Genomic DNA, 72089 nt, shown 5'->3' with positions numbered 1-72089 from the left:
ATTTTCCACATCACTCACCGGTAAAATATGAAAAATTGGAGCAGGAATCTCATTTAATTACATTTTAATATACTTACCTAGCCGCCCCGCCACATATTCCTGCCAGTCGCCCCGCCACATGTTCCCGCAGTACTGAATATTCATACCCGTCAGCCAGTGACATTTACAACAGGTTTGGAAAAGCATGAATCAGTTGAGGGATCCTTCCGGGGATGCAAAGGTAAGTATAGTCTAAGGGGCGGGGGGGGGGGGGGGGGGGGGGGGGGGTGCGTGGTGGGAAGTGGGGGGAGGACAGGTGGGTGGAGGGGAAGCGGGGGGTGGGGGAGGACAGAATGTCCTGGAAATGCCCCCTGGCTCAGGTTGACACTGCCAAACTGGCAGTGCCAATCTGTGCCAGGAGCAGTGCCAGAAATGGAACATCCGGGAGCTCTACTGGGGCGAGATTTGAGTTATGTTTGTTGTGAGGGAAGAGCCACTGATGCTGATGCTTGTGGTAGGTGAGAACCCTGATGCTGATGGTGTGATGGTGGTCGGTAGGTGGGGGTGGGGAGGTGCGTGCACCCGGTGCTGATGTTGGGGGTGGGCGCGTCCATTGGGGATGCAATTGGGGGGGGGGGGCGGTTTCTTTCTGTGCTGATCAGGGCACCAGCCCTACCCCGTTACAGGGACGGCATAAACCACGTCCACTGATTTTCTATTCCAGAAAGGCACCAAGACTGGACTAAAAACTCAACTGTGCAGCTGGAGAGCTACACACTGGGTTTCAGTCAAAGCCTTACACTCTGAAAAAATATGGGACAATTCCACCCAATATGTGGATTTGCGAAGATTTTCACTGTCCAGCAATATTACCAGAGACATTTCAATCTACATCATCTATGCATTTACCTGTAATCATTGCATCTTTTGTCAGCAGCTAAAGGAAACATTTCCAAAAAATAGTTTTGTGTATTCACAACATCTAATTTATTGACTTTTGTGTTTGTTAATTGTTCATATCGTAAATGTTGATTGTTAACACTACTGTGCTTCATTGCAGGAACTTCGGATGTAAAGTGGGAGTAAAGTGTGTATTCATGTTTGTTCCCGGTTGGAACAAGATCATTTTAAGGGTTTAATCATGTTATGTACTAATGATGGCACTTTTGGGCGGGCTAACAGTCAATCTATTCTAGCAGACTGTGATAAAACACCCTTCCAATAAAGATCTTGTTTGCTTGTATTTTGGTGGTCTGCAAGCCCATCCTTTAACACACCACAAAGAAACTAGTAACGAGAAGGTTGAAACCACGCTGGCAGACTCCCGGAGAAGGAAACAGATATATAGAAAAATCATTGATCTGTGTGCAGCCATCCAAAAAGGATTAAGTTGATAAAAACATCACTACACCAACGCTGACAGTGGAGGGGCACAGAATTATAGCAGCAACCATCGAAGGGACTGAATTTCACTGACAACAGCATTGAATACAAGCTTGCCCCATGCTCTGCCCAGAAGGTTCTGGAACTGTGCTCCCTCTACTGCGAATAGCAAATTAAGTAACAAATAATTAAGAGGTACTGGAGTTTCATAATATCACTTGTAAAACTCAGAAAGGAACGGGTTGAATTCAGGGTTACCCTGTTTGAAATGGAAAAAAAAACGAGGTAGTCCTGAAACCTTTGCGGATCATGTGTGCTTACGCAAGCCTTCCCTTGATGAAATTATGGGAGTTTTTGCCACGATGGGACCATATCGTGTGCTGGAGCTTGTGCATTAAAAGATTCAAATACTTTACCCAGCTAAACGAAATCATGGCCGACATAGTAGTCCGATCTTCCTGAGCATGATGGGCGGGGAGGGATCATTTGTACCTCCTGCGAAGTTTGGGGCAAGCAAAAAACCACGCTCGATGATTTATGGTGCAATAGTGGAAATATTGCCGGCCCCCTACTCACCTCAACCGTTGATCACCGGGAGGTTGAAGTTCCATAAAGGTAATCAACAAGATGGTAATCAATCACACAATAAATAGCTACTTTTTAAAGACATTATCATTAGAGGTAGACTTGTGTGTGGCTTAAGATGCAAAGCTATCCAGAAAAGGCTGTGAACAGAGCAACATAGAAGGCTTTAGAAGTCATGATCTCTATGGAACTAGCCACTAAGAAAGCGCAACAATTAAGCTCAAGCCCGAAAATTCATGAAATGCCAGCTGAGTCCCGAACACAGACACTGGTTTGAAATTACCATCCATGTGCAAAGACTGGGCGCACAGCAACCGATCGCTGGAGTGAAGATGCAAAATGCAAGAATTGTGTCAAAAAGGGGCACATCAAACATGCCTGTTGGAGGAAGAAACAAGTTCCAAACAAGAACTATAAAAAGGAAGAACCAAATACATCACGTGAAAAATCCATGTGATGGAAAAAGCAGGCAAAGGAAGGACCAGAGTCACAGTCAGGTGGCAAACTGTTGAGCAACATACTGACCAAACCCTGGAACAATGAACTGTTACTGGGCCACTCCTCTGCTGGGCGGACAACTGGTGAAAATGGAGGTGGACATTGGCACAGCTTTTTCATTAGCATCAGAAAGTGTTCACCAAGAGAAACTACAACATATTCCTTAAAACCTCCAAAGATAACACGTAAAACCTACACCGGGGAAATAGAGCTGTTGAGGGGCTGTACCAATATAAATGTGCAGCTAAATGGACAGATCACAGACTTGTCCCCGCGCATTATTCAAGGTAAATATCCAACCCTAACGGGGAGACATTGGTTGGAGAGAATCAAACTAAACTGGGCCGAGGTAAATTTCATGTCGGAGCCCAAAGCAGGCTTCCGAAGATTTTAAAGAAACATGCCATTATCTTGAGCGGAGAGCTGGGAATCATGACTGAGATCTCTTTCATAGCCTGTGAGAAAACACCTTTCCAATAAAGCTCTTTTTGTTTGTACCTTCGTGGCCTGCAAGCCTATCCATTTAAAATACTACAAACAGAATGAAGCTGCACTTTTGGCACTTTTCACAAGATTCCTTCAAAACCTTAAGAACTGCAGGGCAAATGGCAGAAAACAACAAAGATACATTTTTCCAGACTCGTTTTTACAGCCATAGCGAGGTTCTAATCAAGTTATTGTGATTTCCTTAGGGTATAATTTTAATCAACTTAATTCTCAGAGCATGTAATGAGACAAGAGGTCATTCTGAGATGCACAACTGGTGACGGTCTCAGTAGAAGAGTGTCATGTTGTTACAGCCATCATTGACAGGTGACAGCAATCTCTGTACTATCTTTGATTTCAGTCTGTCTACTAACCTTGAGGCATCTCTACCATCAGCCTCCAGCTAAACCCTTCCCCCAAGGCAAACTTTAAGCAAATCACCAATTGCAGTTCACATACTGAAATAATATGAGGTCACTGCTGACTTAATTGTCAGCTTTATCATTTCTGTAATATAATTGGTTCCTTTCCTCACCAGGGGACAGCAAATATTAAAAAAAAATCTCTTATGAATGTTAATCACATCCAAAGTCTGATTGTAGAAAATGAATTTTTCTTACTTGCTCTTATATGTTCTCAAAATGCTCAATTTCCTCTCCAAATTCCAACATATTTATCAATAGTTTTATTGGTGTCACATCAGATATGCTCAATTTCTGGAATGTTATTAAGCTATCAAAGCTGCTCTCTTAACTAAAGACTTACATTGACTCTTTACATCCATCTGCTAAACAATTTTCACTTCGGTATCATTCACTTCTGATGGAAATTATTGTCGAGTTCACAGGATTCTGATTTTAAATCTTCATTGTGACACATTGGCAATACAACAGGATGTTGGGGCCTTGGCTCCTGAATACAATTCATTAGCTTAATTTGCTTTTAAAATTGGGCTGGTTTAGCACAGTGGGCTAAATCGCTGGCTTGTCATACAGAACAATGCCAGCAGCGCGGGTTCAATTCCCGTACCAGCATCCTCAAATAGGTGCCGGAATGTGGCGACTAGGGGCTTTTCACAGTAACTTCATTGAAGCCTACTCGTGACAATAATCGATTATTATTATTATTATTATTAAATTAAACAATAAACTTGCCCACTTACCTGGCTTCCTGTTTTGGAACTTTACCATTTATTATATAAGCGTAGTAATTCTGAATTGATGACTTTCACTGCCTAACATTAAATGTCCAATGTTAATGCTCATTAACACCTCGTTTGCAGGTGATCTTAGCATAGATTTTGAGGAGATAATGGTACAATTGCTGAAAAGATATTTTGTTTATAAAAAATAGGCTGACATTAACACTGGAATGAAGTTACTGTGAAAAGCCCCTAGTCACCACATTCCGGCTCCTGTTTGGGTACACAAAGGGAGAATTTAGAATTCTCAGCTGGTACGGGAATTGAACTCGCGCTGCTGGCCTCGTTCTGCATCGCAGACCAGCTATCTAGCCCACTGAGCTAAACCAGTCCCTTGATAATATCTTTTAAAAATATTTTAAATATAATGAAATTCTGAGAGCGGAGATAGCCGGACATGAGAGGGACACCTCTATTTGGGCAGAGGATCAATACAACGCGAGGCTTGGGGCCTTCTCACCTTCCAGGAACAGAGACAGCCGAACCTGCGAGGGACACCTCTACTCTGGCAGAGGATAAATACATAGCGGGGTTTGGGGTCTTCAATCATCTTCCAGGAATGGAGACAGTTGGGCCAGCGAGGTACACCTATACTTGGGCAGCGGATAAATGCAGCACAAGGCTCAGGGCCTTCACTCACCTTCCAGGAGTAAAGATAGCGGATCTGCGAGGGACATCTCTATTCTGGCAGAGGATGAATACAGCGCGAGGCTTCAGGGCCTTCACTCACATCCCAGGAGCGGAGACACCCGGATCTGTGAGAGACACCTATACTCATGCAACTTGCTGACGTTGAAAATCAATCCAGGCGTGACTTCACAGGAATGTGGTAAATTCATTGGTTGGCATGTTACTGTCAATTTGAATGACCTACTCTAAGTTGCTTCCAGGTTAAAGATAAAAAGGAGAAATATTTTACTGATTAAAAAAAACAAAAACCAGTTGGAAATTTTAAAAAGCCAAATTAAAAAGGAATTAAATAAAATGGAGATGCAGAGCCAGATGATGTGTGGTTCCTGCATGATGTGGGAGCTGGTGGACTCCATTGTGGTTTCTCGTGGACACATCTGGAGCAAGTATTGGTTTGAGGAACCTCAAGTCAGAGTTGATGAGATGGAGTCTGAGCCTGGGAAACTGCGACACATCGGAGGGGGGGGGGGGGAATGTTATCTGAACACTGTCTTTCAGGAAGCTGTCACACCCCTTAGATTAATTACCTTGAATTCAGCCATTGGTCAGGGACAGTAGGGTGTGACTATTAGTAAGGTAGTTAGAGCGATCCAAGAAGTTGGGTTGCAGGAGCCTCAGTCCCTATCCTTGTCCAACAGTTTCAAGATTTGTGCTCCCTGCCTGGACGAGAGTGGGGACTGTAGTGGGCATGGTCAAACTGACCACAGAACTGTGGCACAGAGAGGCATTAAAGTGGGGGAAAGAAGAGAAATGTCGTTGTAATCAGGGCTGGTATAGTTAGGAGCATTTACACTGTTCTCTGTGACCAGGATCGAGAGTCCGGAGGGTTGAGTTTCCTACCTCGTGCCAGGATTTGGGATATCCCTTCTGGGGTTAAGAGGAACTTATAGTGGAATGGCAAAGTAAATTCATGATTCAAAGGTTGGTCTAGGAAATGGCATTGGAGATAAAGTCATGGGCCGGGATTCTCCGAGATGATTCCGATACATCCCGTGATGCCAGTCTGACGCCGGAGAATTGCCGGCAAACGCGCACTGATGGCGAGGCACCAATTGGGGGCCAATGAAAGCACCGTCCGTGGTGATTCTCCGCAGTCGACCGGCCTGAGTTCCCGCTGGCGGCTGTGGTGGCCGTCCTGGTTGGGGGGGGGGGGGGGGGGGGGGGGGGGGGGGGGGGGTGGGCGGGGGCTCAGACTCCAGGGGGGGGGGGGGGGTCCGCCACGATGGACAGGCCCATGATCGTGGGCACCAATCGGCGGGCGCACACGATCTGGGGGGACCTACCTTCTTCCGTGCCAGCATGCTGTGTGGCTCCGCCAGGTTGCGCGGCACCGGCGCGCAAGCGGCCGCCACGCGCATGTGCATGCAGTGCAGGCCGCGTACGGCAGCTGGAACAGCGCAGAGCACTCCAGCGCCATGCTGGCCCCCTGTGGGCAACAGAATCGCTGGGCCAAGAGACCCATTGAAGCCGGCGTGAAACACTCCAGTGTTTACATCGGCATCAACAGCCTTGTTTTCAGAGAATCCCGGCCATGGAATAAGTCTGGATTGAAATAAGAAATGAAATGAAAAAAAGTCCCTGTTGGGAGCAACGGAAAGAAGTCTCTGGTGGGAGTAATCTTAGGTCCCCAAAGAGTCCCGGCGGGAGTAACTATGACTCTCTAGTTACAATAGCTACAGGAATCTTTACCTTAAGCAAGTTTCTATAATGTAACGATTTGCGCCTCCATGTGGTCCCGCCGGGCAACGGTTCCTTTGGTGGGAGAGAAGAATAGGAACCGGCTAATTGCAACTGGCCAAGAAAAGTGAGTGTAACTAGCCAGATGACCCTTATGGGACGCCGTTTCGGGTCCTGGGCTCCTAGTTACGTAGTTTCAGGAATTTGCTGATCTATACTGCAATGAGTTGCGCCCCAGTTTCTGGGGATACTCGCGACGTAACCTCTAGGTGCAGAAGGAGGTTCGATTCAAAATCGACTGGCCGCGATCACGCAACATGTTCATACCCGCTGGCAACCCAATTTAAAAAGTTACGCTTTTGAGGGGGAGTTCCGCCGTGTCTGGCTCATGCGGGAGACGTGCTGGAAACCAGCCAGATGGGGGAAGTGCATGAGCCTCGCAACTTCTGAGGGTGACGGCTTGAATGAGCAACACAATGCCTGAGGTCCGGATGACGTCCAGGAGGTCGGGATGGAGTGGGAGCGCGTGGTCACGTACTCCCGTTTGTGTCGGCATGCTGGTCTGTTCGTTTGGATCCCAGCAGAGAGGTTCTGGTGAACCCCACCTATCATTTTGTTGACATTTGACAGTCCCATTTGCCCGAACCCCGAAGGGTTGGGCGACGGCAGATGGATGGCCTCTCCCGGGACGTGCGAGATGGTGTTATTTCCGAATGTTCATGTGTAGCCTCACGGTGGTTGTTAGAGTAACTTGCTTGTCTGTTCAATAAATTCCTTTGATCAAATGATGACAGTCAGTCTGTACCCATGGGTCAGACGACGCAAAGGGTTGGCCGTTTCTGGACTCACAGTTCACAACTAACCGGTCTACAGCTCACAATTGGTGGGTGGTGATGCCACGCTCGTGTACCCGCGGAATTAAAGGTCATTTCGTACTGTGCAAGATACCCCCAGTCCACCACACAGTTCCGACTATGGTAACGCTAGGTGGGATGACAATAAGTCGACGAGCGTACTGAAATAGCTCTGCAGGGAAGCACAGTATAAACCAAAAAATACTGGGGCTTGTAAGAAAGATGCAATAATAATTATGGGTGATTTTAATATGCATATAGACTAGTTTGAGCGAATTGGCAAAGGTTGCCTTGAGGGAGAGTTCTTTGAAAGTATTAGAGATTGTTTCTTGGAACAATATGCTTTGGAACCAACTCAGGAGTAGGCTATTCTGGATTTGGTATTGTGCAATGAGGAGGGATTAATTGATGAGCTCAGGCTGGAATTGCGATTCATTTTTCCCACTAAGAGCACCCACCCACCAGCGGGTTGCGCGGCGTTGTGCCGTGTTGTGCCGTGTTGTGCGGTGGTTAAAATGGGAAATCCCATGGGAACTGGTGGGAAGGTAGAATCCTACCAACATCAAATGGTGGTGCGTGACCGATAAACACATGGCTAGGGAACTGGGGTATCCCACCGACAGTTAAGGATCCACAGTTAAGTACAAATCTAAGCCGGATAATCATTGCCCCATCACTCGATCATCAGCAAAGTGATGGAAAATGGCATTGACAGTGACATCATATGGCACACACACTCAGGGTCACTCAGCTCCTGACCTCATTACAGCCTTGGTCCAGGCATGACCAAAAGAGATGAAACCGACGTGAGGTGAGAATGATGCCCTTGACACCAAGGCAGCATTTGTCCAAGTGTGGTGCCAAAGACCCCGAGTAAAACTGGGGTCAATGGGAATCGGGAGAAGACTCTTCACTGGTTGGAGTCATATTTAGCATAAAGGAAAAAGGTTGGGTGGGGAATCAATCATCTCAATCTCACTGCATGAGTTCATCTGGAAAGGGTCCGAGTCCAACCATCTTCAGCCGTTTCATCAATGACCTTCACTCCACCACACAGTCAGAAGTGGAGGTGTTTGCTGATAACAGCACAATGTTAAGCACCATTCATAGCTTCTCAGACACTGAAGCTGTCCATGTCCATATGCAACAAGACTTGGACAATATTCAGACTTGGACTGGCAAGTAGCAAGTAACATTCGCATCAACAACTGCCAGGCAATGACCATCGCCAACAAGAGAGAGCCCAACCATCGCCACCTGATTTTCAATGGCATTCTAAGCACCGAATTTGCCCCCTAACCTGAGGGTTGTCATTGACCAGCAACTGAACTGAACCAGCTGTATAAATACTCTGGCTGTAAGGGGTAGTCAGTGTTGGGAATTCTTTGGAGAGTAACTCAGCCCTTGTTTCCCCAAAGCCTGCCCATGATCTACAAGGTACAAGTCAGGAATACAATGGAAGACTCTCCACTTGTCTGGATTAGTACAATTCCAACAATAATAAAGAAGCTTAGCACCATCCTGGACAAAGCAGCTTGCTTTATTGGCACCCCATCCACCACCTTCAACATTCACCTTCCTCCATTACCGAGCCACAGTGGCAACACTGTGTACCATCTACAGGAACTCACGCAGGCTCTTTTGGCAGCATCTTCGAAACCTGTGGCCTCTACCACCGAGAAGGACAAGAGCAGCAGATGCATGGGAGCACCACCACCTGAAGTTGCCCTCTAAGCCACTCACCATTTTGACTTCACTGTCGCTGGGTTAACATCCTAGAACCTCTCCTTAAAAGCATTGTGGGTTTACCTACCCCACATGTCCTGCAGCAGTTTAAGAAAGTGGCTCATCTCTATCTTCTAAAAGGAAATTAGGGGCGGTCAATAGAAATGTTGGCATAGCAGTGACGTCCCCATCCCGTGAAAGAATTTATAAAGATTAGTAGTAACTCGCACCAGGTCTCTTACAGGTCCTGAATCTGTCTTTCCCCCACGACTCCCCCCACCCCCAACCCCAGGTGGCACCGGCCACCCACTGAGATTTTGACTAGGGTAGTCCTAATTGGAATGGTGATAGATGCCCAAACCAATAAAGGGCAGCAGGCAGGTTCACAAAGCTCAAGGGTCAAATAGAAGCCTTCCAGCTTCTGGAAATAGCCAGTTTCACTCAATAGTAAGGAACTGAAAGGTTACTTCAACATGAAAGTATCCTGTCAGCCCCTTTGCAAAACTGAAAAATAGCAAAGGGATCTGAGCGATCACTGTTGGGGGTGGGAATAGACCTTATACAGAGTGGTTTTTGGCTGCATCACAACCCCAGAGGCATGGATAGTCTGTCGGACGCTCTGCAGCACTGATACTCCAGCCTGCTCCTCCAGGCAGTTGAGCCACCAATGGCACCATCACCCTAATCCCACACACCATCCCTCCCACATCCCCCAAGTTGTGTTGGGAAAATGGAGGCCAACTGAAAAGTCTCAGTCAGTCTCAAATAATCACTATTTAACTAGGCTCTTATTGAGCCTAATTGTCTGGCTGCCTCATGGAAGCAGGTTGCCTTACAGGGCCAAAATGGCCGACATCCGAAATGAGGCTGGAAAACCAATGTGTCTGTTAGCCTCAATTTTCTGGCTCTCTCCATCTTCACTTGTGACCTGGCCATGGCCCAAAAACTCATCCAGAACTTTTTCCTTTGGAATTTTTAATCTAGATAATTATTATCCAACAGAAATCCTAAAGTACTAATTGTATTCTGGGACACCTTCTGAATGCCTCTGAATAAAGCTGATAGCGATGGTAATTCTGAAAGAAGCTACTTGCAGATAGCTTGAGACGAGCTAGGTTTAGATCGACAGTGTTGAATGTTTATTCCTGGAACCACTGGATAACGAATTCATCCCTTAATCCCTTACATTTTTGTAATAGTCATTGTGACAGGAAATTAACATGAGATCAACAACCTTTAAAATGGTCGAGGCTCAGTTGAAAATGCAGGATGAACAATCAACAGCTATAAAGAAAAGAAGGCCTTCACAAATACTGCAGGAAGTGTCTTGTGCATTCCCAGTACTACAGAGTAGCTCAGGAATGTAAGGGAGGTAAGAGGGAGAAATAGAAGAGAGAGTAAATAGTAGACTATTGAGATGAGAAACAACAGGAAACATTTCACGTTAATCACATTGATAATAACCTGGCAGAACAGATGGCTTCCTGTTGTAGAACATGCCCAACTTTCATCCATTTTGTGTTCAATAGGGTAAGAAACTCGTGGATTCTGTGGTAGATCCACTTGGTCAAATTAAATTCAAGTGGGAAAGATGTGAAAATTATCTCTGGAGTTGGAAATATATCAATGTGCATTTCTGTAGTAACAGAAAGTATAGTCAAGTGGAACAAAATGGGAGGGACTCTCCACTGTGTTTTCAAAGTGTGGTGGTGGATAGTTCCTGCACTGCTGTCCCCGCTGATCAGAATAGCCTGAACATGTGCCCGATATTCTTCTAGAAGCCTCATTAATTATGCATGTGGGAGTATCTCCCCAAATCACCTGGCGGGTCAACAGCTGATCGATCTGGCCCCCATCAGCTCGCTGATTTGATTTTTCAGGCACCATATTTAAACACCAGTCCAGCTCATGCATATGACTTCTCCAGTCCACCTATCTTCACCAGGCCGTGCAGGATGTCTGGAATCCAGAGGCAAAAGGCGAGCAGCCTCAAGAAGAGGTCTGTACCCAGAAACAAGCATCATGCCCCTGAGGGCTTGATTTGAGGAGTCTGGGCATACATGTTATTTTCTCAAGGAAATATTCCAGGAAGCAGACCAACCTCAACTCTCCAGCCTGGGAGGCTGTGGCCCAGGACAGCAATGGGGCTGGCAACCACTCCAGAAGCACCATGCAGTGCAGAAAGCTGATTAATAATCTCATATGTTCCTTCAGAATAAGTCCTCTCTCATCTCCATCCACTTTCAAACTCTCATCATGTACTCAAACCATGACTCTCTTCAGGGATCTGACTCATCTATTACTTTCACATTACCACCATCCCATCTAGCATGTTATTCACACTCCATCCTCTGGTCCTTCTGGAGAGTGCTCACCTCTTTGCATAGCCAGATTGTGAAGAGCACATCAAATTGTGATCATGTGGGAAACCCTTTCTGGTGCATATCACATGGAACCACCTGGGCGGTCCAGGCATCTGTATTGCATCTTCAGAACTCTGAAGGTCTGCTCTGTGAGGGAGCGTGTGGAGCTAGAGGTAGTATTGTACCTCTCCCCGGCACAGGTCTGAAGGTGACTCACTGGAGTCGCAGCCACTGTTTAAGTAGGGTGCACTTATTCCCTGGCAACTACCCGCAGATGTTCTGGATCATGTCATTGGTGGTGGACATTCCTACTCTCTCCCCGAGGCCATCACCTGTGAAGTGCCAATGCCCCACACGGACCTCTATCCACGACATCTATCCCCTTCCAGGAATTAGGAGCAGTGTAGCACTGTGGGAGGTAGGCTATGCATGTTGCATTCACCTTGAAGCAAACAGAGGTCTGCCTTGTACACATCACTCTTTTTCAAAGTAGTTCAAGGCCAATGTGATTTCTCACTGATGTGATACAAGATTGGAAGTGAAAATGGTTTTGATGATTAGCTGTTTTAATGAGCATTCATGATATGCAAATTAATGCAAATGAAATTCATGCCACCAGGCAGCAGGCGACTGACTCACCATTAACCTACCACTGGGAGAATTGCAAACTGTTTTTATGCCAGTGGATTTCTGTCTTTTCAACTCCCATTGGATTTTCCACTCCCTCCCACCACCAAACCCACCACAGGCAGGATGGGAGAATTTCACCCAATGAGTGTGTGATTTTGTGCTCACCGCAAGGATCCTACATGAAGTAAATGTTACTTGTTCATGGGGATGGGTCCAACCACACAGCGCTACTCTTAATTTGTCACAAAAGCATTCCAAATAGGCAATCCCATTGGCCATAAGTGTCTGCTTTCAAAATGTCACACTTGTGCAGTGCTCTACTGAAGTTGCAGTTCATGCATGTTGAGGGGATAGAGTAGAAAGTGTTTTATTCTGCACAACTTACTGTGCTATCGTTTCAGCTTGATACTAGCAATGGAGGCCAGAAATGGGAAAGTATTCTATCCCCAGCGATAACATTTCTAACTTTGAAGAGCAAAAATAATAAATCTCTTGTAGAAATCTGTGCAAAGAATGGCATTACAAAGGCAAGCGACTAAATGCGGCATTTTTCCTACTTTATAGTTCCATGTGAGGTATAGCAAAGAATAAAGTATTAAAGGAAAAATAATTCAATAGGAAAGAAGGTGAGAATAAGAGAGCAATCAAGCATAGACCTTGAAGAATGTATGGACGTTCAGTTAAGTAATGTGCTGCTGGTAGAACTCTGCATACTTCGAATGCATAAATAGAAATAAGTCTTAGAAGCATTCTTCAATCACTTTATTATTTTAACTTTTTCTCTCACCCTCAAGAACATCTAAGCCTAGAAATGATGGCCTGTGATATTAGCATATGAATAAACAATACATTCATGCAACATCCCTCTGCTAGTCTGAAGGAGGCAAAGCCTACATGTTGTAAATGGGTTGATGCATCCATCAAAGTAACACTTCAATCCTGTCATGTGAACTCTTTTTGCCTGCCAACGTCACAAACAAGAATCATTTAAATGATGGTACAGGAACAAGCATGAAAAGAAATCTGTACCAGTCGAAGTGAGAATAAAGCAAACAATGAACTCTCATGTCCAAATCATCTTGCCATTCGGATCCCTGAAGTATGCATCAAAAGTTAAAAAAAGTTATATCATGCAAAAAATATGACCAACGAAATGAACAGCAATACGTTCCTATAAATTGCAGCTGAGAAATATTTGGTAGATTGCACATATTTAAAGAATCATTCTAATTCAAAAATACATCTTAAATGCCATACAAGTTTGTCATTTGGTACAGCCTTCTTCCAGATATCTGTTTACTTAATATCAAATTACTGAGACTCCAAAATCGATTGCTACATTTTAGTAATGTTCTTATGATAATGCGTAAGTATGAAAGTATACATTTTGACATTTGCTTCTGTTATTTTTTAAAATGTATTTTAACAACATAGCAGTGCTCCCACATGCTGCAGTTAATGACTCCGTGATTTGTATCATTGTAGGTGATTGTTCTTTTAAGGGCATCACAGCAGAGTAAGGGTCACCTGGCCTGGTGACCAAATGGGACTCAAAGTGGGGAATCACCCCATGGAGAGAAAGGCTCCTAGGCAGATATATTTAGCGAGCTAGCAACAGCTCTTGCAGCTGCTGTACTATTTCTATTAACATATATATTTTGTGTTCACTCATGAAGTCAGTGAAAGCACGTCTTCATATCTGGCGATAAGGATAAATTATCCTGACACTGCCTCTGCTCTGACACCTGCGAGTATCCTGTTTGAAATGAAGTCTGAGAATGCCTCTCTTTGGGTGAATAGACCTATTTGATTCCTCCACAGAGGACTGGGTCCAATACATCAGCATCTTGGGTATTATTTCCAAGCAAACAAAATCGGAAAGGAGACAAAATGCAAAGCAATTCCCTGAAGTGTTTGTGAAACTAAGACCTATAACCTTATTCGCAGTCTTACAGCCCCGAATGCATCCAACTCCAAATCATTTACTGAGCTAATGGATTTAGTGAAGGTTTACTTACAAACTCAACCAGCAGTCATACCCCCAAGATTCAAACTTAATTCAAGGGTGAGAGCCCCAGGCAAATCGATCACGACTTTCATTACTAAACATAAGCAACCATCGAAGTATGATTTTGGAGCCACCCTAAATGACATGTCATGGGATAGGTTAGTCTGTGACGTGAACAACGACACTATTCATTGCAGATTGTTTGCAGAGTCGACATACATTTTAAGCAAGAAGTGGAGATGCAGCTGGCCATGGAAAGCACTGAAATAGGTGGACAAGAGCTGCAGAGCACACAAAATGGCACTGTTCACTAGTTCAGGCAGGAACCTACAGCCAGCCGAAGCGTCAAAAATGCTGTAGCAGCTGTGAAGGATGAAACAATTTCAGCCACCGACAAAACAAAATGGTATGGAATAGGCAATCGGACAGTATGTTTGAAGGGAAATGTTACTGATGTGGAGGTGACCACATTCCTGAATCATATCTATTTAAGGAGGCTGAATGTTTTTATTGTCATGGAAGAGGACATTTGATAGAGCAGTGCGTAGCTAAGTTCAAGATCACCGAGTCATAGATCAGCCAAGATATTACAACAATGCAATGTGGACGAACCTAGCACCAGGGATTCTGCTTTTCACTCTCTTTCTAATCTAAGAACAGGCAAGATAGACCCCATTACTGTACTGCTCCGGGCAAATTGGAAGCCTCTTAAGGTGCAAGTGGATACAAGGGCATCAGCAACGCGATGGTCGAGAATATATTTCAGTACCTCGGAAAGGGAGTCCATCCATTGAACTTAGAGAGCACTTTTGCCAAGTTCAAGACTTATATGGGAGAATTAATGAAAATATAAGACACCACAATGGTACCTGTAAGCTATGTACAACAATCTAACGAGCTCCCAGTGATAACAGTGACGGCTGAAGGACCAAGCCTTCTCGGCAGTGATTGGCATGAAGAAGTCAAGTTGAATTGGGTCAAGGTTTATCAAGTGCCAGAATGGGGACTGCCTGAACTGACAAGAAAATATGAGCGCGTCTTCTGTGATGAATTCGGCAAAATCAAAGGGCTCCAAGCTGAGATTTATGTGGATCCAGAAGCAACTCCCCGATTCTTTAGGGCAAGACCGATACCTTATGCCTTATGAGAGAAAATGCATACTGAGTTAAACAGGTTGGAGGAACTCGGCATCGTCCAGCGCGTTCAGTTCTCGGAATGGGCTGCATTTATAGTCCCCATATTGAAATCGAGCAATACATTGGCATTTTTGGTGACTATAAGCTAGTTAATCAGGTCTCCAAGCTGGATAAAATCCATTCCCGGGAATTGAACACCTGTATGCAAAGCTGACAGGAAGTAAATTTTACACAAAGCTGGACGTGCGTCATGCATACCAGGAGCTCGAATTAGATTATGCTTCCCGGGGCTATGTCACAATAAACACACTCATAGGCCTATTCCAGTACATGTGCACGCCTTTTGCCCTGTATTCATTTTGGCAATATTACAAAGGACAATGGTGAGTCTGCTACAGGGGATACCATGGGTTCTAGTATACCTTGATGATGTCCTTACAGCTGGATCAACAAAGATCGAGCATCCAGTCAGTGTAGAAGAGGTGTTAAAAATTCAGGAGACTGGAGTGTGCATCAAGAAAGAGGAGTGAACCTTCCAAGCCACTGAGGTGACCTACCTGGGGTACCGTGTAGCTGCAAAAGGATTACAACCCATGGAGGCAAGGTAAAAGTGATAAAGGAGGCCCCTACAAACACAGCTGAACTCAAATTGGCTTTGGGGATGGCAAACTACAATGGGGGTTTTTTACCAAACTTATCGACTGTCTTGGCCCTTAGCATATTCTGCTAAAGAAACACCATCATTGGTCTTGGAAGGTTCCCCAGGAGGAGGCTTTCAACATAGTAAAGCAATTGCTGCATTCCTCAAACCTGTTTCTACACTTTGATCCACCGAAAGAACTGATATTGACCCATGACTCCTCTCCATATGGTGTTGCCGCGATGTTGCCCCATGAGTTGGACAATGGCTCTGAAAGGCCGATTGGGAATGTGATGAGATCCCTCTCAGATGCCAAGAGAGGCTACTGATGAATCAAGAAGGAAGGACTTCAATAGCCTTTTGCATCAAGAATTCCACTGGTACCCAGCATTGTTTCTGACCACAAACCTCCTTATAGGATGGGTAAATAAGCCAGTTTCCAAGGAAATGAAACCATTAATCTCTCGCAAGTTGCCAAGATGGTATCATACTTTGGGGAGCAAGAGTAGTCATTCCTGTTTCAGGCAGAGAGCAGCCCCTAACTGAATTACACAGCAGTCAATCTGGTATCTCTAAGATGAAGATGTTTGCCAGAAGTTATGTATGGTGACCTGGTATTGACGCTGATATCGAGAAGATAGTCAAGCACTGTCAACAATGCTAACTGTAACAAAGGTCTCCTACTGCAGCCCCACTGCACCCTAGGGAATAGCAAGGCCAGCATTGGGTACGAATCCACATCAATTATGTTTTTTCAATAAATTTCAAGTACCCAATTCATTTTTATTCAATTAAGGGGCATTATAGTGTGGCCAATCCACCTAGCCTGTGTGTTGCTACTCGTGTCTTAATAAAGCTCGTAGTCTCAAGTGTGGAGAAGATGCTTTATTGTGAGTTTGTTCAGTTTCCAGAGCTCGACCTAGAACAACCTTCCAGTGCTAACTACCAGCTTTGCTTGCTGTGTGTGTCCTGCTTACCAGCCCGCCTGCTGTGAAGTGTGTCTTGTGTATATGTGTTGCTCCAAGTTCTGCCCTCAGTGAAGTGTGTCCTCACTTCCTGTCCTGATCTATTTATATGGCTCTCCCGTGCTCCCTCTAGTGGTTGCTCAGTTGTGTTGCATCTGGTTAACTTGTGATCACCACAGCCTGCTCATCTTTGGGCTGTGGGGGTGAGATGCACGCAGCCAGTGGGAGAATGTGAAAACTCCACATGGACAGTGACCCAGGGTGAGATCAAACCCGAGTCCTCAGCGCCATGAGGCAGCAGTGCTAACCACTGCACCACTGTGCCACCCTCACATCACTTATTTTGGTCCAATCCTGGCACAGTAGTTTTGCTCACTCTAAACGAATGGACCATTTTGAGGTGAAGTGACCTGCATCGCATGCTGCCATCAAAAGATTACGCCAATGCATTTCAACTCATGGATTCCCTGAAGTTATAGCATCAGACAGTGGAACCATATTCACAAGTGCTGAGTTCCAAAACATTAGAGCTCTGACTAGTATTAAACATGTTAGACCTGCACCTTACCAGCATCAAACAGACTAGCCAAAAGAGTTGTCCAAACTTTCAAGTCTGGCTGAAAGAAATTGGCCAGGGGGAACCTTGGAGACCAAAATCTCAAGATTCCTCCTCAGCTATTGTACCACTCCAAATGTTGTTGTTCCCCCAGAACTGTTAATGAGGCATAATTTCAGAATGAGACTGAGCCTCACGTTGGCAAGTTTGACAGGGAGGGTAGAAGCCAGCCAAAGTAATCAGAAAACATGCCATGATTTATATGATCAGCATGATCATTTATAGTAAATGAAGCAGCGTATATGAGCAACTTCAATAGTGGATGAAGTTGGATCCCTGGAATGATTTTCTCGAAGATTGAACCCCTTTCATACAAATGGATATGGAGGCATAAACCTACCACTTGGGGGTTAGAGAGATGCTCCAGCAGTCAGTGTTGCCATTGAGAAATGTTTTTGAACCCTAAGCAGAAAAGCATCTGCTCAACCTGTTATTGTCATAACAGATGTCTCCATGGAAGTAAGTAGTTATGAATTGCCTGTCCCAGACGTGGTACATGTTACTGCAGTTCTTGTTAATATCGATCCTGTGGAAGTATCTCAGACAACAAAATGATACCCCTCCACAAGAAACAGAAAACCCCTCAAAGACTTGATTTATAATTGACAAACTCATGTTCATATGTTTAGTTAATATTTAGGATGGTTGAGTTAATTATTGAAGAATGCAAAAGGACTTAAAGGGGGAGGGATGTGTTGACTTTTCTTTCGGGACAACACAGCTGAGTCAGGGTCACCTGGCTTGGGTGACTCAAAGTGTGGCATCACTCCATGGGGAGAAAGGCTCGTCTGTTTATGAATGAAGTCTGTTAAAGTGAATCTTTACAATCATCCAAGGCCCTCCTGCAGTTTTAGGGGCTGGAGAAAATATTACTACATAGGTAAAGAGCTAATTCCAGGGCAGGCTATCTAGGTGTCCCCATGAATACTGGCAATAGCCTGCTGCACTTGGATAAAATGTGTTATTGGGCTCTCGCATAAAATAAGGGAGCGATTTTTTTGGTTCTTTCAGGCACTAAAAAGCTACTGAGGTGGCCGAGATGTGGTCTTAAGCTAATTTTTGCTGCTTTTAGTACAAGATGCCACCTTGGTAAAAGAAGATAAAGCTTATCTGAGGAATGACTTCTAAGAGGATCATGAATGGGTCGATTGCCACTTAAGTAACTTGCTAGAAGCAAGGTTACACTGCATTTTCCTGGATGATATTTTGACCTATAATGGCGTCTGCTCGACCAACTAGCTGATTGGGAGTAAACAGGTCATTCTAAGGTATATCACCTTTTACTATTCACCTGTTGCTGGATGTATAGAATAGATTTGAATACCTTCTGCCTGATGGAAGGGTCTGGAAGAAGGCAATGCCTGGGTGGGAGGATCTCTGATAATGCTGTCTGCCTTCCTGAGGCAGCGGGAGGCGTGTACAGAATCAATGTGGGGGTGGCAAGCTGATGTGATGCGCTGGGCTAAGTTCACCACACTCTGCAGTTTCTTGCAATCTTGGACCGAGCAATTGCCATACCAGGCTGTGATGCAGCCGGATAGGATGCTCTGAATTGCACATCTGAGAACCTTGCATCACTGCACTCCATGGCAGAGTTACTCTGACACATGCTGTTGTGTGATTGCCAGCCAGCCCACTCTATACACTCCATGGAAGTGGGTGCTTAGAGCCCACATGACATGCTCCATGAAAATTATATTGAATCAGTGTTTTGGGTTACACTTGCAGGTGTTTCTATTTTCGCACCTGCAGGCAGTTTCATTTATGGTAATCAGCAATTAGACCTGAAATTACGTGCTAAAAGTAGACTTTCCGTGTTAGCACAGTGACTATTTCGAACCTCTTCTCACCCTTTCACTGAAATAGCCCTTTAATTTCACCAGAGCTCATGTCAATCCAATAATCTGCCTCCCAGTACACAGCACGACCATGCTGAGAAGTCTTTCGAAATATTACTTGTGATTTTTATTTTGGTACTTATTGCTGGTAGAAGCAAAGCTCCCGTGAGTCAATGACTGTCACGCAATTGAGTATGCCATGTTATAAAACCAAGCCCCGTGGCTCTCATAACCAGTTTTTCTCCATTTCTGTGACAAAAATGTATGCTTGGAAAAAAATGGAGTGACATTAATAAAATCAGACCCGCTACTGCCAGCAAATCAGCATTAAGTTGTAGCCGCCTTGTCACTGTGTTCAAAGACCATTATATGCTGGTTTAAATAAGAAGCCTTTTGGCAGCTAATAAGCAGCAACCTTTTTTTTACCAACTGGATTCACTTCATTGTATGCCTCATCACTTCTGTTCACAAATTTTATATAAATATAGTATCATTAGTCACATTCACAGATATCATAAAAAACATTTTACCGTGCCCCTGCTCCGCTTCGTTTTCCTTGTGAGTTCTTTCATCTTTCCATGAATTGTATTTGAATAATGGAGCCCATTTTAATGAAGGCACTGGCCTTTTGGCATGGAAAAAAACACAATCTTTTTGTAACCCTCGTCCTTTCATCACAATAATCATTATGTTAATTTCACGTAATTATTAAAATTATATGCTACTGTGGAAATATTCTGCTATATTGTTGTCAGCATTGAAATCAGTGTTGAAAGGGCAGAAACAAAGAGAAGGAAAATCACTTATAATTGCCAGTAATCTTCATTACAATCAGTATTTCCTTTTGATTATCCCTAGCTATAAATGTTATAATTTAGTAGCCGGCGTCACACATGCAACATAAGATTTGCCAACTCTTAATGACATCAAAAAGTAGAATAAGCCAATGATTGGTCCTGTGGAAAAATTAGACTTAAAAAAAAAGCTAGATTTTTTCAAAGTGAGATGAAACAACTGAAGTCGTATTTACAGGATCAAACATGAATGAATTAGCATTTAGCATGTAGCCCGAGTTTTATACTAGCAGAGAGGATTGCATTTCACTTTGAAAATTAATTGCATTTTGTCCGTTGTTATGCAAATAAATATATATCAACTGTCCGCGGCTTTTCCCTTATCCATTCTTTTGGATCAATTTCTCATGTTTTCGCAGCTTCATTATGGAAAGTGAGTGTTCAGGATGGCATGGTAATCGATGCTGCGATCGTTATGAGAGTTGGCTGAAAGTGAGTTTGACACTAGAATGTCACTGGATGTAACAAAATATCAAACCTCCAATGCTGGAATCTGAAATAAAAGCAGAGGAACTGGAAATATGCAGCAGGTCACTCAGCTTCTAAAAATAGAGAAAGAAAACTAGGTTTGATTTCAGAGGAGACATAGAATCATAGAATCATAGAATTTACAGTGCAGAAGGAGGCCATTCGGCCCATCGAGTCTGCACTGGCTCTTGGAAAGAGCACCCTACCCAAGATCAACACGTCCACCCCATCCCCATAACCCAGTAATCCCACCCAACACTAAGGGCAATTTTGGACACTAAGGGCAATTTATCATGGCCAATCCACCTAACCTGCACATCTTTGGACTATGGGAGGAAACCCACGCACACATAGGGGAGGATGTGCAGACTCCGCACAGACAGTGACCCAAGCCGGAATCGAACCTGGGACCCTGGAGCTGTGAAGCAATTGCGCTATCCACAATGCTACCGTGCTGAGTCTCTTCATAGAACTGCCACCAAACAAACAAGGGACAGAGGTCGCAGGAATGTAGGAATAAGAGTAGGCCACTCACAAACCCTCAAGCCACTTAGTTAGATCCTGACCAATCTGTGTCTTGACTGCACCTTGGACCTGTAGACCATAATACCCTTGCCCACCAAACACTAACCAATCTCGGTTTCGGCTCTGTAATTATTGGAACAAAAGGAATTAAAAGTTTGAAATTGTTAATACCACTAACACAAAGAAGCAGCTTATAGGTTAAGTAGTTTGCGAACAAATTGGTTTGAGGAAAAGCAAATAGAAATTCTGCAAATACATAGCAGGTTCATGAGTACTTGAGAAGGAAAAGCAACCATAGCATTTTGGATGTAAAAACAACATCAGAAATTGGGGCTGGAAGATAATTTCAGACTTCAATAATTTGCAGTTTGACTGTTGCTCTTTGAAGAGCAGGAAAGCAATGAGAAACGTTACATGTTATCGGCTGTGAGAGTATGCACAAAAGGGAAAAATAAACATGGAAAGGAGCAACATGGAATCTGATGTTAAGAAATAGAGAGTCAGGGCTCAATTTTGTCAGTGGCATGCCACCTCTCATGATGGAACCAGAAATGTGTGTCACTTCCACTCTCTTGTTTTCTCCCTTTTTCCATGCAAATTAAATTTTAATTTAAAGTGCTGACAGGAAGCACATGTGATTCTGCAGGGTTGGAAGCTTTTCAGTGGTTAAAACCCAATGTCAGCCGGCATTGCAGCAGTGGTACAGATGGGCTACAACAGGATCTCTTGGTCAAACATGGAGACTCTGCATCAAAACCAGAATTTTCCTACCTAACTCCATTGCCATTAACCTAAGACTTATTGAGGGCACAAAGGTGCTATGGGCGTTTTTCAACTTTAAATTTCAGCTGTAAATAATTCATATTACATTGGGTTCACTTTGTTCCTGTCTGTTTCATTGCTATTTATTGAGATTTGCTTCGTGAGAGTCAGAGAGCAAAATGTACTGACACACATCATGGTTGGTATGTATTGATGGTTACAGGGAAGTTAGGGACCTTTATTGCGGAAGATACAATCTTATGTTTTTTGGTTCACTCTTTGTTATATGTTCATGTTAGCGTCCAGTATTATACTCTCTACTCTGTCGCTGTTAGAAGGCTTTTCCCCCTTTTTTGGAAAATATGATTGTGGTGATATGCATCACTATAAATACACAAGGGGTTAATGTAAATACATGGAGACTAGATAGACACTAGAAGGAGCACCAGAGACATGACACACAGACATTCAACCAATAGGTCAGTAAGATAGGACACAGAGAGTGGTCCACGCACCACAAAGGGTCCCAGCCTCCACACAGAAAGCGATTAAAGTCTCCACAGCGAGACAACTGCACGTCTCCACACAGAAAGTGACTCCAGTGTCACAAGCCTCCACGATAGAAGCAACGCAAGACTCCAGAGCGCAGTCCTTGCATGAACAAGATGTGACTCCAGTGACACAAGCTTCCACAGCGAGCTTGTGGACAGCCTCCACGATAGAAGCAATGCAAGATTCCAGAGCGCAGTCCTTGCATGAACAAGACCATGAGGGTCTAGCAACATCCCCTGAGCAACCAGCAGCAGACGATGCAAGTCTGCCATGCTCAAGTGAACAACAGAAAGACTATGACAGTCTGCCATGCTCAAGTGCACAGCAAGAAGACAATGATAGTCTACCACGCTCCAGTGAACAACAAAGCGACTATGACAGTCGACCCAGATTGTTTGAGCCACAAGAAGAGGACTCTGACAGTCTACCCAGCTCAAGTGAACAACAAGAAGCAACTGAGGCTCTATCCACTGTATGTGAGACAAGTGACGACGGCATCCCACTTCCCATACAAGATGTGCAATGTGACAGACCTCAGCTAGAATGTACAGAGGCACTCGACAATCACAGTGAGACGACTGGTGACTCCGGTGACACCACGTTACTTCAAATCTCATTCGCTTGAGCCTCTCCACAAGCAAATGCATTCCTGAATGTTTTGACTCCTGACGTGCAGCATCAAGAAACCTCAGCTGACTCCAGTAAACCTGCAATGATTCCAGACGGGGAGCATCGACAAGCCAAAGCTGATTCAAGTAAGCCGGACATTACTCCAGACAGGGAGCACCGCGAACTCAGTGACGGCACGTTCAAGGAAACAGAAGATGCCACAAAGCATGCTGACACAAGTAACTGTGTGAAGGACTCGTACTATCCACAGAGTGTGGTCCTTGAGCGCAGCAAACATGACAACAAAACTAACCAACACAACAACAACATCAAAGACGATAACAAGAAGCGTACCAAAGGCAATAGCATCGACAACAAGCACGACAAACACAACGCCAATGGCACTACGACTGGTACGACATGGTACAACTCTGCAAATGAGAGACACTGTTACTGCTCAGCTCAATACAATGACATACCATGGCAGGACGACACAGATTGCATACATCGCTACCACAAGAAAAAAAGACTCCAAATCAGACAACAAAGTGATTTGACCACTTCTTGATTCCTTATGCACAGGGACACTGATGGCGTTCACAAGGACATGCCACTGTCAAAATCACCAATTCACCAACCCAACAAGAAAGTCACTCGACCATAATAATTAATGAATTTTGGACTCATGCATATGATTTGGACTTATTGTTTAATGATCACTGTTATCATGACATGTAAATAGCATGACTTATCTAACTGTTTTTAAAAAATTTTCTTTAATACTGTACAGAAAATATGTAACACGAAAAAAAGGGGATGTGGTGATATGCATCACTGTAAATATACAAGGGGTTAATGTAAATACACGTAGACTAGCTAGACACTATAGGGAGCACCAGAGACATGACACACAGACATTCAACCAATAGGTCAGTAAGATAGGACACAACCAATGGGCATTCACGATACACACAGAAGTGACACCACCACAGGAGGGCATTACACCAACCTATATATAAAGGACACAGCACACATGATCTTCCTCTGTCCAGTGGAGACACACAGTGTGTACACAGGGTTGATTCAACACATCACACCCACCACCTGGATTGTAGCAGACTGGTTCGACAGTCTGAGTAGCTATAGCAGGATTAACAGGCGAATCGAATCCAAATGGGAGAATTGTTAACAGTTTAAATAAACATGTTAAAGCTATCTCCAAGTCTGGACCTTCCTTTGTCAGAGTGCACATCAAGGAAGCAGCTTATACTATGTTAAGAGCATAACAAAACAATGATAACTGGATCTTTGCAATTTGAACTGATATGGAGCAAATTGCTAAACAAGGCAAAGCCTTGAGAGGCCAACAAATCACCCTCAGAGGAGTGTGAAGAGAAAGACATTCCCTGTGATCCAGACACCCATCGAAACTCATAACCGTCTAAGTCAGAGATATTACAAATGCATCGTACTAGATATTGAAACAATGGTTGTCACAAGTAAATCCATCCGAAACCTTATTGTAAATACACAAAGTGTGAAGTATTTCAAAGCAAGGCGATCTGCCACAAGAGAGAGATTGCAGGTGACACAGATGGTGTCCAGAAAGTGTTCAGCAGAGGAAACATGCTGAGGGCTGCTCTCTCTCCCTCTCTTTCTTTTGGAATAAGTGCGTTGCTCGGTTCAAGAAGCAAACACCACCAAAAACCTGCCAGCAAACCAAGATCTTGTAATAATTGTAAAACAATCATTACATAAAGCAATGGACAATCTGATCCAAGCCTCGCAAAATCACGTCTCAAAGCATTACCATTGTCACATGGTAGATCGCCAGCACAGCACGGTAGCACAGTGGTTAGCACAGTTATCTCACAGCTCCAGGGTCCAAGATTCGATTCCCGTGTTGGGCCACTGTCTGTGTGGAGTCTGCACGTTCTCCCCGTGTCTGCATAGGTTTCCTCCGGGTGCTCCGGTTTCCTCCCACAGTCCAAAGATGTGCAGGTTAGGTGGATTGGCCGTGATAAATTACCCATAGATTTTTTTTTAAAGATTAAGTTGGGGTTACAGGGTTATGGGGATGGGTAGAGGTGTGGACTTAGGTGGGGTTCTCTTTCCAAGGGCCGGTGCAGATTCTATGAGCCGAATGGCCTCCTTCTGCACTGTAAATTCTATGCCATCTTCTGCACGTGACTGCATTCAAGAAACCAGCTACCCCAAATTGGCCACAATGCGTAAAACCCATCCCTCAAGGACACTTGATATAAGCAAATTACTGCGGATGCTGGAATCTGAAACCAAAAGGAAAATGCTGGCAAATATCAGCAGGTCTGGCAGCATCTGTAGGGAGAGAAAAGAGCTAACGTTTCAAGTCCAGATGACCCTTTGTCAAAGCCTTTTTGGCCTCAAGGACACTTAATTGTATATTCTTTTACCTTTTGTTAATTGAATTTTAACTTCCCTTGTTTCTGATACGTGTGTGTAGTGTTGGTGGTGGTCGGGTTGGGGGGGCGTGGTGCATCTGTGTGTGTGTGTATCCTAATGACAGCTGAGGACCGAATGTTTGGCATTGTGTGTTTATTACTTTTCTTGTGTTGAGGGATTAATACATATGCCCTTTATTTGAGTCAAGAAAACCTTATGTGATTGGTCCTTTTTGCTGCAGCTTAAATAGTTGCACACAATCTGATTTGGAAAAGGCATATATGGATATATTTGGAAAAGGCATAAAAGGATATATCCTTGTAAAAAAAACTTAGAATTTTGTTGTGACCAGTCAAGGAGGTTGAACAGAGGGAAGGCAATTCATCCATTCTCACAAGTTACTTGTAACAGTGGGGCTTGACTGAATTTGCAAGCTTAGCCCTCCCTTCTATGCATAGTGATATACATTGTCCAATATTTATTTTAATGAGGTCGCAGTAGCATTGTGGAATAGTGATCGAAAGGCCCAGGCCATTGCACTGGGGACATGAGTTCAAATCACAGGATGGTGGAATTTAAATGTGAATTAAATTAAAAGCCTGGACTTAAAAAAGCTAGTCTCAGTCATGATGACCGTGCAACCATTGTCATAAAAACACAACTGGCTCACCGGTGCCCTTTAAGGGAGGATCTGAAGACCCATAAATATGTGGTTGACTCTGAAATGGAATGGAACTGGATGGACCGCCAGACATGGCAATGACAAACCCAGCTCTGTCAACGCTATAACATCCTCCTTTTTAATATCTGTGGGCCAAAATTGGAGGAGCTGTCCTACAGTCTAATCACAAAACAACCTGACTTAGTCATATTCATGGAATTATACCTGAGAGACAATGTCCTAGACACCACCATCGCCATCCCTGTCCCACTTGCAAGACAGCCGGGGCCAAAACGACTTCGCCGGCCGGCGTAAGTCTGCGCATGCGCCGGTGCGTCAGCGGCTGCTGGCATCATACCGGCGCATGCGCAGGGGAGGGGGTCTCTTCCGCCTCCGCCATGGTGAAGCCCATGGCGGGGGCGGAAGAAAAAGAGTGCCCCCATGGCACAGGCCCGCTGGCCGATTGGTGGGCCCCGATCGCGGGCCAGGCCACCATGGGGGCATCCTCCGGGGTCAGTGCCAGGATCCCAGGTTCGATTCCCTGCTGGGTCACTGTCTGTGCAGAGTCTGCACGTTCTCCCCGTGTCTGCGTGTGTTTCCTTCGGGTGCTCAGGTTTCCTCCCACAGTCCAAAGACGTGCAGGTTAGGTGGATTGGCCATAATAAATTGCCCTTAATGACCAAAAAGGTTAGGAAGGGTTGTTGGGTTACGGGGATAGGGGGAAGTTAGGGCTTAAGTGGGTCGGTGCAGACTCGATAGGCCGAATGGCCTCCATCTGCACTGTATAGTCTGTTATGTTCTATGTTCAAAGTGATGAAACAGAGGTCTGGAGAACAACTAATGTTTAAGGAGGAGTGTAGTGATAAGCCAAGGAACTATAGACCAGTGAATCTCATGTCAGTGGTTGGGAAACTTTTGGAGAAAATTTTGAAGGAGAGAATCTATCTCCACTTGGAAAGGCAAGGTTTGACCAGAGATAGTCAGCATGGCTTTGTCAGCGGGAGGGAGCATAACAAATTTGATTGAGTTTTCTGAGGAGGTGACCTGATGTGTAGATGAGAGTAGTGCAGTTGGTGTTGTTTATGTAGATTTCAGCAAAGCCTTTGACAAGGTCCAACACGGGAGACTTATAAAGAATCCAAATGCACATGATATACAGGATACTTTGATAAGGTGGATTCAAAATTGGCTTAGTTACAGGAGACAGCAAGTGATGACAGATGGTTGCTTTAGTGACTGGAAGCCAGTGTCCAGCGGCACACCACATGGATCTGAGCTGGGTTCCCAATTATTTGTCATTTATATAATCAACATAGGTGACTATGTGGGGGTAGGATCAGTAAGTAAGCGGATGACACAATGATTGGCCGGGTGGTTAACAGTGAGGTTGAGTGTCTTGGGTGACAGGAAGGTCTAGATGGGTTGGTCAAATGGGCAGATAGGTGGCAGATGGAATTTAACCCTGAAAATTGTAATTTGACAAGGAAGTATTCAATGAATGGGCCGACACTGGGAAGTTCTGAGGAATAAAGGGACCTTGGTGTGTTTGTCCATAGATCTGGGAAAGCAGAAGGGCAGTGAAAAAGGTATAGTTAGCACAGTTGTCAGGGCTCAAATTGCCTCCTTGTATTCAGTCGCATTCTATGATTCTATGGTGCCACAATATCCCAAAAGGCTTTACAGCCAACAGAGTGCTTTTGAAATGTAGTTCACCTTAATATATAAAACACAATTTTCATTGATCTAAATCCCACTGCTAACAATGAAATTATGGCCAGATAATACCGTTTTAGAAACGATGGTTGAAAGATAAATATTGGCCATGGCAGGATATTTCCCCTGCTCTTCTTCATAAAAGTGCCATACAATCATTTACATTGGCAAGAGGCCTTGATTTAAAGTCTCATCTAACAATTGGCACCTCTGACAGTGCAGAGCTCCTGCAGTATATCATTGATGTGTCAGCTCAGATTCTTTGCTCTTCTCTCGACAACGAAATTTGAACCTGGATTGCACTGAATCAAAGGGAAAAATGCCATTGCTGAGCCAAAGTGAACATCTATGGAACTGCTTAATTGTTCATACCAGGTGTCAACCAGGTCCGATGTTAACCTCTGAATCCAAAAGAATTGGCGAATTGAAGAATTGGGATTCACGGGACAAATCGGTCCCCGCGAAAAAAGTGAGGTGGAGAGAAAACACACCCACAATCCTGATGATTACCCCACAGCAATATAAAAAAGGGAGCAGAGTTAATACTTCAAGTTGAGACTTCTGCCCCTTTCGCAGAGAGAAGCCTTGCCTTCAAGAGCTGCTGGCCAATCGGATAGCTGGCAGCTCTGTAGTCCACTCTGTAGTGGTGCCAGATGTGAGCAGTGGCCATTTCTGGAACTAATGGCAGTCCCAACATGCCGAGGAACCCAGTAAGTCCAGGATCAGAGTCTCAGTGAGGGGGAGAGGTTGGAGGCACAGAGTCCAAAAGCCTCAGGGTGAGGTGGGGAGGGGGGAGAGTTAAAGGGGGATGATCTGGTGAGTTAGGTTGCAGCCAATGGACCCTGGAATCCAACAAAGGAGCTCCCCCTCCTTCTTTCCCAACATCAGTGATCAGTTGTACAACAACTGTGAGTACAAAACCAGGATGGGGTTAAATTGTTTCAAACACATCACAGTCTGAATAATACATTGCCACTTAAAGGTGGGGTTAGAAGGGGAGTTTGACCCCTCCCTTCACCTTTAAAAACAGATCACATGCAGGTTAGTTGGGAGGCAGGGGAAAAGCTGGAACTTCCACGCCCCCATCTCCAAAACGCTAGCAAGGAAGTATAAAATCTACGCCATACAGTAGAACAACCAGTTTGTATGTCAAAGGGGGGTAAATTGTATCCACTGCGCAGTATGTTGAGCCCTGGAGAGCACTGATGGAAGTGACAGATTCCACTCAATCTGTGGGGCTATCTATAGCTGAGTCTTGTTTGTAATAAGGGACAATTTTCTGCCTTAACAGTCCCAACAGAGAACCTCACCCAGTGGATTTATGCATCAGAAAATCATGCACTCCAGCACACCATGTACCAGCTATTTAGATTAATTGGTGGGAAAACCAAGTGCAGAGCATGCTGAGGTTTCTGTTATGTGCTCTCAATACTCTCCTGGGGAACAAAGTTGGGAAATCACTTCTCACTTCTCTTCTCGGAGGTATTCAGAAGCCATAATTACCTTGGATTTTTGCGGGGCTTTAAAATATTTATAAAATGACATTTTTTGATTGGATCGCAATTTTATTTTTCCTGCCATGTCTTTTATTTAATGAGGAAATCAGCAAGATGCAATTCTACAAAACAGGAATATCTGTGATTTATTTAGTGTAGATAAGAATCTGTGAAGCATCGAGAAATGAAGGAAAGAGAAAGCAATTGCGCATTTATTCGTAACGTGTGGATGGAAATGAAAAGCTCCAAATCCATCCTGACATTTATTTCTACAGGTGTTTGGAATATTCATTTCAAGCACATCACAGTCTGAATAATATATGAACACATAAAGTGAGTGCTGCAATCGTGTTCGGAGGTTTAATGGTGTATTTTTCTCTTGAAGTGTACCTGGGTGCCTGGAACTCCAGTTGAGAAATAAAGCAAGTGTTAACCCCTTCACTGAACAGCAACTTGAGTTTATACAGTGCCTTTCAGCTGGCTGAAGTGTCCCAAAGTATTTCACTCAGGTATAAGGAACGAAAAACCACAAGAGAGAGCCAAGAAAGGAGCTATTGTGATGGATGGCCAAGAGTCAGAGGAGTGGCGAGTTCAGAGCTGGGGGCGGGAGGGGAGAGCTTAGCGCCCCAGAATCTCCATGCTCCTCTAATTCGGATCTCTTGAGCATCCATATTTTAATCAAAGCCCTAAGACCTGAACTTTACCCAACACTTCCCCAAGCCCTCTACTGACCGAATTCTTCAATTCGCCTCTTTACCTCTATCTCTATATTTCCCTCTATATTTACCGTATCTAAGAAAAGATGTGCTGGCCTTGGAAAGGGTCCCGAGGAGGTTCACAAAAATGATCCCTGGAATAATCAGCTTGTCGTATGAGGAACGGTTGAGGACTCTGAGTCTGCACTCGTTGGAGTTTGGAAAAATGAGGGGGGATCTTATTGAGAGATAGATAGGTTCTTGATTAATAAGGGGATCGGGGTTATGGGGAGAAGGCAGGAGAATGGGGATCAGAAAATTATCAGCCATGATTGAATGGCGGAGCAGATTCGATGTGCCGAGAGGCCTAGTTCTGCTTCTATGTCTTATGGTCATCTCGTCTTATCTCCTCCTTTCAGACACTCCTTAATGACTCTAACAAGCTTTTGTTTACCTGTCCTAATTTTGTTTGTGTGTAGCACTTTGGAATATTTTATGATGTCAAGCGTGCTATATAAATACAGGTTTTTATGTTAAAATGATTGGAAAGTGTGATATAATAGAGGGGTTTCAACACAGATTAAGGTATTCCAGGATGAGGAGCAATGTAGGTTTGCCAGATTTGGGGTTCTGAGCAGGCAAATCTAAGTGCAGGTTAGATGTATCTAACAGAATTTTGAATGAAGTGAAGTTCTCAGTAGGTATAGGATCGAAGGTCCATCAGAAGAGCATATGAATAGTCAATTGTAGAGGTGACAAATTTATGGATGAAGAATTGTAATGGCAGGTGATTATGTGAGGGATACGAGCAAGATGGTATTTAGGTAGAAATAATCAGTCTTTGCAATGAAGGTGTTATGTGGTTGAACGCTCAGCTTGGGGTTTAATCAGGCATTGAGGTTTTGAGTAATCTAATTCAGCCTGGAGGATGAGAGGGTGTCGAAAAGGTGTGGAGAAAAGTAAATTGGTGGTAAGTATATGAAGTTTGTGGCATGGCTGTAGATGATGGCTTCTGTCTTATCAATGATTAATGCTTGCTTGTTAAGGAGCTTTTCACAGTAACTTAATTGCAGTGTTAATGTAAGCCTACTTGTGACAATAAAGATGATTATTATTTACTTTTCTGAATGAGACTGCACCTACAACTAAAGCCTTGGCCCTGAACTCATTGGATATTGAGTTTGTGGAAGTTAGGTAGGTTTTCTCTGATTTTTGTTTAATTCTCTTTCCCTGGAACTGTTCCTACATTTCAATCCCTATTTCTGTGGATTCACCACCTTTGTATTTTTGTTTCATTTCTCCCGACTAAATTTGGCATCATTATTCTTGGCTGCTCTTGGTGTCAGATTTATAAAGTAATGAGAATGAGTGTTCCTTCAGTAACTCAGAATGCAATGCAAAATTGAGATAAGAAACATAAGTTCATAAAAGGGCCGACAAATGCAATTGCAATAATCTTGACAAAGTTACAACCATCAATGTGGTGAAACCTATGTTAACCACGTATATATAGATCGGTCTCTCATTGTTTCACAAGACACGCTCCACAGAGTTACGACATGACCCGTCCATACTACGTGGATCATGGAAGGATTTCCCTGTGGAGATGAAGATTGTCACAGTGTGAATATTTAATGCCGCTGAATACTTCGAAACCGGTGGCTCCCAACATTTAATCTGTCACAGCATACCTTTATACTATAAAATATATTTTTGAGGCGCACCTATTTTCTCCAGCTGAGCTACAGTTAAGCAAATGCCTTTTATCTCTAAAACCTCCTAAAAGCAAGTCAAGCCACCATGTAATAGAATTTTCATTAGTTTAAGAAGTTTATAATGAAGGCCTTATCACCTGTTGCATGTCAGATACATATTCTTTATTGAAAATGTTGCTTTGCACTAAAAGTTTCAATTGTTTTCATTTTTTTTTAAAGTCTACACTTCTCAATGTGAAATTCTATAAATGATGGAAATACTGTGAACAGCATCTTCCTCAAAACATTAATATGACATCTGGGCAGTCTCTTGATCTGGGGAGGAAACGATCACAGGACAACTCGCAGGTCTTGCTTCACTGACAGGCACTCCCATGTTTTGTTATTTTACATAAACCAGTATTGAGAATGCCAACTCACACAGATAGCTTGTGGGAAATGGTAAGGGCACTGCTATGGCGTGATGTGAAAAAAGTGAGTATTCTTGTCCTGCAAGCTAACAAAATGTGTCCAGAGGCATTTCTGCAAATTTCTGTTTCAATATATGATCCATCCTGAGTTCTGTGAATTCCTCTTTTTCATTTAATGACAATAGGTTTGATTCTCCAATCCCCAGCCGCTTGTTTCTTGGTGGCGCACCCTTCGCTGGTAGTGGGATTCTCTACGCTTGCTGCTTGTCAGTGGGATTTCCCATTGAAGCCAACCCATGTCACCGGGAAACCCGTAGGAGGTTTCCTGCCGCCAACCAACAGCTGGCGAATTCCGGCCTCTAGCTTCTTCTCCGACTGGGAACTTTGGGCGGGATTCTCTAATAATGGGGCTATGTCCTCACGCCGGAGTGAAAACCGGTGCCAACAACTGCGGCGTCAATGGCTCCCAAAAGTGAGGAATTCTCCCCTTCCTAGGGGTCAAGGTTGGCACTGGAGTGGTCCCCGCAGCTCCTGCCCGTGCGGAATGGCCTGCGCGAGTTCGCACATGTGCGGAACGGCCGGCGTATTTCTACAAATGCGTGGAACGGCCGGCGTATTTCCATGCATGCGCGGGGATTCCCTTCTCCGAGCCGGCCCCCGGGCAATATGGCGAAGCCCTCCAGGGACCTGCAGAGTAAAGTTGGCCCCCATAGAACCAGCCCGCCCGCCGATCGATAGGCCCCGATCGCAGGCCAGGCCACCATGGGGGCCCCCACCCGAGGTCGGATCCCCCTGTTACCTCCCGCTTCCAGGACAGCCCACGCATACTCACCTTCCAGGTCCCGCCGTGTGGGACCTGAGTAATCCACGCCAGTGGGACTCAGCCGAACTCGGCGGCCACTCGGCCCATCGGGGCCCGGAGAATTGCCGGGGGGTGGGGGGGCCACTGTTAACAGCCCCCATCCAGCGTGGCGGCGATCCCACGGGCGGCCGAAAATCAGCGCCGGAGAATGGGGAATCCGAGTCGGAGAATCCCGGCCTTTGTATTTTTTACTTCACCCTGTCTTCCCAGTGGCTTTATTCAACCTCTCCCTGTCTCCCTTGCTTCTCACAGGGTTTTCACACCATTTTAGTGTTTTTGGTCTTTGTGCCAGGAAAGGGCCGCACATGCCCAGTTCAGATTTTTTACATTGCATACGCATGTGCCTGACCAATGTAAAAAATCTGAACCTCGCATGTGCGGCTCTTTTTCAGCAGGCGCATGTGTGCAAGCTCCAAGGTTCACGGGGACTTGGAGGTGCTGACCACAGAGCTGAAACAAAAGTTAGATTTATTCCCATTACATTTTAATAATTTTGAATTCTATTTCTTGAACACTTCACAGCACATCAGTATGCCACACTGGTTGGAAACCTCTGTTGAAAGCCACCACGTGAGGCTACATGCAGTTTGCAGGACATGCATTTACCAACGAAATCAAATCTAGTGTTTGCAAGATGCAAGATTTTCACTTTTAAAAAAAATTCATTTGTGCAATGAAAGCATTATTAGCAAGGTCAGAATTTATTTCCCATGCCTCATTGTTCTTTCGAAGGGAAGTACTGTATTGAACCACTGCATTCCATGTGTGCTGTTAGGAACAGGGAGTTCAGGAATTTCAACTCTCTCTCCACACCTTGTGGTGCACTAAGGCAGACTTTTGTCTGTTTCCATAGCTGGTAATTCCTGGAACAGATCACTATTCTGTCGCCGGAGACTTGCAGCTTGAGGGGTATGACTCCTCACCAAACGTGCCTGACCACGAGTCTCTCCCGCTCTTATCCCCAGACATTAGTGGCTTTTTAGGTTAACATACTCAATCTGCTTGACTGCTTTATGAACACACCTTCCTTGGCCATCAAGTCCTGGGGTGGGTCTCAAACCCGGAGCTTCTGGCTCAGAGGCAGGGATGCTACCCATAGCGCCTCAAGACCTCTAGTGACAGTAAAGTAGAAGTAATATAGTTTCAAATTAGGATAGTGTGTGACTTGCAGGGAAACATTAAGTGGGAAGTAGTCCCATGCATCCGCTACCTTTATTTTTGAGGTGATAGAGATTACATGATTTGAAGAGTGCAAGTTGAAGGAGTCTTGGTGAGTTGTTGCAGCATTTGTAGATGATAAAACTGCTGCCACTGTGCCCCAGTGGTGGAAGGTGTAAATGTTTAAAATCATCGTGGATGGTGTGTTGATCAAAGGGGCTGCTTTGTCCTGGATATTGTTGAGCTTCATGAGTATTATTGAAGCAGCACTCTTTCAGGCAAGTGGGTATTCCATCACACCCGATTCATATTTGGTAGCTATTAGACAGGCTTTTGCGGATGTAGCAATGGTGATGGCATTGAATCCCCTATCAAATCCATCCTGAGATCACACCCCAGGAGTCAGCAGTTGACTCCACCGATCCCTCCCTGTGAGCACATTCACCTGGACACCCACCCTCACTTCATACTTACAAACTCCATCCCCACCACCATGTTTTACTACCTATCAGTACCTTCTGCAGATCGAGGCGCCCATTCCCCATGGTGAAGTCCCTGAAAGAATGCTCAAGTCTTGATGAAGACCCCAGAAGATGATTGAAGACTCAATAAACTCCCTGAAAGTCCAAAGCCCTGGTGAAGTTGAAACTGAAGCTTAGAGACCACCCACCCTCTGAAAATAGCTTTGTGGGGTTGCAATGTGGATAAGACTCCACCCAACATGATATAATAAGAATAATCTTTATTGTCACAATTAGGCTTACTTTCACACTGCAATTAAGTTACTGCAAAACGCCCCTAGTCTCCACATTCCGGCGCCTGTTCGGGTATACAGGGGAAGAATTCAAAATGTCCAAATTATCTAACAAGCACGTCTTTCGGGACTTGTGGGAGGAAACCAGAGCACCCAGAGGAAACCCACGCAGACACAGGGAGGACATGCAGACTCCGCACAGACAGTGACCCAATCCAGGAATTGAACCTGGGACCCTGGAGCTATGAAGCAACAATGCTAACCACTGTGCTGCCGTACTGCCCGTCAGCATGTATTCCTCCAGAGTCCAGTAACTGCAGGCCTCCATCATCTTCCTCTGATTAGATGTCCATGAGCTGAGTAAGGCCCTAAAGGTAAGACCCAACTTGTACATGCCACTTTATTTCTAATCAGAGGTTCTAATCTGATTCCCCAATCTCATTTCCCGCTGGCATGACACAACATTAGAAGGCGTGAAAAGATACTAGCAGGCAGCTGATTTAATGCGCATTATGCAATGTTACTGATCGCAAATGGCATTCACGCCACTCATTGGAGTGATAACCAACCCGCCATTAACCTGCCATTGGGAGAACTGCACTGGTAGATTTCCGAATTTTTGGCTCATGCTACATTCTCCGATCCCAACTGCCTCAAAGCAGGAAGGAAGGGACGATTCTGCCCACAGTGCCAACGTCTTAGAAAACTGGTCAGACATTTAGGACTGAGAAGAATAAATATTTTTCCACTCAGGGGATTATGAATCTTTGAAATGATTCATCCAGAGGAGTTGTGAATGTTCCATCCCTGCATATACTCAAGATTAGGGTAGATACATTTTTGGACAATAAGAGAATCCAGGGATATAAGATAAGACAGAAAAGTGAATTGAATGCAACCTTGAGCCATTATTTATTTCAATGCGCAAATGGTCGGCAGTCCATACAACTAAATAAAGGCCTCTTAAGTTTGACTTTTAGAGGCCAAGTGGGATTTTCCAGTCGGCATCCAGGTCCCCGGACACAGCTTGGGACATTACAGCTGCCTGGAATCAGTCCACTGGAGGCAGCCAGGAGCCCAGCACTCCAAGCAAGCTTACAGGCCATTCTGCCCCGCCGCATTTCAGCTGCAGCCACAGGCCTCCATGTAGAAAGACTCTCCCCACTCCCCACAAAACAATCTTGGTATGAATTCATGATCTATTTTTATTTTAAATTTAAAAATGCAGGAAGGAGGGTGCCTCCATCTTGGGGCAGGTGCTCCCTCACTCATCTTAGATGGTGCCCTGTTGCCACTTCCAAACTGGAGGCCCCTTGGCCCGACAGCTTCAAGAGCCCAACCACCACCGTTACCTGAATGGCAACCTTGCTTTTGTGCCATTAGTTGGCTAACCTGGATAAACTACACGTGACAATGTGGGCTACGGTACGGCATCCCATTTGAACCTAACAGCGGGGTCCTGAAGCCTCGGGGGAAATCCTGCCTCAGAGGTTTTGAAGTTGAATTTCAAAAATGTGTTGACATCATTTTCCTTCCGCCCAATGCAAGGCACCTTCTGTTTTTTTCTGCTCAAAGTGAAATTCATTCTCAAGATGCCTTTTCTGATTGACTGCTGTATAGCTCTGGACATAAAGTTTTACTGTTCTTTGATAGGATCTAAGTGCTTACAAATCTCTCTTACTTGTGATGTGTGATGCAATGTATCAACAGCGGATGACATGTATGGAATTTGTTGAGTTCCTTCATGTGTCACCAATAGCACATGCATGCCTCATAAGCTGTTAGAGTGTATTGTTTTATGAAACCACTTTCTCTCTCAAAGTGCTCACAACAGTGCCAAGATTGTCCCCCTTATGATACACACGCTGCATATTTCTGAGAAAATTGCCTTTTCAGAGATGTGTGACCTGAAGGTTAATAATTATCCTACTTGAGTAATCCATTTAATGCATTAAGTAAAGTCTCTTCACATCAAAATCACTTCTGATGGACAGATATTGTAACTTAATAGCAATCTGAACGCAGCACATTCTGCAAAATATCAACTATATTGTAAATTATATTTCATGACAAAAGTCAATAATCCATTTTTGCCCTGTGTAAGTAATTATTTTGAAGAAATAAAGTAGGTTTTGAGCTTTGAAAATGTAACTTGATACTGCTGAAGCGCATTCTTAGAATGGTCCCCTCATTTTGACAGCGATTTAAAAGTAAACTGCAAAAAAACACGTGTCGGTAAGGTACAGAATGGAATGTACATTTTCCCATGAGCAAAAAAAAATTTGGTCTGTAAATACACACTTGGTACACCAGTTCACTCATACTGTAAAGACAAGGAAATCGCAGCAATTTTCATCATTGCAGCTATTGCCAATTTCAGTCAACAAACTGATAATTCACCTCTGAGGAAACTCCCCAAATTAACACTGATGCAGCCATTTGCAATTTAAATCACCAAACTAATTTCATCAAGGATCAAAGGACCCCTTCAGTTTCTTGATCAGCACCCAATTTTTTGAATAAACATGAAATGATTTAAATCTGCACATTTAATACTAACGAGTTAGGAGCCTTTTTCTTGCAAACCTCAAAGTACTGCCATGCTGAGTCTTTAAGCATTCATGTTGGACTCATATGGGGAGCTTTCCTTCTTCATTGATGCTCACACTTCCTGATCAATGAGCTCATTGCTGGAGAGCACAGATCAATCTGGTCATAATGGTGAGCTCCATGCTGTCTATGAAGGAAAAGGGCAATGTATAAGATTTTCCCAGTGGCAGCTGGCAAGTGCTTTGATCTTTTGAGGTTGTATTACGTCTGCGTGGAGTTTGCACGTTCTCCCTGTGCCTGAATGGGTTTTCTCCAGGTGCTCCAGCTTCCTGCCACAATCCAAAGATATACAGGTTAGGTGGATTGGCCATGTCCAAAGGTAAAGTGGGGTTATGGGGATAAGGTGGGGGCATGGACCTAGGTCGGTTGCTCTTTCGGAGGGGTGGTGCAGACTCGATGGGCCAAATGGCCTTCTTCTGCACTGAAGTAATTGCATGATTACATAGAATTGCATGTAATGTATAGCACAGAAACAGGCCATTCGGCTCATCCAGTCCATGTTGCTGTTTATGTTCCATTCAAGCCTCTTTTTACTCATTTAATCTATCCCCTTTCTTACTCATTTACTTATCTTGCCCCCCTTTTAAATATACGTATTCATCTCAACTCCTTCCTGTGGTCATGATGTGGAGATGCCGGCGTTGGACTGGGGTGGGCACAGTCAGAAGTCTTACAACACTAGGTTAAAGTCCAACAGGTTTATTTGGAATTACTACCTTTCGGAGCGCGGCTCCTTCATCAGGTGAGGCACTGTTTCGAGACAACCTGCCAATGGCCAGCAGGGGGATCTTCTGAACCCTCCATTGTCAACGGGGTTTCCCTTTGAATGCACCCCTCGACACCTTGAAGCCTGCAGCATGGGCATGCTGTCGGAGGGGCTGGAAGATTCTGCTGGCTTGAACTGGTCGTTAATTCAGTTCCTCTTCACAGATGCTGCCTGACCTTTCCCGACCTTATTTCAGCTTTATCGCGACTCCAAGCTCAACATATGGTAAAATGGTAGCAAAACTATGTTCTGCTACTCCAGGCCATTAGAAACTCAGCATTGGAACATTTTTGTATTTCTAAGAAAAATGACATTAATTATGTTATGTTTCTCAAATAGAAAAGATGTCAGAATGCTACCAAAAAATTGCAAAGAAAATTGTTTCATTTTAACAGCAAAGGAGACAAATGTTGAAAGAATATTGAGGCAAGATTTCTCGTGATGCTAGAATTAAATCCATTTCTGATGATAAAGTAAAATCCTTCCTCAGGTGGACATAAAAGATGCATGCCACTATTCAAGGAAAGAATCTGTCCCGATAGCATACCTTCCATGATGTCAGCATATCTTAAAATGCTTTACAACCAATGAAATGTACTTTTTCAAACAATCTTTAGTGTCACAAATAGGCTTACATTAACACTGCAATGAAGTTACTGTGAAAACCCCGCAGTCGGCAAATTCCGGCCCCTGTTCGGGTACACATAGAACATAGAACATAGAATGATACAGCGCAGTACAGGCCCTTCGGCCCACGATGTTGCACCGACATGGGAAGTCAAAAACTAAAGGCCATCTAACCTACACTGTGCCATTATCATCCATATGCTTATCCAATAAACTTTTAAATGCCCTCAATGTTGGCGAGGTCACTACTGTTGCAGGTAGGGCATTCCACGGCCTCACCACTCTTTGCGTAAAAAACCTACCTCTGACGTCTGTCCTATATCTATTACCCCTCAATTTAAGGCTATGTCCCCTCATGCTAGCCACCTCCATCCGCGGGAGAAGGCTCTCACTGTCCACCCTATCTAACTCTCTGATCATTTTGTATGCCTCTATTAAGTCACCTCTTAACCTTCTTCTCTCTAACGAGAACAACCTCAAGTCCATCAGCCTTTCCTCATAAGATTTTCCCTCCATACCAGACAACATCCTGGTAAATCTCCTCTGCACCCGTTCCAAAGCTTCCACGTCCTGCCTATAATGAGGCGACCAGAACTGTACGCAATACTCCAAATGCGGCCGTACCAGAGTTTTGTACAGCTGCAACATGACCTCATGGCTCCGGAACTCAATCCCTCTACCAATAAAGGCCAACACACCATAGGCCTTCTTCACAACCCTATCAACCTGGGTGGCAACTTTCAGGGATCTATGCACATGGACACCGAGATCTCTCTGCTCATCCACACTGCCAAGAATTTTACCATTAGCCAAATATTCCGCATTCCTGTTTTTCTTTCCAAAGTGAATCACCTCACACTTCTCTACATTAAACTCCATTCCGAATGTGTAAATACCGAATATCATTGCTGTAAGAAACATGGAAGCAATTTGCACACAGCAATGTGAAAATGGTCAGATAGCCATTTTCTAATGATATTTGTTGAAGAATAAATATTGTTTAGGAGAAATTCACTGCTTTTCTTTGAAGCGGTGCCATGGAATTAATCAAGTTCAGAGAAGTTTCAGCTCAATGTCTCATCTGAAAAGTGACACCTGCATCAGTGCAGTGCTCCGTCGCCAGTTGTCAGGATTGTCAGTCTTTATTTTGTCTATGGCCTGGATTTTACCTTCAGGGTGCATGCGGCTGGAAGCGGATATAATACCTGCTCCCAGTCAAGATTATGTCATTACTCAGGATGGCCAATTAAGGTCTCTACAGCGATGGGAACGCGTTGGGCACTGGTTCCAATTGCCACCCCAATTCCAGAGGTACAAAAACTGCAGAGGCAATTCTCCGAATGGTCCCAGGAGTTGTGGAGGAGGCTGCCGGAGCTGTCTGCAGCAATTAAAAGAAATATCCTGTTGACTGGCCTCAGTACCTGGTGGTCATGGAAGGTGGGAAGGTAAATCCGTTGGGCACCCCCTCCTCCCCCGCCCATTTCTCCAATGTTCACCTGTCCTCTTCTCCTTTCTGCCCCCCTTTTCCTCTGCAGAGGAGGCCCCACCAGCAGAGTACACTATCCCTATTGGATGAGCTGCAAATCAGGGAGCATTGTGCTGCAATCCTGCAGGGAAGCCGCCTGACTTAGTTTGATGCTATTTTTTAAAAATAAATTTAGATTACCCAATTGTTTTTTCCAATTAAGGGGCAATTTAGCGTGGCCAATCAACCTACTCTGCACATTTTTGTGTTGTGGGGGCGAAACCCACCGCAGACACGGGGAGAATGTGCAAACTCCACACGGACAGTGACCCAGAGCCGGAATCGAACCTGGGACCTCAGCGCCGTGAGGCGGTTGTGCTAACCACTAGGCCACCGTGCTGCCCTTATTTGATCCTATTTTACGTTCGGTCAGGTTGAGTGCGCGCCCGACAATTAAAATGGCGGCCCATGTCCCTGGAATGGGGCTAGAGTGCAGAAGGAGACATTTGGCCCATCGACTCTGCATCGACCTGCTGAAAGAGCAGGTCCACCTACCCCAACCCCCCCTTATCCCCGTAACCCCACCTAACTTTCACATCCCTGGCCACTAAGAGATAATTTAGCATGGTCAATCCACCTAACCTGCACATCGTTTGACCTGTGCTCACAGCTTTCTGATACACAGGTGAGGGTGCTCCCAGGTAAACCCTGGCTGACATATTTAAAAAGCAAATGTAGCAATTACATTGGCTGCTAAATTGCATTTGGCAGGGATAGTTAAATCTTCCTGAAAGCAATCATTTTGTTGATACGTACTATATTGTCCTTTATTTTTGAAACAATTATTCCCGGGGTAAGTTTTTTTAAAAATTCCAGTAAGCATAGATGTGCAGCTGCATGGCATCTAACTTATGGTATTTTATCAAGTAAAGTACAAACGAGTGAGCATAATCAAAATAAAAGCAAATAAGAATAAATACTTAGCATGTGGAAATAACCTAAAATAACATTTATTCATTATTCAAATATAATGCCGCATCTCCATGTGGCATTGTTAGCTGTAGTGCTAGCAAGGGATGTGTGAAGGGTAGCATGTAAATGATATCTTGTAATGTGCGAGGATCTCACACAATAATTCCTGGGAGCAGTTGTGGCTCTCGCTCCTTCATTACTAATTTAGCAGCATACTTCCACTGAGGGACGCATCTGATTTTTAAAAATATGATTTTGCATTCCTGAATAAATTTCAATGACTGAATCAATCAGCATGTCCTTTTTTGTTAACATCAAATTTGATGCCAATGGTGTACTTGAAGCATAGTGCACCCAGTGGGATACAGCTCTTCCAGATCATTCTGTTCATGCGGAGGCACCATTTTGCTGGTAATACAGCAAAAAAGTTTGCAGATCAACATACTGAGCTTTTGCTGGGAGCTGGGAGAAATGAACAAGCGACAAATAGGTGTTTTCTTGCTTTTCTTTACAAGTACTGATCATCTGTTTGTTTTCTAAAATAATCTAACGGTTGTTGTCTGAGAGGGCTCACAGTTCCACAGTGAAAACATTGAAGTTTCTATTAGTCACTGTGATGTTCGCTGTTTTCATGGTAAGGATGGCTTTGATGTGTAGTGTTCAACAAAGAACATCAAGATAATAATCGCTTATTGTCACGAGAAGGCTTCAATGAAGTTATCGTGAAAAGCCCCTAGTCGCCACATTCCGGCGCCTGCTCGGGGAGGCCATTACGGGAATTGAACCCACGCTGCTGGCCTTGTTCTGCATTACAAGCCAGCTGTTTATCTCACTGTGCTAAACCAGCTCCTATGTTGATTAATCATACAATATCCATACAGTCACGGGTAGAAGATGGCTGGAATACTCCGGTCGTTGGGATTCCCTGATCCTGCGGTAGCGCATCCCCGCCCATGGGTTTCCCGGCGGCCTGTGGTGGCTTCAAGGAAATCCCATTGGGAAGCAGCATGAGTAGAGAATCCCGCCGCCAGAAACGGCTCACCATCGAGAAACACGTTGCTAGGAAACCAGAGAATCGAGCCCGATATGCATTTGAAAGACTTAGCTGGGGTGCACATGATCTTTGTTTTCCCAAGCTTAATGGAAAGGGCAGGAATTGGGCTGGATTCTCTGCCCCGCCATGCCACTTTTCAGCCTTGACCTGTCATTGGGGTTCTCCGTTACGGTCAATGGGGTTTCCCATTGTAAGGCAGCCCCATGCCGTAGGGAAACCCCCGGGTGCGGACAAAATGGAGAATCCCGCCCAAGGGTTTTTGCTGCTTGGTTTTCACTTCAGTTTATGTAAATAAGGACGCGGGACTGGATTTTGTCCTGCCACCGCTCGTGGGCCCGGAAGTCGTCAGGAATATGTTTTGGCAAAGATGTGGCCTCTTGACCCAATCACATGATGGTAAAATCATGGAATTTGGTGACACGGCCTTGCAGCCAGATTGAAGTGGATCATAACCCTAGTCTCTTTTTGGGCCGATTCTGTTTCAAATGTATTCCTCCGATGATCACTATCACTGAGGAGTGAGAAAAACAGGACTCACAGACACTTAAATGGGTCTGCAGATCTGGTCTAACTCTCCCCGTAGGAAAGAAATCACCAGAGAATATCATCGTCCTTGCGATAGCTTATTCAACATGTTTTAGCAAGATTAGAACAATCTGGATATTATACGGGTCCAAGCATCTCTCTTCAGTGACGTGCCTCTCCACTGAAGAGTGCATGGAGATTTATTTTTGAATTTGGTTAGTGGGCGGGATTCTCCGTCGGCCGATGCCGATATTGTAATTGGACATTGGGCGGAAATTGACTCCGACGCCCAAAATCAGGGCTGGCGCCGGTTTGACGACGGTCAGCCGTGCTCAGCCCCTTGAAAATGGCGTTGTTGCATCGCGCGCCATTGCAACAGCATTGGTGCATCATCGGCCAGCCCTCCCGCAAAGTTCCGACCCCGATGGACCGAGTTCCCGATGTCCTGGGACACGTGTGGTCTCAGCGGTCCGGGGGCCAGCGTGACGGCTGTGGACTGTGTCCAGCGCTGCCGCACCCGACCAGGATCCATGCCGTTGGCCGGTGGGGCTTCCGCAAAGGCTGGGGGGTGGGGGGCTGATGGGGGGATGGCCAGATGGTGGCCTGTGGAGTCGTGGATTCCGGGTTGGGTCCGTACATAGCCGGCGCCATGTTGTACGCCGTGACTGCTGCAGGTTGTCAGCCGTGCCATTCTCCGGCCGTTTTTGGAAAACGGGTGTGACGGGACAGAGAATCCCATATTCCAGTGCGGCGTGCCCCAGCCGGCAGTGGGATAATCCATCCTGGCAGCTGGCAATGGGGTTTCCCATTGTGAGCATCCCCGCGCCATCGATAATTCCATGGGCATGAGTGCACTGCCAATGAAACAATTGTTCACAATTTACATAGATGATTTGGAGTTGGGGACCAAGGGCAATGTGTCCAAGTTTGCAGATGACACTAAGATGAGTGGTAAAGCGAAAAGTGCAGAGGATACTGGAAGTCTGCAGAGGGATTTGGATAGGTTAAGTGAATGGGCTCGGGTCTGGCAGATGGAATACAATGTTGACAAATGTGAGGTTATCCATTTTGGTAGGAATAACAGCAAACGGGATTATTATTTAAACAATAAAATATTAAAGCATGCCGCTGTTCAGAGAGACTTGGGTGTGCTAGTGCATGAGTCACAGAAGGTTGGTTTACAAGTGCAACAGGTGATTAAGAAGGCAAATGGAATTTTGTCCTTCATTGCTAGAGGGATGGAGTTTAAGACTAGGGAGGTTATGTTGCAATTGTATAAGGTGTTAGTGCGGCCACACCTGGAGTATTGTGTTCAGTTTTGGTCTCCTTACTTGAGAAAGGACGTACTGGCGCTGGAGGGTGTGCAGAGGAGATTCACTAGGTTAATCCCAGAGCTGAAGGGATTGGATTATGAGGAGAGGTTGAGTAGACTGGGACTGTACTCGTTGGAATTTAGATGGATGAGGGGGGATCTTATAGAAACATTTAAAATTATGAAGGGAATAGATAGGATAGATGCGGGCAGGTTGTTTCCACTGGCGGGTGACAGCAGAACTAGGGGACATAGCCTCAAAATAAGGGGAAGTAGATTTAGGACTGAGTTTAGGAGGAACTTCTTCACCCAAAGGGTTGTGAATCTATGGAATTCCTTGCCCAGTGAAGCAGTTGAGGCTCCTTCATTACATGTTTTTAAGGTAAAGATAGATAGTTTTTTGAAAAATAAAGGGATTAAGGGTTATGGTGTTCGGGCCGGAAAGTGGAGCTGAGTCCACAAAAGATCAGCCATGATCTAATTGAATGGCGGAGCAGGCTCGAGGGGTCAGATGGCCTACTCCTGCTCCTAGTTCTTATGTTCTTATGAAACGGAGGATTTAGTCGATGGAGAATCGGCCCATGGTCTTTTAACTCTGAAAAAGTGTCATATGGAATTGAAACTGTTTTTCTCTCCACAAATTCTGTTGTGTTTATCCAGCATGTTCTGTTTTTGGGTCTTTCACTGTCAGTGAAAAACTTGTAGCCCTCGGGTGTCTCTGCACAACACAACTTTTAACAACTCGTGACAAATAGAGATTTCATTCCCAGTCTTTGAAAGAGGAATAAAACAGCCAATAACGAGTCAACACCTTGAATTATATTAATCCTGTTCTTTTTAGTTTCATATATTTATTTTGATGAGGCCCAGGAATCTCAAGGCTCCAAAACATCACATTGTCTATCACCAGAATTGTGTCTAATAGAAGGCAATATGTAAACTTAGACAGCTATTTATATGCTGGTTTAAATTCAAAGGTAGATTCTGAGACATGTACATTAATGGATTTTGTGGTTCTAAACGTTAAGAATGACCCCCAAAACTCCCATCCTCTCCTATTCTCACCATACCCAATTCCCCACACACTCACCCTTCCCCGCGTACCCCCTCTCCTCACCACCCAACCCATCCTCACACCTCCCGCACACCTCACACCCTACCCACCCCCGTACCACATCCCTCCCACCTCCACTCCTCCCCAACCCCTCAGCACAAAACCCAAGCACCCTCACACAGACACCTCAGCCATCCCGGCATTCAATTAGATCTAAAATGATCAGGGGGCTTACCATCTTTTTGAACAGTGTTCATTCAAGAACACTCCCAATTGCTGCTTCTGAACCTTTGGGAACTTTGTGCTTGTTGGTGGTCTTTTTAAAATCAGAGCCATTAACCTGCCCAAAGCATCGGCAGCACCGCTGATCGCTGAGATGAAGCTGAAAAAACAGCACAACTTCCACACTGACAGTTCCAATTTGTTTCAAACAGTGGTTCAGGACTGACTCCTCCGTCTGGATGCCATAACACCACTGAGCCTGGGGCACCCAGCCTCAGGGTCCTGGAGTTTGGCACTGCTTACACAACCATCTCCTGATGATGACAGCTAGTTGGAAGCAGGTCAGTATGAGATGGTTTCTTGCCTTCCTTGCATCAACTTCTATGGCATGCACATCAGCAACAGGCTATCTCCATGGCTCCATTTCCATTTCACTCTTTAAATCCCAGTCCTCCTTGTCTGAAGAGTCTATGGACTCTTCTTGTTCCTCCAAGATGATATTCCCTGACAGTTATGTAGACCACAGTGCACAATGACTACCCTTAAGATCCTCACTGGGTCATCCTGGAGGCCTTAACCCCTCATTGCTGCATTTTTCCCCTTTCTCATTCTGGCCTCTCCCGATGTCCTCATCAGGTGATATCTCTGCTCCTGTATTATACCTCGTAAATGGCATCTTCAGAATGTCAAATTCAAATCAGGCCATTTAATTAATCCATATCTCCTCTCTCAAGCAATTCTTTCATCTCCCGCAGCCTTATCCTTCCCAAGCGCTGACCCCATGTCCTTTCTATTGCGGGATCCTCACCAGATGAAGCCAGGCCGTCCGGGCTGCCCCCCCCCCCCCCTCCCCCACCAACCAAATCCCCTCCCCCGTCCACCCCATCCAATCCCAGAGTACCCTGGAGCAAACCTCCTAGAGGGAACACCAAGTTATCGGCACTGTATTCACCTGCACTATCCACCATTGTGGAGACTATCACCTCTATGGGCTTGCTGGTGGTCAGGTTTCTAGGTTGCCCTATGGTGGTCACCACACGTCTTCTGCAGCACATCAACTGGAGGCAATAACTCCCAAGGGACTGGCCAGTTGGAAGGTTATCGGATCACATGGAACAGCTACTCCTAAAACAGATGTCGCGCCTTTGGAAAAAGTCATCCTCTTACTGTTGCAGATGCAAATTCAGAGCTGGAATTTACAGGAGGTGTCCAATTGCCTACAGGTGCAGGAGATGTTGCTGCTAATATGTGGCACCCAGGCCAAACACGGGATGGATGGTGTCTGTAGTGGAACACCTGGGGCGAGGAGTCAGGGACATGTGCCAGAACATCCAAGGCTTGGTTTACACTGTGATGTCCATGGCTGAGGTGCAAGACAGGAGGACCCAGTCACAGGCGGACATGTCCTAGATGCAGATGGACATTGCTGCGGCGTTTCAAAGCTTGGCCCAGTCATGAAAGGTCATGGCTAAGGGCATTGAGAGCATTGGCCAGAGGCTGAGGAACAATATCCACTCGCAGAGGGACATGTCCGAGGAACTAAGGGATATGGACCACTCGTTGAGAGGTATGTCCCAGTTTCAGAGCCGAGGGAATTGGGTCCAGGGCTCAGACGATGTCAGGCCTCAGGACTAGCAGAGCCAGATGACGTTGAGGCCTCCGGAGCTCATTCCATCCCATGGAGTATCCCTGGGGACAGTGAGCCCCTCAAGGGAGGTGGAAAGGATTGTGCCCATCCCCGGGAGGCGCTGGATGTCTGCAGCCCTTCTGAACCCCCTGTTGACACTGCCGCATCTCCTGGGAAGCGGGCTAAACAGACTGACATGTCGTCACCTGTGGCAGCCGAACGTTGGACAGGTCCCTCCAGGTCCAGGCCCTTCAGAGGATGCTCACCAAGGGCGTCACAGGCCAGTAGGTGCGGAAATCAGTTAGCTGTCTCCACTCCAGATGTGCTATCTGGGGAGGGACCTAGAAGGAGAGGGAGGCCAGCAGCTATATCACCATCACCCCTATTGTCTCCAAGCCCTTCTGTTCCAAGACCCATCCATCCCTTCCCCTTTAACCCATCCCCTCCCCTTAACCATATGCAACCCCACCCCTTCTGTCTAACCTCTCCCCCCAACACCGCTGCCTCTGTCTCCCTTCCCATGAACAGAGCACCCTCCCCCCAAATGTCACCTCAGCATCACACCAGGGTGATGGGTCTAGGTTGGCAGTGTCAGCGCGTCTCCTCGACGTAATGGAGGATGCTGACAACTAGCTGTGAGATGCATTTTGGTGCTCCTTATTACTTGCGAAAGTCTGACTCAAGCCTTATTGATAACATACCTCTGACTGGCAGGATGACCCTGTTGTGTGATGGGGGCTCCTCCTTAGGGTCATGTCTTTTTTGGGAGGGAGGGGGTGGTTGGAGATGGAGCTAGGTTTGTGATCATAGACAAAGGATGTTGTCATACCTGGGTGCAGCACAATGCTGTGCTCACGTCCATTCGGTTCTGGGTGAGGGTAAAGGGCCTGTGTGGCGTCCATGGGTCTGAGGCACATTAGGCCATGACCTCCCCCACCCGAACCCTCCCATGCATGGGAAGTAAGTTATGATGTGGAGATACCGGCATTGGACTGGGGTGAGCACAGTAAGAAGTTTTACAACACCAGGTTACAATCCAACATGTTTGTTTCAGACACTAGCTTTCGGAGCATTACTCCAAAGAACTCCGGAGCACTTCACCTGAGGAAGCAGCAGTGCTCCGAAAGCTAGTGTTCGAAACAAACATGTTGGACTTTAACCTGGTGTTGTAAAACTTCTTACTGGAAAGTAAGTTAGGCTGAGAGCCAACTCGGAATGGTGGTGCAAATGTGTTTAATTAAGCGTTTTAGCAATGGATGCCCCCCCGACTACCTATTTGTAACTACACACATGCCAACTTAGTGGTCCTGTAGCCACTTGGGGTGGCCACGTCCCGATTCCAAAATGGGCATTCGCAAAGAGTACAGGGAAATTTGGACATTGCTAGGAAAACAAGCAGGTGCAAGGTTTGCCTATGGATTGGAACTTACAGATCACAGACAGAACTGATACTACAAGCTATTAGCATAGTAATGAGCTATCTCCAGGGACAAAAGAGAAACATTTAAACAATCGGTACCAGGGCAGACTCCCCGGCGCCAGTGGAGACTAAAACAAAAGCAGGCCAATGGTTACCTAGGGCCGGCCCAGCGATTGAAAAACGGCCCCTTTATTGGAGAGAATCGATACAAATGATTGGGATATGGTCCAATTAATTGGGACCAAGTCTAGGATCAGCCCAGAAAGGCGCAAAACCCTTTGGGGTATAAAACAGAGTCCCCAAAGTCAGAACGCTCTCTTAAGAACTCTTGAACTCTTCTTCTTAACCTTCGTCTTTGGCTCTCAGCGACGAGAGGCCCGCCAAGCACCAGCCAAGTAAGTCTAAGGTCAACGCACGCTACGAGATAGGCGCTCCTAGCTACTATTCTATACCAATTTGAAGCCAGCAGTATCAGAACCGGACAACGACCATTGTTCCTCTGACTGAGTGGGTGCCCAAAGCTAAGTATAGGCTTTTAGTAGTAGTTGTAGTTTAGTGAGTAGAGTTTGTGCATGAGTAATAATTGACTGTGTGTTTTTTTATTAAATGTGCATTGATTTCAAACTTACTAACTGGTGTATCGAGTCATTGATCAGTATTCGGTTTTGAACCTTGTGGTGGTTTCAAAAAGATACCTGGCGACTCTTGAGCAAAGGTAATTAAAACAGAGCAAATTAAGGAAAGCATAACGAGCAACATTTACTGGCGACCTCTGACGGGACTCGACTTAAAAGTGCCCCCCCCCCACCCCTCCCACTCTGAGAGAACCCAAAATTTGAATTTGAAATCCAATTCGAAACAGGAAAACCACAAGTGTTTAAACAGTCCTGATCAAGCCTCCAGAATTCGTAAGTGTATTAATACACGCATACTAACAGAGATATAAGGTAAACCTGAGAGATTTTGTTGCGTAAAGCTGTCGGGGGTTTTGTAGGCCGGAAATTAGCGTAAGCCGTACCCGTGTTTACATCGCAGCTTTATCACCCCCTGTTCCAAATTCAGTAGAGAACCCAGATATAGGAAAGATGGCAATGAAGGCAATGGAATGCCTTATGAACCCCCAGGAATTTGAGGTTTCAGCGACCAGCAGAGTAGGACAGGGTTCCGTTTGGGAAGATACCTCAAAGGGAAAGGATGGCCCCTTTGGAGCAAATTTTGCAAATGAGGAAACAGGTCCCGGGTGTATAGGACATACTTGGTGGGAGAACCTGACAGAGATCCACAAGAAGAGCTTGGGAAAATCTTGCAAGCCGATGGCAATAGTATCCTGTCCGGCACAATTGCGAGGCACAGAGGAGGTCGTTGGGACACTCCGTAGAGAGATAGAGAAGAGAGATAAAACCAGTAAGGTAGACGTGAGTGAGATAGAGAAAGAGAACAGAGAGTTAAGAGGGAAGTTAGCAGCAAACGACAGAGAGGTGGATGATGCCAAGAGGGAACATCAGTCTTGTCTGGTGCACTTAAGCAGCTTCCAGACCCAGTATGACAAGGCCTACCAGGACACACAACGTGAGGTCTTGGTAAGACAGGAAACAGAACAGCAGGTAGAAACATTGCAGAAACAGTGCAATGATTTAAAAGCAGCTTCCACAATGGAACAAAGGCAGAGCTCGATAGACCACGCAAAGTGCCGGAAGCAAATTGCAGAATTGCAATCCCTGCTTTCTGTTCAAAATGGCTTTCAGAGCACATTCGGAACCCAACTAGATCAGGAAAACGGCCCAGATTGGCAAGAATTAATCAAAACAGCCCATAGATACATACATGGAGCATGTACGCAGGAGAAACCCCAGAAAAGGAGAGCACTCCAACCCCCCACTGAACAGGCAGAACACACCCCTATGAACCCAATAACCACACACCGCAGGGCCGCAGCAGAAGGAGACACAGATTTTCTGTGTCACAACCCCTTAACCGTGACCCAATTACGGGACGCATGTGAGAAATTTACACTGTTCCTCCCCACTTCAGACCCCCACCAATTCTTCGCTGGGTTAAACAGCAGGCCACCATGTACGGCCTGGATGAGAGAGAGCAGATAAAGCTCACAGTTTTGAGCCTCGACCCTTCAGTCGTGGCAGCCCTTCCCGACCCACAGAATGTAGGAGGAGGCACCCTAACAGATACACACAGCGATCCTTGATGCGATCGGCTATAACAGAGGAGACGCGGTAGAAGGCCTAAACAGATGTAGGCAAAAGAAAACAGAGCACCCCACAGCATTTGCTGGACGCTTGTGGATTCATTTCACTGCAGTTTTTGGTGAATTCGCCCGCGCCCATTTGTCCCCAGATAGCATGGCAAAATGGACTCGAATCCTAGCCTCTCATGCAACAGAGGCAGGACAGAGAGCTTGCGCGAATTATGACCCCTCAGATGAGGCCCACAATGAGAAATGGGTTTTGAAAAGGTTATCCCGTGCTTGGGAGCAATCCGTTCAGAACAAACCCACATTTAAGAAACCCGAGGAAGAGCAGGCAGTTGCAGACATGCATACAGTAAAAGCGCACCAGAACCCCGCATGGGTAAATGAGAGTAGGAACAGCCCATCCCAGCCCAAATCCCAGAAGTGTTATAATTGCGGCCAATTAGGACATTACACATGAGAATGTCAAGCCCCCCTGAAACAGCAACGGAATCAGCCCACCAATGCCCCCCGAACCAGCACCGACACCAAAAGCCCTGACCCCCCACCCAGGGAACCATACCCAAGGGAACAATGCACCAGCGTGCCTGCTCCACCTTATGTGCGCCAGGGGTCATGTTACAACTGTGGGCAGCCAGGACACTTCGCCCGAGATTGCAGGAGACCCCCACCACCAGCTAGACTCGCCCCCAGATATGAAAGAGAACACCACCCACACCAGCTGCCCCATGCAAACTATGAGCGCTTACCCACCACTTCTCATGGCAGGGATACCTCAGCAATGCCACTTCATTTTTGTTTCTCTCCTCCTTCCTCTCCTCTTCAGTCACACTACACTGACTCCATATGCAAGTTACACCCCAAGCCAAATGTGTTTTATGGTGTCCTTCTGATGGAACCTGCACCATGTTTGTTACATGTTTGTTTGTTTGAGTTTCTGTTAAGTGTTCAATGTTTCGAAGTTGCACGTTTTCCCAGCCCCACGCCACCACTCCTTTAACGCCCCCTGGCAGTTAATGGATCAAGTTTGTCCACGGACAACCGCCTAGTTTGTCCACAGAAACCTCTGAGAATTTGCCCAGACACTGGTTCATAATTGCTCTTCTGATTTGAAGGTCGAAGCATTACTGCAACCCACCACGGCGACTACATTCGTGCCCGTTCTTGCCGGTTACTCAGGCAGTGGAGAAATGGCACTTATCCCCGCCCTACCTGAGGACCCCCCTCTGGTCAGCTAAGCTCAGGTAGAGCACATACCGTCTTACCTGGGGATTCCATCCAATTCTTACCCGCCGCGGCCCATACGCACCTCATTTTGGCTCTTTTATTTTGAAAGATTTTTGTTTTGTTTCATGGCGACCCTTCGGTTGCTTTCCTCATGCTATTTACATCCACAAACATTGGGATGGTAAATCGCACAGGCTGCGAGACGGCTCGCACTGTGTCAGTATTTTTCGAGAATGTCTTGTCCAGAAATTCAGTTTTTAAAAAAATGAGGGAGTCACAGATGGTGACCAATTATAAAGGGCAATTGGCAACAAAGGACAGACAGACAAACACACGAGGTCTTAAGCAAGATAATGACAGATATTATGCTTGTGTTCACAGGAATCCAGAAGCTCAAAGAAGGCAACAAGAGAAGAAAGAAGAGAAGAGAAGGAAAGATGAAGATGACCTCCATCTTTGTTATATGGGCACTAGTAGGATCCCTTTGGTTGCGCATGGATGCTAACCCCCTCACCCCCACCCCACAGGCCATCAATGATTCACTCCCCCACAGTACTCAGAGCCCAGTAACAGTCAACAGTAACCCAACCTGGTGTGATAAGTGTATCATTTGGTATTCCCTCTCATATGTCGTAGAAGCACTTTTAGCACTGGCGATACTTTGCAGTGTCGTGCAGACCATTAGAATGAGGAAATGGTGAAGGAGAGCCTGCTGCTCTCGCACCCCGGTATACAGAATTAGATCCCCTATCTTCGGTTTTCACCAAACCCCGAACCCCTTGACATGGATTAAAGTGCATTCGTTTTTGTTTCGTGTGTGTTTGTTTGTTTCAATAAAGAAATGTGAACTCTGTGTTTTACTGCCAAACCAGAGAAACTTGAATGCTGCTATTTTTGTACAGTTTAAAATGTTAGGATATTTTTTGAGTTGTTTGTTTGAGGATAGTTTATTGAGAATAGTTAGAGGTTCCAGTTTTTTATTTTGTAATGCATGCCCTTAATGCCATCGCGCCCCGTAGAGTTTTTGATGATGTATGTATGTAAAATTGTTTAGGTAAAAATATGATGCATAGTTTAGGTCAGTGTAGAGCCTAGTCATGGGTGCCCAGCTTGGCCAGAGAACGAAGACAACGCAGTAGTGTGATCCTTCACGCTTCGCGTTGAGGATCACAAGGAGAGAGTGTAGCCACCTGGGGTGGCCATGTCCCGATTCCAAAATGGACATTCGCAAAGAGTACAGGGAAATTTGGACAGTGCTAGGAAAACAAGCAGGTGCAAGGTTTGCCTGTGGATTCGAACTTGCAGATCACAGACAGAACTGAAACTACAATCCATTAGCATAGTAATGAGCTATCTCCGGGGACAAAAGAGAAACATTTAAGCAATCGGTACCAGGGCAGACTCCCCGGCACCAGTGGAGACTAAAACAAAGGCAGGCCAACGGTTACCTAGGGCTCTCCCAGCGATCGAGGAACGGCCCCTTTATTGGAGAGAATCGATACAAATGATTGGGACATGGTCCAATTAATTGGGACCAAGTCCAGGATCGGCCCAGAAAGGCAAGAAACCCTTTGGGGTATAAAACAGAGTCCCCAAAGTCAGAACGCTCTCTTAAGAACTCTTGAACACTTCTTCTTCACCTTCGTCTTTGGCTCTCAGCGACGAGAGGCCTGCCAAGCACCAGCCAAGTAAGTCTAAGGTCAACGCACGCTACGAGATAGGTGCTCCTAGCTACTATTCTATACCAATTTGAAGCCAGCAGTATCAGAACCGGACAACGGCCATTGTTTCTCTGACTGAGTGGGCCACTCGAAGCTAAGTATAGGCTTTTAGTAGTCGTTGTAGTTTAGTGAGTAGAGTTTGTGCATGAGTAATAATTGACTGTGTGTGTAAATAAATGTGCATTGATTTCAAACTTACTAACTGGTGCATCGAGTCATTGATCAGTATTCGGTTTTGAACCTTATGGTGGTATCAAAAAGATACCTGGTGACTCTTGAGCAAAGGTAATTAAAACAGAGCAAATTAAGGAAAGCATAACGAGTAACAGTCTTGAATGCTTCAATTCTTCTCGGCTTCCCTCTTTCAGTGGTGTAATCACATGCAGAATAATTCAGACTGTGTGGAACGATTGACGAAGGGCACTGCATATTTTGTCCTGAAGTGGCAGGGAGATATGAGCCTCTGCTGGTGAGTTTGGAGTGACTGTGGGACCCTTCGTGCTATATTGACCAGAGTACACACAGTATAAAATGCTTTGTAAAACATACTTTAGTTGTACAAGGAAAACTTGCCTTTTTCTTTAGTTTGGTGAATTAATTGCCTCTTTATTAACGTATGATTTAAGGTGATTTTAGTTTGTCTGTTCCGGGAAAAGTGAAATCTTGTTCACTGATTTATTTTTGTTGGTTGTTTTGGGGAATTTATCTCTTTTAGAAGTTACCGGTGTCTACGGAGATCATCACAAATGTTCCATCAGAGGACCTTTCCTTCACTGCTTGTTACATAATCAAAATCTTTGTTGCCTATCGTGCCTGCTCTCCTAACCAATGAGAAGAAAAGTGGATGAGAAGAGAAGTTTTCAATTTGGGAAAAAAGTTCATTTTAAATATATTTCAGATGCAGCAGATTTGAAATATAATCCATCCCTGGATCTACTTTACTGAACTTTGATTAAGTGAGTTCTATTCTTTAAAATAATCAATTTCAATCAAGCTGAGCTTGTTGGACTTTGAGTGCTGAGCATCTTATTAATTATCTTTTTTTATAACCTTTACATGCTTTTCTGCTAGAAATTAATTGTAAAACTAATTACTTACATTCGTTTCCAACTTTGCAGAAATGTCAACTGTCTTGACTTTAATTTGATATCTTTAGACACTTGTATGCATCAGCAATTTATAATAGGTTTATTAAGTCTGCTACAATCACATTTCGAATGGATAAGCATGAATTACAGATGTTTATTTCAGCTGTATTTTTCACTCACGTTTCTACAAATTACATAACTCTTGGAGCATCATGAAAAAGGCTTCGAGACACTAAAACATTTCATTTTTTGGCACAATAATCTTTCTTATTTTGCATCGAGGGAGACTCTGGTTGGTGAAAGGAAAAACACTATTGCTTTCTCCTGCTTGTCAAATCAATTGTTTTAAATTTGGTGACAGGAGATTCATTTCCATTTGAGGAATTAGGTGAGGTGAAATAAATCCTTCGAGAAAACAGAAGGTCAGAAATCTTACAGCTTGGCAGCCTTCATTTTCAGCTTGATGCTTGAAAGGTACTTTCATTCTCGATTTTGGACACAGCAATATTTTGTTATTTGTGAAGTTCGTACCACTGATTGAATATAAATTTCACAAGCATGAGAGCCAGTCTGCCCCATCGAATCCCACGCATACTGATGACATAATTAGACACTTCTACCCGCATTGGTAAGCATTCCAACCAGGACTCAAAATGGTACGAAAAGATCATTTTATATCTAGATGTCTCACCCAATCTTGTAGCTTGATAAATTACTGTGTGAATTGCATCCTGATAATGTCTCTCATGCATGTATGCTATAAACACACGAACCACAGAAATCTCTCTCAAGCAGAACAAGCATTATGGGTGATAGAGGAGGATCTATTTGGCCAAACGCTCACTGCACAAACTAAGTAAATATCCTGTACAATTGGCGAATGTCCTAGGCATAAATGGAGAATTGTATGGACTCCCAGATGTTTCGCAGGTGTTGTACAAATCAGTGTCAGTAGTCACATGTTGTGCACTGCAGATGCTTCTTTAATGGTGTCACATTGTCATAGCTCACTGACAAAATTAATATATCGACATGTGATATATTCATCATTGGTGGTTGAGGGATAATGACAAGCTGTGACTGCATTACCAATGATAATCATCACTCAGTTCTGGTGATTACCTTCAAGTGTGTGATAAATTCAAATTATTTTAATAACTATTAGAAAATATAATCGCATTTGAAATAGCAAACAGACTCCATTAGCAATAATAATGAAAACAAATTACTATACATTGTATTTACTAACTTTCTCTTTTATGATTGAATAAATCTAAAGTTTTACAACATAGGAACACTTCCCAGTAATTTATTCAAATCCAATTCAAAAAAGATCCTTGGCTCGGTACAAAATTTCACTCCAGAGCCCTCCCTCCAGCTCGAGTCCCAATTCCTCCTCCGACTTCCTCGCTGTTTCGTTGAGCAGAGCCCTTCTTTCCTCCAGTATCTGCCCTTATATATTTGATATCCTTCCTGTTCCCATTCACCCTGAGATAACATCCAATCCAGTAGTGTAGGTTTACTCCCTTGCGAAAAAAGTCCCATATTTGCAGGTATCCGAATGCACTCCCTCGACATCAATTCCTCCAGTCCCGCAAACCTACCATCCACATACAGGTCCCTGAACCTCTCGCAGCCCCCCCCCCCCACATCCACATTTTGTATGTAGCATCCAGCACCGACTCTGTGGCTATCGCATATTGGCACCAAAACAGACATGCCCCCCCAGCTTGAAACGTAGCCTGAATTGGTTCCAGGTTCCAGTGATGCAACCACCACTGGGCTGACTGCAAACCAGGCTGGCTAGAATAGATGCGGGGCAGTAACCTGTGCCTGTAAGGACAACCCTACACATGATGCCTCCTCCATCTGCACCCACTCAGACCCCGGTTATCCAAACCATCTCCAAACCCTTCTGTCGCCCAGTAGGAAAACATTAGGTTTGGCAATGCTAGACCTCCCAATCGCCATATCCTCTGCAGGACGTGTTTAAGGACCTATTTGTGGCCAGCAGTTTGTGGGGGGTGGAGGGTGGGCAGGGGGTGTGGGGGAGATGGGGGTGTCTGTGAAGCGGGGGCTTACTCTTCTTCCTTTCCATGGGGGAGTGTTACTGTTAGCTTTGTTAAAAAGGAAAATGACAAACTGTTTGCACTACATTTGATTGTTCTGGTGGTTTATTTGGTTTATTTGAGTTGTACTTGTTCTCTGTTTTGCTGTTTGGAATAAAAATACTTTTAAAAAGTTCCTTAGCTAGCCAGAACAGAGTTGATTCCACACTGAACTCAGATCAGCATTCTATAAAACCTGACCTGAGATCTCTTGGGAGTTCACTTACATTTTAATTTAAATGTGCATATATATGGAGATATAACAATAGCTTTACCATCCTTATCATTTCATCACAACTTTATTACACACTGTACTCAATGTTCAGATGGTACTTTAACTAGTGAAGCATAGTAAAGTGCAGCTATAAAAGGAAAGAGGATGTTGAACACACCACTTAATTCTTACTGTCAAACAATTCCATTAGCAATAGTTGAATGCAATTGTATTTTTGTTGTTCCAGAGCAGCAGCATTGTCAGTAATGTCTCTCTTGTGTAAAAAAATAATAACCAGACAAGTTGTTAAATAGGTAGTCAACATCTGGGCCAGGATTCTCCCCTACCCGGCGGGGCGGGGGTTCCCGGCGTGATAGAGTGGCGTGAACCACTCTGGCGTCGGGCCGCCCCAAAGGTGCGGAAGACTCCGCACCTTTAGGGGCCAGGCCCTCACCTTGAGGAGCTAGGCCCGCGCCGGAGTGGTTGGCGCTCCGCCGGCTGGCGTGGATGGCCCTTGGCGCCACGGCAGTCGGGGACGAAGGGACTTCGCCGGCTGGCGTACGTCCACGCATGCGCCGGAGCATCAGTGGTTGCTGATGTCATCACCGCGCATGCGCAGGGGAGGGGGTCACTTCTGCTTCCACCATGGTGAGGACCATGGCGAAGGCGGAAGGAAAAGAGAGCCCCCACGACACAGGCCTGCCCGCCGATCATTGGGCCCCGATCACGGGCCAGGCCACCATGGGGGCACCCCCCAGGGTCAGATCGCCCCGCGCCCCCGCCCAGGACCCCAGAGCCCGCCTGCGCCGCCTGCTCCTGCTGGTCAGATAGGTGGTTTGATCCACGCCGGCGGGAGAGGGTTGACAGCAGTGGGACTTCGGCCCATTGCGGGCCAGAGAATCGCCAGGGGGGGCCCGCCGACCGGCGCGGAGCGATTCCCACCCCCGCCGAATCTCTGGTGGCGGAGAATTCGGGACATGGCGGGGGCAGGATTGACGCTGGCCCCCGCCGATTCTCCGACCCGGCAGGGGGTCGGAGAATCCCGCCCCTGAATCTGCTGCAATTTGCATGACAGGCTGGATTGGTTCAATTTGAAATTGTCATAATTTTCATTGTGATCAGACCATTGAACCTAATCAAAAACTAGAGTGTAAAGTTTACCGATTTCAATCCCTATTGTGATCTGAATGCTCTCAACTTGCTGGCTTTTTTGCTGCTGCTGCTGCTGCTGCTTGTAGCTACTCCTGCCAGGAGATCTGTTGACATGATATATTGTGGTCATCTGTCTTGCATCATCCTTACACATCCACTGTGGCTTGTCTGTGATGTCTATCATCCAAGTATGTCGAGGTCGACCTTGCTTTCTGTTGCCTCCCACTTTGCCCTCTGGAAGAGATCTCTGGAGCTTTTCAGCTCTGATGAAGTCCAAACACTGCCATATTATTTTACTCACCATGGACTATTCTCCAAATTCAGTTCCATTCTTGGACACACTCGTCTCCATCAAGGACGGTCACCTCAGCACCTCGCTTTACCGCAAGCCCACAGATAATCTCACGATGCTCCACTTCTCCAGCTTTCACCCGAAACACATTAAAGAAGCCATCCCCTATGGACAAGCCCTCCGTATACACAGGATCTGCTCAGACAAGGAGGAGCGCAACAGACACCTACAGATGCTGAAAGATGCCCTCGTACGAACGGGATATGGCGCTCGACTCATTGATCGACAGTTCCACCGCGCCACAGCAAAAAACCGCACCGACCTCCTCAGAAGACAAACACGGGACACCACTGACAGAGTACCCTTCGTCGTCCAGTACTTTCCTGGGGCGGAGAAACTACGACATCTTCTTCGCAGCCTCCAACACATCATCAGCGAGGATGGACATCTTGCCAAGGTCATCCCCACACCCCCACTACTGGCCTTCAAACAACCGCGCAACCTCAAACAAACCATTGTTTGCAGCAAATTACCCAGCCTTCAGAACAGCAACCACAACACCACAAAACCCTGCCAGGGTAATCTCTGCAAGACATGCCAGATCATCGACATGGACACCACCATTACACGTGGAAACACCACCCACCAGGTACGCGGCGCATACTCGTGCGACTCGACCAATGTAGTCTACCTCATACGCTGCAGGAAAGGATGTCCCGAAGCGTGGTACATTGGCGAGACCATGCAGACACTGCGACAACGAATAAACGGGCATCGTGCGACTATCAACAGGCAGGACTGTTCCCTTCCAGTTGGGGAACACTTCAGCAGTCAAGGACATTCAGCCTCTGATCTCCGGGTCAGCATTCTACAAGGAGGCCTTCAGGAGACGCGACAACGCAAAATTGCTGAGCAAAAACTTATAGCTAAGTTCCGCACGCATGAATGCGGACTCAACCGGGATCTGGGATTCATGTCGCATTACATTCGGCCCCCACCAACAAGCCTGGACTTGCAGAGGCCTACCGACTGAACTGGCTTGGGACAATTCACACCTCTTTAACCTGGAGTTATCTCTCTCTCTGCATCTTTGATGATTTGATTGCCTGCAGGTGCTCGCATTCCGGGCATCTCTGACTGTGTCTATATAAACATTTCTGGAACAAGCCTTTCCATTCACCTGAAGAAGGAGCCGTGCTCCGAAAGCTCGTGTTTGAAACAAACCTGTTGGACTTTAACCTGGTGTTGTAAGACTTCTTACTGTGCTCACCCCAGTCCAACGCCGGCATCTCCACATCATGGCTACCATTGACACCGCAAACTGCCGGCTCAAAGTGGAGAGGATCTCCAGGAAGATCGCGCATATAGACACTGACATTCAGTTTCTACAAAGATGCAAAAAAGCAGACAAGATCCCGAAAGGACTACAGATCAAAAACCCACTCAAGTCGACTTACAACACAGACTACGCTGAAAGACTCTGCCACCGCACCTCTGTCACACTCCTCAAAAACCTCGTACACCAACTCTACAGCAGTCGACGCAACCTGGAAACCAAGAGAGAGGCCATATTCTCAACTTGCGCTCAGGACACAGCAGACCAGCTGCGGAACACCGCCAAACAGATGAGACAGCAATACTATGCCACCTACATGCACACCAAGAACAGGAAGCTTGAGAAACTTGGCATCACCACCAGCAGCAATCAAGCTTCTCCCGGTACAACAGTCGAAAACAATACAGGGAAATCCATTGTCAACTTGTCAGACTACACCCTTCAACCAGACGAAATCGAAGTCCTCAGCAGAGGGCTAAATTTCTGCACCACCACCAAAATGGACCCCATCAGTCTCGCGGCAGATACGGAGGAATTCATCAGGCGAATGAGGCTCCGGGAATTCTTCCACAGACCCCAAGAGGCCGACAGCGAACCCAGGGACACGACCAATGAACCGGAACAGCAGACCGCAAGGTCTGCAGTGCAGCAACCGAAAAGGAAAGGGTCAAATTGGACCCCTCCGGAAGGCCGCTGCCCTAGACTCGACATGTATGCTCAAGCCGTCAGAAGTCGTGTCAATGCCAGATTCATCACTCGCAATCACAAGGCAGCCTCAAACGTCACCCAAGCACAACGCAACGCCATCCGCACTCTCAAGACCAACCGCAACATCGTCATCAAACCAGCAGACAAAGGAGGGGCCACCGTCATACTGAACAGAACAGACTACTGCAAAGAAGTATACCGACAACTCGACAACCAGGAACACTACAGGCAGTTACCCGCAGATCCAACCAAGGAACACATCCGCCAACTCAGCAGACTGATCAAGACCTTAGATCCAGACCTTCAGAACACCCTACGTGCTCTCATCCCACGTAATCCCCGCATTGGAGATCTCTACTGCCTCCCGAAAATACACAAGGCCAACACACCAGGCCGTCCTATCGTTTCAGGCAATGGGACCCTGTGTGAGAACCTCTCTGGCCACATCGAGGGCATCTTGAAACCCATCGTACAAGGTACACCCAGCTTCTGTCGCGACACGACGGACTTCCTACAGAAACTCAGCACCCATGGACCAGTTGAACCAGGAACATTCCTCGTCACAATGGATGTCTCGGCACTCTACACCAGCATCCCCCATGACGACGGCATTGCTGCAACAGCCTCAGTCCTCAACACCGACAACTGCCAATCTCCAGACGCAATTCTGCAACTCATCCGTTTCATTCTAGACCACAACGTCTTCACCTTCGACAACAAATTCTTCATCCAGACGCACGGAACAGCCATGGGGACCAAATTTGCACCTCAATATGCCAACATCTTCATGCACAGGTTTGAACAGGACTTCCTCACCACACAGGACTTTCAACCGATGCTATACACCAGATACATCGATGACATTTTTTTCCTTTGGACCCACGGCGAGACATCACTGAAACGACTACACGATGACATCAATAAGTTCCATCCCACCATCAAACTCACCATGGACTATTCTCCAAATTCAGTTCCATTCTTGGACACACTCGTCTCCATCAAGGACGGTCACCTCAGCACCTCGCTTTACCGCAAGCCCACAGATAATCTCACGATGCTCCACTTCTCCAGCTTTCACCCGAAACACATTAAAGAAGCCATCCCCTATGGACAAGCCCTCCGTATACACAGGATCTGCTCAGACAAGGAGGAGCGCAACAGACACCTACAGATGCTGAAAGATGCCCTCGTACGAACGGGATATGGCGCTCGACTCATTGATCGACAGTTCCACCGCGCCACAGCAAAAAACCGCACCGACCTCCTCAGAAGACAAACACGGGACACCACTGACAGAGTACCCTTCGTCGTCCAGTACTTTCCTGGGGCGGAGAAACTACGACATCTTCTTCGCAGCCTCCAACACATCATCAGCGAGGATGGACATCTTGCCAAGGTCATCCCCACACCCCCACTACTGGCCTTCAAACAACCGCGCAACCTCAAACAAACCATTGTTTGCAGCAAATTACCCAGCCTTCAGAACAGCAACCACAACACCACAAAACCCTGCCAGGGTAATCTCTGCAAGACATGCCAGATCATCGACATGGACACCACCATTACACGTGGAAACACCACCCACCAGGTACGCGGCGCATACTCGTGCGACTCGACCAATGTAGTCTACCTCATACGCTGCAGGAAAGGATGTCCCGAAGCGTGGTACATTGGCGAGACCATGCAGACACTGCGACAACGAATAAACGGGCATCGTGCGACTATCAACAGGCAGGACTGTTCCCTTCCAGTTGGGGAACACTTCAGCAGTCAAGGACATTCAGCCTCTGATCTCCGGGTCAGCATTCTACAAGGAGGCCTTCAGGAGACGCGACAACGCAAAATTGCTGAGCAAAAACTTATAGCTAAGTTCCGCACGCATGAATGCGGACTCAACCGGGATCTGGGATTCATGTCGCATTACATTCGGCCCCCACCAACAAGCCTGGACTTGCAGAGGCCTACCGACTGAACTGGCTTGGGACAATTCACACCTCTTTAACCTGGAGTTACCTCTCTCTCTGCATCTTTGATGATTTGATTGCCTGCAGGTGCTCGCATTCCGGGCATCTCTGACTGTGTCTATATAAACATTTCTGGAACAAGCCTTTCCATTCACCTGAAGAAGGAGCCGTGCTCCGAAAGCTCGTGTTTGAAACAAACCTGTTGGACTTTAACCTGGTGTTGTAAGACTTCTTACTGTGCTCACCCCAGTCCAACGCCGGCATCTCCACATCATATTATTTTATGCATGTCAGTTTTTACAGTTCTTTTTGATCTTGCAATTTCTAGCAATCCTTTGTTTGTCTTCGCGTCTGGATATGGAACCTTGAGCATACATCTTAACATGCACATTTCAAAGGCCTCTACCGATCTTTACTAATTGTCCAGGTTTCTGAGGCATACAGGAACTTGGATTGAATGTAACATCTTATGAGTTTTTTATTACCCCCTTTGTAACAAGCTTGGGTTTTCCCTTTAACCGATCTTGCACCTTCATTAAATTATTTCTGGCTATCTCTACCCTCTGACTTCTGCATCACACCTACCATCTTCTGTGAGCACTTGAGAAAACAATAAAAATTATCTTCTTGTTCCAGGGTGACACCATTCACTTCAATCTTCACTCCTGTTTATTCCAATGTATTCCTTATAATTGTTGCTTTTGTTTTACTTTTTTACTCAATCCATATTCTTTACTATATTTTACTTGGTCTGAGATATTTTGTAGGTCCTCTTCTGATCCTGCAACTAGCGCCGTGTTGTCAGCTTACAAGTTTATGTTCTAGCTCCCAATTAATTCCCTCGGAGGTACATCTAGTTCACTGAATGTTTGTTTTGTGCGCAGATTTAATCATTTTGGAGTAGTAAATAGCACTGCCGAACTCCTCTCTTCACTTAAAACATATCTGATTTTTTACCTTCTAACCAAATGCTTGCGATTTGATCCAAAATATACTCATTAGATAAATCTCCAGACCTTTGCTGCTAATGTCACAGCTGGACTGTTAGTTTTTGGGTGTAAAACATGATTGAGCAGCAGCAGCTGGAAGGTTCCCATGTCGGTCATTTTCTTGAGTGCATGGAATATAGAAAATCCCGCCACTCCCAAAATAAATGAGAGCGCATTTTTACTATTCAAGAATCATCAGCAACTTCACCTGTCCCACATTATGCCCTCGCTTGAAGTGACCGCTTTAAAGAAACTAGGTTCAGCTACATCCTTGAGCAAAGCTAGTTGATCTTCCCTCCCAAACGTCAAGGTATTTTACACGCAGCAAACACAGAGCAGGAGATGAAATGAACTGTGAACAAACTCATCTCGTGGATCCAACTTCTTTGCATTTTTCACAAGTAGCAGTCTAACAATTGCTGTCATTACCGGCTAATTAATGCAGCTTTTTGGCATTCAAAGCAGCGTAACAGCAGCTGTGCAAGGACAGGACAGATCACTTACCTGACAAGAACACAAGGAGCAAATCAGATGATTTCATCATTATTCGGAAGTTGAGGATTTTGCCTGCAGCTTTCCATCCCGAATTAGAAGTGTCACAGCCATTGTGGTCTTCTAGCTCTGTACAGATAGAGAAAAATTGATCCTCTGTTAGCAACATTGTGGAGAAGCCATCGATTTGTTCGAAACCAGTTGTTGCGAGGGCAAGCTTCTCCCTCAAGTGAAATGGAATTCATAGACTTTCATTTGTTCAGCAGCTCTGTTAAACAGCAACGTATAAATGTGGCAATGTTAAACTATTCAAGCAGCAAATGAAGGCCACCTTGGTTTAAACAGAGCCTCTAAGGCATCAATCTGTTCATATTTTACATAAAAATGCATATTTTGAGCATTGCAATCACTAACCATTATTGCCCTGTGCCTTAAAATACTGAATACATAGAGAACATGTGTATTATTGCACATTTCACCTTGATACCAGTTTGATTTATTCAGTTATACTGCAGTTGCTACTTGTGTAACCTCTTTCAGCAAATTGTCTAATTGCTCATTAATTCACGCTCTTTAAGAGACCAGAGATTAAATTATGAGATAGCTTGCTATTTTTATGAAACATTACTTTAGTTGCAGCATTTACTGATCTCATTGTCTATCGGGGTTATTACAATTTAAAAATCATGCCAATTTGGATTTGTTTTATTCAAATTATTTTCTATAGTGTACTACACATCTGTTAATTGGTTTTAAAACAGTTGTATTTTTTATTTTTTTTATTTATTTTTTTAAATTTAGAGTGCCCATTTCTTTTTTTCTAATTAAGGGACAATTTAGTGTGGCCAATCCATCTATCCTGCACATCTTTGGGTTGTGGGGACACGGGGAGAATGTGCAAACTCCACATGGGCAGTGACCCAGAGCCGGGGTCGAATCAGGACAGGGTCCTCTGTTAAGTAATGGGTTAAGAGACGTTGCAATTAGTTGTCTCATTTATGTTAAGTGTTCAATGATTGTCTCATTTATGTTAAGTGTTCAATGATTGACACTGATATGTAAAGGGGCTTCAGGTGGACTCTGGAGCTTGTGATGATCTGGAGAGTTCTGTGCAGAGTGAGTTTGAACCATTAAAGGTGTGTTGGTGAAAAAGGAGCTGAACTCTTGCCTCTTCATACTACAGCATCTAGTACATGTTAACATCCTCAGTGCCGTGAGGCAGCAATGCTAACCACTGCATCACTGTGCCACCCTTAAAACAGTTGTATATGTCTGAACTGGTCAATACATTGCTCAGTAATTTTGTTGTGACTTATTTACAAACTGCTTAATATATTTTATTCAGATACATTATAAATAATTCATCTTTATCCAGCACGATAGCACAGTGGTTAGCACTATTGCTTCACAGCGCCAGGGACCCGGGTTCAATTCCCGGCTTGGGTCACTGTCTGCGCAGAGTCTGCACATTCTCCCTGTGTCTGCGTGGGTTTCCTGCGGGTGCTCCGGTTTCCTCCCACAAAAAGTCCCGAAATACGTGCTGTTAGGTGAATTGGGCATTAGGAATTCTCCGTCGGTGTACAGGCGCTGGAATGTAGCAACCAGGGGATTTTCACAGTAGCGTCATTGCAGTGTTAATGTAGGCCTACTTGTGCACCAATAAAGATTATTATAAGTTTACAGTGTCAATATTTAACAGAGGTGGTAGAGTCAGAGTCATTAGGGACATTTAAGTGACTCTTAGACACATGGACAGCAGTACATTGAAGGGGTGTAGGTTAGGTTGATCTTAGGTTAAGATAAATGGTCGGCACAACATTGTGGGCTGAAGGGCCTGTACTGTACTGTGCTGTACTGTTCTATGTTCTAACAACTTGTCTTAATACAGTGCTTGTAATGTGAGTAAACCTCCCAAGATTACTTCCCCTGGTGAAGTAATTGGGGGGTGAGCCGACTCCTACTTGTCCATACCCATCCTGCAGCCATTTAATGACTGCCAATTCGCTTGAGGTGAGACTTCTGCCTTCAGTTTGACAGCCCCAGCCATCCAACGTGGCCCTGTATAGCCGATTGGCATTACACTACCTCCCTTCACCACCCCCACCTCCCTGTTTCCACGTCCCGAAGTTAATCTCCAGTCTCAATTTTGAATAGTGGTAAATCTCTGTGGACTGATCCCAGTACATTCACATTGTCACTGCTGTACTGCAGCCAGTTAATCACGAGCTGTGAAAAAACACAAAGCACTAAGTGATCTGGAACACACTTGGGATCCTCAAGGAAATGAGAAAGGAAGTAAAATATTTTGATTAATATTTTCAGTGATTGTGCCGCCTGGGAAGAGAGTACCAATCCACGCTAAAATAGGACTGAGAGTGGGTGGTGCAATAAATTGGCATTTTGTGGCTTCACGTTGGACCCACGTCTCCTTTCACCTAAACTATAAAATTGCTGCAGGCGTCGTCGGTTTAAGATGTTTCACTCAAGCAGGCATTCTCAACTACTTCCTGTGTTCGAAAAACTCAGAGGATCCCATAACAACCCAAGTAATTTTTCTGTATAAAAAATAGTTTGACGGTTAAACATGTGTATTTATTATTGCTGTTTTAATTAATTCATGTGAAACATGTTGCTGGTGCCAATTAATAATTCTGTCAAGAAAAAGGGGGTATCTTTGGCAAACGCACGCAAATGTCATGGTCAATGTTCGCTCTGCTTCGGTGCTTTGTTTCCATTGAGGTTATTTGCTGAAAATCCAGTTTCAGAGAAGTCATTTGTGCTAAATGGCATCAAGCCCTTCAGTGCTGCAGGATCTGTTAGCGTATTCGCACCAAAATGTCTCCTGCGACATTTCACTGAACATGGTTCACTTGAAATGTCAACGAGCTCCTTTAATAGCTCTGGTGGGACACAGGGTGACAGGTTAGTTTCAATATTCTCACCAATGGTTTTTAACAACTCCCCCCTGCCCCCCGGTATGCAGCAGATCATTCCGTTATGAGTTTCTGGACAATAAGTATTACATTTATTGCATAAACCAGAGAGATGCGTGACCAGCTGTGGTTTGAGTACGTCAACATGCATCCAATTGTAAGAATTAGAGCGGTAGTAGGCCCTTGAGCATGCTCCGTCATTCAGTGAGATTATGTCAAAGTCAGTTTATTTCAAGAATTCTGAGTGTTCAAAAATGGACTATTCCTCCTGCCTGCTACCACCCCCCCTGCGAATCCCTCTGCGCAGGCATGGGGCTGATGCCAGCACACGCTGGCGCTCCCCGCATGCGCCAACCCGCGCCGGCCGGCGGAGGCCCATCGGCGTCGGTTGGCGTGGTGCTGAGCCCCTTTCCAACCGGCCGGCGGGGTGCCAACCACTCCGGGGCGGGGCTAGCCCCTGAAGGTACGGAGGATTCCGTACCTTTGGGGCGGACCGACGCCAGAGTGGTTCACGCCACTCCGTCCCACCAGGACCACCTGCCCCGCCGGGTAGGGGAGAATCCCGCCCATGCTCTCTGCCAATTATTGACTCATTAAGCTCCTTTAGCAGCTAGTGAAGAAGCCAGCACAGTAGGGATCGGAATTGTTGATGGTTCCTTTCGCCAAACTTGAACAGTCCGTTGCACTCTGTCAGGTTCATTCTGTCCAGAGAGCCAGCATGTTTCTTTTCACTTCTGGAGAACTGAAGTGTCATCGACCAACTTATTCAGAGTCAACATAACTTATTGTTCATTCATGGTCATTTGTCTCTGCTTCAAATACAATGGGTCCTCTCTGGAGTTGCCTGTTTTAATCAGCAAGGAAGTGGCATCCTCCAACATGCTTGGATTGGACTGGATTGGTTTATTGTCAGGCGTACCGCGGTGCAGTGCAATGTATTGCTCTGCGTGCAGCTCAAACAGATTATTCCGTACATGAAAAGAAAATACATAATAGAGCAAACATAAAATACACAAATGCAAATACATAGACCCAGGCATCGAGTAAAACACACAGGAGTGTAGTAGTACTACTCAATAGGGAAGGTGTGTGAAGAGATCCGGGGGTGGGATTCTCCCGTACCCGGCGGGGCGGGAGGTCATGGCGGGACTGAGTGGTGTGAGCCACTCCGGCGTCAGGCCGCCCCAAAGGTGCAGAATCCTCCACACCTTCAGGGGCTAGGCCCGCCCCAGAGTGGTTGGCGCCCCGCCGGCCGGCGGGATAGGGGCTTGGCGCCACGGCAACCGGCACCGAAGGGCCTCCGCCGGCCAGCGCAAATTGGCACATGCACAGGAGTGCCAGCGCATGCTGGCATCATCCCCGCACCTGCGCACAGAGATTCACATCCGCATCAGCCATCGCGGAGAACCACAACGGCCGATGCGGAAGGAATAGTGTGCCCCCACGGCATAGGCCCGCCTGCGGATCGGTGGGCCCTGACCGTGGGCCAGGCTACCATGGGGGCACCTCCCGGGGCAAGATCCCCCCGCGACCCCCCCAGGAACGCCGGAGCCCACCCGCGTCACCAGGTCCCGCCGGTAAGGGACCTGCTCTGATTTACGCCGGTGGGGCCGACTACAGGCGGGCGGGACTTAGGCCCATCACGGGCCAGAGTATTCAGGCGGCCCAGGTGCCCATTGAGTCACGCTGGACCCCGCCATTCTCCGAGGCGGGTGGTGCGACCCACGCCGGGCCGGTTTTTGGGGGGCGGGAGAATTGGGAGGATGGTGGGGGCGTGATTCTCCGACCCCCCACCGGGTGGGAGAGTCGGCGGGGGTCGGCGTGAATCCCGCCCCAGATCAGATCATATGTCTATTAGTCCATGAGAGGGTCGTTTAGGAGTCTGGTAACAGCGGGGAAGAAGTTGTTTTTGAATCTGTGTGTTCTCAGAATTTTGTATTTCCTGACAGATGGAAGAAGTTGGAAGAGTGAGTAACCCGGATGGTAGAAGTCTTTGACTTTGCTGCCCACTTTCCCAAGGCAGCGGGCGGTGTGGACAGAGTCAATGGATGGGAGGCGGGTTCGTGTGGTGGACTGGGTGGTGTTGACGACTCTCAGTAGTTTCTTCCAGTCTTGGGATTAGCAGTTGCCACACGCCTTCGCTGCTGGCACCAGACAGGCAGCACCTGCTTCTTGGAAACACGCAAAACACAAGGAGCAGAAATAGGCCATTCAGCTCCTCAAGCCACCTCTGCCATTCAATAGTCAAAGATGATATGACAATGGCTTCTACGCCGTTTCCTGCCTGCAGCCCTGGCCCATAACCCTTGACTTGCTTGTTCATCAAAAATCTTGAAGATACGCAATGAACCAGCCTCCACTGCTTTCTGGGGGAGAGATTTCTACAAACTAACAACTTACTGAGAGAAAAATAATTTCCCTTATCTCAGGCTTAAATGGACGACCTCTAATTTTTAACTGTGTCCACTCGTTCCAGAGTCCTGCACAAACATCATCTCAGGATCCATCCTGCCTCAGGATCTTATATGTTTCAATAAGATCACCTTTCATTCTTCTAAATACCAATGAGTATAGGTTCAATCTGTTCAAACCTTCTTCTTTAGATAACCCCATCATTCCAGGAATCAGTTGAGTGAATCTTTTCTGAACTGTTTCACTTACAAGTCTATCCTTTCTTATGTAAGGAGACCAAAACCAAGTTACTTTAGATGCAGTCTCACTAAGTTCCAAGACAGCTGCAGCAACACTTCCCTACTTTTATACTTGATTCCCCTTGCAATAAATGCCAATATTTAATTTGTGTCCCTAATCACTTGCTCTATCTACACACTAACCCTTTTTTTGTAATTCATGTACTAGGATATCCCCCAGCACCTCTAATTCAGCACTGAGCTAGCCACCTATCAAGTTTGGCCATGCATTTTTAAAATGGCACTACAAGAGCAAAGGCGTTTGGGCATTGGGTCGGCACCTAGATTTCATCATGAGTCAGATCCCGCTTTGAAATCTGACCCCCAGAGATTTTTCCTTTGTATTTAATATCACTGTGTTGAGAAAACCCTGAAGATCTGATTCAGTCCCTTTTGCAGTGGTAGCCTCTCAGTGTGTGACACAATGTGTCCATGATTGCAGACCCAGCCCCATCAGTGCAGACCCAATGGATTTTTTTGATTTGATTTTGTCCTGAAGTCAAGTTAAATCAGATGAGACTTTGAAAATATCACCTGTCTTTGTTGTCTTAAAGCTCTTTGGAAAATTCATAGACTTCCTTTATTCATAGCAAATGCAGGTGATAAGGTGGGAGATTTTTGAAATGTCAAGGGATTCAAAAAGCTATAGAGAAAACGCATTGCCATGCAGCCAATCAATGCTTCACAAAACTATGTCGTCTGACATTAAATCAATTCATCGCTTGACAATGTCATTTGACATTGGTATTTCTTTCCAGTTTCTTGGCCTTTTCCTCACTAAACATTCTCCCTACACTTTCAAGGGCAAACATCATTTTCAACTCCTCAGCAATTGTGTGTGATTTCCTTGATTTGGCAATTTTCTGCGTCCCAAAGTAAGATGAACCAACATGCTTTTTAGCACCAGTAACCGAGTTTCATCACTACTGTAGCGCCAACCAGTTCCTTAGCCGCTTGTTGAAAAGTAAATGCCTGAGCTTTTTGCAGTTCATGCTTGGCAATTAAATGTCTCTTCACATTTGAGGGTTTCAACATTATACACACTGGGGCTGAGGTATATCTTAATTTACATTAAATAAAACAGAAACACAAACTTCATTGAATCAGTTTCTATCAATTTGGGGGTAGGGGCAGGTGATGCTCACAGTCAGCTCCTTCTTCTCTGAGATTTCCATCATGTACACCAATTGGGGATCCTAGGACCATTAGCTTCTGTGTTACCGTACCTCTCTGGAGCCTATCAAGACCTAGGGCTGAATTCTTCACCATCAGGATGCTTCCGTTTAGCTGGAGGCCCAGGGGGTTTCCCGACTGTCTGGGGTTGCCCAACAATGGGAAATCCCATTGACCAGCCGGTGAAATGGAGCATCCCGCCGGCGTACTGAACCAGAAATCTGGCACGGCGGGACAGAGAAACCCGCACCGAGTCTTGCACTATTTTAGTCAGATCATCTTGGATTTTTTTCTGATAATGTTCTATAGATTCTTCCTGTTTTGTCATAGAATCAAACAATTTACAGTGCAGAAGGAGACCATTTGGCCATCTAGTCTGCGCAGGCCCCTGGATAAAACACCTTACTCGAGCCCGCACCTCTAATCTATCCCCACAACTCAGTAACCCCACCTAAACCATTAAAGGGTTAAGTCTTTTCCCAGCATCAGGCATTCAGTGGCCCCTGTATCCTTGAAAAGTACAATGGAATTGTTTGTTTCCTTCGAGTGTCACAGGGACAGGGTCCTTTGAAGGATAAACTCTGGTAGCTCTGGGAATTTTCTTCGGGTCTACCATACATATGGCAATAATACGAGACGGCATCATTTCTGCAGCTAGAGCCATTACATGATCCGGTGCATCACTTATACAGGCATCTTCCACGGACTAATTTGGTGTATTATAATCCGATAAACCCACAGATTTACCCTTGAGATACCAGCATTCAGGTGTGGAGTGACCTATTTTATTATAGGGAGGACAAATGGGCCACCTTTGGCTCCTTGTGCCTCCTCTTCAGGCTTGGTAAGTGCAATGAAATCACGCTTGAGTGATTGGAATGCACTTAGTGCCTGGAATGCACTTATATCTCTTCCATGTGGTCAATGCTGACAAACATTGGGGCTTCACCACTGAGGCCATTGAACCATGAAGGTATATGATTGGATCAAAGCTGCAGATGGTCTGTAAAAGCAGTCAATCACAGACCACTACTCGAAACCTGTGAATGGATCTGTGGGAACCAGGCATGGGCTCAGTTGCTGTATTTGAGGAATGGACATGCTGAGTTAAAAGGTAAGCATTACATCTATAATGCTTCCCACTGCCCCAACCTGGACTGCTCTCTTGCTTCCAGGCAGGGGATCCCTTTTTTGGGGTATGCGTGTGGGGGTG

This window comes from Scyliorhinus canicula, chromosome 17, assembly GCF_902713615.1.
Source record: "Scyliorhinus canicula chromosome 17, sScyCan1.1, whole genome shotgun sequence".
Classification (NCBI taxonomy): domain Eukaryota; kingdom Metazoa; phylum Chordata; class Chondrichthyes; order Carcharhiniformes; family Scyliorhinidae; genus Scyliorhinus; species Scyliorhinus canicula.
Note: the sequence above shows the minus strand (reverse complement) of the source record.